The sequence below is a fragment of the Drosophila guanche genome, unplaced genomic scaffold (genome assembly GCF_900245975.1).
Source record: "Drosophila guanche unplaced genomic scaffold, DGUA_6, whole genome shotgun sequence".
Classification (NCBI taxonomy): Eukaryota; Metazoa; Arthropoda; class Insecta; order Diptera; family Drosophilidae; genus Drosophila; species Drosophila guanche.
Window position 1 is genome coordinate 2,002,717 of NW_022995749.1, and position 68,699 is coordinate 2,071,415.

The 68,699-nt window shown below is 45.0% G+C and overlaps 11 protein-coding genes across 13 annotated transcripts in view; 5 read left to right on the plus strand and 6 right to left on the minus strand.

Annotated features, from left to right (window-relative positions):
• Positions 1-15,727: 15,727 nt before the first annotated feature.
• On the minus strand, positions 15,728-16,503 carry LOC117585232. The gene is made up of 2 exons (XM_034274626.1): positions 16,105-16,503; positions 15,728-16,005 (listed from the first exon to the last, which is right to left on the minus strand). Exons 1-2 carry the CDS (start codon positions 16,483-16,485, stop codon positions 15,757-15,759), a joined length of 630 nt encoding a protein of 209 aa, XP_034130517.1. The 5' UTR covers positions 16,486-16,503; the 3' UTR covers positions 15,728-15,756.
• Positions 16,504-17,388: 885 nt separating this feature from the next.
• On the minus strand, positions 17,389-18,178 carry LOC117585191. Its single transcript, XM_034274538.1, has 2 exons — positions 17,747-18,178; positions 17,389-17,685 (listed from the first exon to the last, which is right to left on the minus strand). Exons 1-2 carry the CDS (start codon positions 18,152-18,154, stop codon positions 17,416-17,418), a joined length of 678 nt encoding a protein of 225 aa, XP_034130429.1. The 5' UTR covers positions 18,155-18,178; the 3' UTR covers positions 17,389-17,415.
• Positions 18,179-18,469: 291 nt separating this feature from the next.
• LOC117585183 lies at positions 18,470-19,088 on the minus strand. Its single transcript, XM_034274525.1, has 2 exons — positions 18,794-19,088; positions 18,470-18,730 (listed from the first exon to the last, which is right to left on the minus strand). The coding sequence occupies exons 1-2, from the start codon at positions 19,064-19,066 to the stop codon at positions 18,509-18,511; spliced, it is 495 nt and encodes a 164-aa protein (XP_034130416.1). The 5' UTR covers positions 19,067-19,088; the 3' UTR covers positions 18,470-18,508.
• Positions 19,089-19,510: 422 nt separating this feature from the next.
• On the minus strand, positions 19,511-20,236 carry LOC117585078. Its single transcript, XM_034274343.1, has 2 exons — positions 19,830-20,236; positions 19,511-19,766 (listed from the first exon to the last, which is right to left on the minus strand). Exons 1-2 carry the CDS (start codon positions 20,199-20,201, stop codon positions 19,545-19,547), a joined length of 594 nt encoding a protein of 197 aa, XP_034130234.1. The 5' UTR covers positions 20,202-20,236; the 3' UTR covers positions 19,511-19,544.
• Positions 20,237-21,854: 1,618 nt separating this feature from the next.
• Positions 21,855-22,595, plus strand: LOC117585572. Its single transcript, XM_034275104.1, has 2 exons — positions 21,855-22,277; positions 22,341-22,595. Exons 1-2 carry the CDS (start codon positions 21,906-21,908, stop codon positions 22,560-22,562), a joined length of 594 nt encoding a protein of 197 aa, XP_034130995.1. The 5' UTR covers positions 21,855-21,905; the 3' UTR covers positions 22,563-22,595.
• Positions 22,596-22,836: 241 nt separating this feature from the next.
• Positions 22,837-23,370, plus strand: LOC117585368. Its single transcript, XM_034274814.1, has 2 exons — positions 22,837-23,052; positions 23,116-23,370. The coding sequence occupies exons 1-2, from the start codon at positions 22,837-22,839 to the stop codon at positions 23,335-23,337; spliced, it is 438 nt and encodes a 145-aa protein (XP_034130705.1). The 3' UTR covers positions 23,338-23,370.
• Positions 23,371-25,234: 1,864 nt separating this feature from the next.
• LOC117585369 lies at positions 25,235-25,788 on the plus strand. Its single transcript, XM_034274815.1, has 2 exons — positions 25,235-25,504; positions 25,567-25,788. Exons 1-2 carry the CDS (start codon positions 25,235-25,237, stop codon positions 25,786-25,788), a joined length of 492 nt encoding a protein of 163 aa, XP_034130706.1.
• Positions 25,789-27,568: 1,780 nt separating this feature from the next.
• Positions 27,569-35,033, plus strand: LOC117585846 (protein phosphatase 1B). Of its 3 annotated transcripts, none has more exons than XR_004573947.1 (7): positions 27,569-27,945; positions 28,570-29,458; positions 29,541-29,658; positions 32,881-32,986; positions 33,058-33,112; positions 33,499-33,644; positions 33,906-35,033. XR_004573947.1 is itself a non-coding variant. In XM_034275589.1 (7 exons), the coding sequence occupies exons 2-7, from the start codon at positions 28,649-28,651 to the stop codon at positions 33,937-33,939; spliced, it is 1,125 nt and encodes a 374-aa protein (XP_034131480.1). In that variant the 5' UTR covers positions 27,569-27,945; positions 28,570-28,648; the 3' UTR covers positions 33,940-35,033. The 3 variants fall into 3 exon arrangements, 2 of the variants coding, with proteins under 2 accessions (XP_034131480.1, XP_034131481.1); XM_034275589.1 differs by having other exon boundaries at positions 33,499-33,500; XM_034275590.1 differs by lacking the exon at positions 33,499-33,644 and having other exon boundaries at positions 27,570-27,945.
• A 198-nt stretch (positions 35,034-35,231) lies between these two features.
• LOC117585845 (dynein assembly factor with WDR repeat domains 1) lies at positions 35,232-37,019 on the minus strand. The gene is made up of 5 exons (XM_034275588.1): positions 36,790-37,019; positions 36,660-36,735; positions 36,195-36,596; positions 35,815-36,132; positions 35,232-35,756 (listed from the first exon to the last, which is right to left on the minus strand). The coding sequence occupies exons 1-5, from the start codon at positions 36,827-36,829 to the stop codon at positions 35,249-35,251; spliced, it is 1,344 nt and encodes a 447-aa protein (XP_034131479.1). The 5' UTR covers positions 36,830-37,019; the 3' UTR covers positions 35,232-35,248.
• Positions 37,020-55,472: 18,453 nt separating this feature from the next.
• Positions 55,473-57,506, plus strand: LOC117585847 (mitochondrial 2-oxoglutarate/malate carrier protein). The gene is made up of 2 exons (XM_034275591.1): positions 55,473-56,216; positions 56,310-57,506. Exons 1-2 carry the CDS (start codon positions 56,091-56,093, stop codon positions 57,141-57,143), a joined length of 960 nt encoding a protein of 319 aa, XP_034131482.1. The 5' UTR covers positions 55,473-56,090; the 3' UTR covers positions 57,144-57,506.
• A 10,813-nt stretch (positions 57,507-68,319) lies between these two features.
• The window catches only part of LOC117585478 (dopamine receptor 2), a 24,961-nt gene continuing 24,581 nt past the window's right edge, over positions 68,320-68,699 (minus strand). The window contains exon 4 of the mRNA XM_034274970.1: positions 68,320-68,699. This exon is cut by the window's right edge and continues 980 nt beyond it. The gene's annotated coding sequence lies outside the window, so the exon portion shown is untranslated.

The following is a 68,699-nucleotide window of genomic DNA, read 5'->3' on the forward strand; positions in this document are numbered from 1 at the left end:
TATATGTATGTACAGAATACCCATACAAGCGTCAGACAACCCTTTTTCGAAAATGTAACGGTAAACGCAGCCATTTATTACATTTTCACCCGACAAACAGTCAGAAAGAGAGGCGAACACACAGAGAGAAAGAGAGGGAGAGAGAAGGAAAATCCATACACCAGAGACCCTTTCGCCGAGCAAGTGCGAAAGAGAAGGGTCAGGCTGGGGGGTCGGTCGGAGTATTTGCCATCCCATAAACCCCACTCCCCGAACCCAAAAAGGATATGACGTTTTGCTTTTCACTTGGCAAGTGAGTGGAAATTTGTTTCATTATAATTATTTTCCACAATTGGACATATTAGTATGGTTGCGTTGCCGTCGACACCGGCAGAGGCAGAGGCAGTGGCAGCGACATCGGCAACGACTGCGACTACGACAGCGACAGCGACGCCATTTTTGCAATTTTCCCGTGGAAATAAAAGCAGTCAAGTGTAAGGAATTGCCAGGCAAAAGGACACGCAGAGTCGGGGGGAGGCCCACATACGAAAAGAGCACCCACACTATATTACCATCTCTGTCTTCAATCTTCCCGTGCGCATGCTCAACACAGTCGCAGCCTCAGTGAGTTCCGTGGTGAATGTGGCTCCCCCTGAATGCTTTTGGGGTAGTTTCTTATTGATTTTAGGCCATGTACTTGCACTCTTCCCCAACTTAAGCTCTGTATATAATCGCTCTCTCTCTCTCTCTCTCGTGGTTACGTGCTGGGAATGACAAAACATAAAGTTATAATAATTTTTCTTTCCGCTTAATTTTGCTCGGGTTCAGAAGAGGAGAAACGTCAGACTGATAGTCCGTGTAAGGACATTTTGACTGCTATTGCTGCCCTCACTCTTACTCACTCCCTGTTACAGTACCAGTACCAGTCCCAGTCCCAGTCCCAATCCCTCTCTCGTTCTCTTTCTTTATGGCCATCTCTTTCTGGCTACCACAAAATGACCTGGCGTTGGCACTTTTAATTTGATGCCTTTATATATCCAGCACAAAAGGATACCCCCGAGACCCAGCTTCCAGATGATGGTATATAAATGTTTATATCTATATATGTGTGTATGTTTGGTGTATGTGTGTTGTCCTGTATATAGATAGTTGGCACATAAGCCATGAGTGGAATTGTGGAGCAGCTTCCCTCCATGTGCGTGCGCTCCTTGGTGCGTGGGGGTCCCCAGAGGGTCGCGGGGCGAGCGTAGGAAATACAGCAATTAGAGCCATATTAACCGTAATTAAATTTAATTGTTTAATTAAGCGCGAAAAGTGAGGAAGACATTTTGTGATTTTGTGCAATGGCCAGCTCCAGCACGAGTGGGAGCGGGATGGAGCCACTTATTATATACCATATAATCATACTTTGTGGATTGGGGACTCCCCTGCCAAACGCCTGGAGTGGGTCCAGTCTGGGTCTCTCCGGTCTCCGGCTGTGGATGTGGCTGTGGGTGGGTGCGACGGTTGGCTGGGATCTGTGCGTGTGCCTGGGATTGCGTGTTTTTGGCTTTTTGATTACATTGTTGTTACTCTGCTCTGCTCTGCTCTGCTCTGGTCGGGTCTGTCTGGGTGTTGGTCTAACAAATAGCCATGTGATTTGATGCGACGGCTTTGATAGTCAGCCAATTAAGCATTGAAACGTAAATTTTTGCACAGTTCGCATTAATTAGCTGTAGTCCAGGGTAGATATGGATGGATAGGAGTGGCTTTTAGAGTGGAGCCTGATCAGAAATGTAATGGTTGTGCATAATTTTCTGGATAAATTAATTTCAATTAAGACGAATGCCAATGTAGGCATGTGTACCACGATCTCACCGTCCTAATGAAGGAGATATAATTGATTTGATTATAATTCGTAGGAAATTTAGGTGTGGGCTTGTTAATGAAATATAAAAGTTTCAAATTGTAATGAGGTTTCATTATATTAATAACTATTTTATACAGAATTATACTAGGTTTCAAAATTCTTTACTTGTTACCATTAGTGACAGCCAGCTCCATCTTGAGTTTATGATTCGTTTCATTTGGTAGGTCTCTCCCATTATAAATGATAATAGGCATCTAAATGGAAACAAAAAGGACTTGTACGGCTTTCTAGTGCATCTGTCTGCCGTATAATGAGTATATCTCTGAGTTCCCATCTCGTTTCTGACTAAAGAGGGCACCCACATCGATTAATTATAGAGGCCACAATCGCAGCAGCAACTATGGGACATCAGTCATTTCTCGAACTCTAGATTGACTTGCAATAACGTCGTGGAAAATTAGCATCAATCAAATGCAGGTGCAGACGGCAGCAACAACTGCAGCATTCTAAGCAACAGCCAACCATGGAAACGAGTTAGCTGCGAATAGGACAAATACAAAAACAAATACAAATCCAAATCCAAATCCGAAACCAAATCGAAATCTCAGAGGCTGTCTCGACAGCCAACAGATGTCAAGTGGCCCGCATGACTCTGTGAACAAATACAGAGGATGCCAGGCTGGCTGGCTGGCTGGCTGGCTGGATGGTCACAAATGTCAACCACAATGCTGACATCTTAATAATGATGAATTAATGGGCAAACAAGCCAAATGACAATGGCAACACGCAAGCATTTAATAATTTTTCTATTATAAAGAGGAGTGGGGGTGAGGGAAATGCATTTCGGTTTGAATTGTGGGAATCGAAACTCTGCCAAAATGTCCAAGATTCTATTTGGGCATTGATTGAGAGCAGCGGCATCAATTACAGAGATCGAGGGGACGAGAGTGGAGTCTCCGGCTCTCCAGTTTCGGGTCTAGAGCTGCCAACAAATTCACAAATATCACTTGATTTTTCACATGTTACTACTGCCGCTGAAGCTGGAGCTGCAGTTGGAGTTGAAGTTGGAGCTGGGGCTGTTGATGCTGCGGATTCTGCTGCAATGGCCAAGCGACGTTCCATGGCTGCATAAATCATCCTCCAGCCATATCCACAGACACATCCACATCCACATTCACATCCAAAGTGAGCATGTCAAAGGTGCAGCAAGGATTTGAATGTGCCCCAGAGAAACAGGGAGAAAGAGAGGAGAAAATATGAAGCCATTGTTGATGCCGCATTTCCATATAAAATCGAAGCCAATAGAGCGACAAACATATAGACAGACACCGAAAGAGGGACCGAGAAAGAGAGAGAGAGGGAGATGGGGTGGTTTGGGGGAGTGGGTTCAGTTTTTGGTCGGGTTTATTATGCACGCGGTTAATGTAGTCATCGCTGTGGCTGCCGAAGCAGGCGGCAGTGGCTGTGGCTGTAGCTGCCGCTCTGCTGACTGGCCGGACATATGCAAAAAAGCCGAGCCAAGCAAATAAGAAACCCATCAGAATTTCTCACTCCGACCAGGCGCTACGACAAATAAATATTTTAACTCACAATAACAAAAGGCAGAAGGGGGAAACGGAAAGGGAAAAGGAAGAAGGGATGCGGCCCGAAACGGAGGTTCAGCCTTTGGGGACAACTGGGCTGGCATGACCAGACTCAGATGCTGTTAGCTGGGACAGCGATGGCCGAACCAGCACGAGGGTTGCCACAGAAAATGTTTAACCAAAGCAAGTGGGTATGAAGTAGAACACTTGGAACTGAACCAAACTTATCTGGCAGCCCCCGCTGATCCCTCATAGAACAGAGAGATGTTCATCTTCTCAGTGCACCGCCGCTGTTGCAGGGCCAGAAAGCCGCCCAATCTGGCCATCATTTGTTTAAATATGCGCCTGCAACAATCCGCAGCAACAACAACAACAACAACAACAACAACAGCAACAACGGGGCAACGACAACAACATCCGAAGTTGCACGTTTAACAATTCAATTTATTTGCAACATCAAAATTTAACGAACATGAAATTGCGAGAATTTTAAGATTTTCAGCAGAAACAAACGAGCGACACGATCCTGCAGACTCTCCGAATGTCTCAGTCTCCGTCTCTGTCTCTGTTTCAGTTTCAGTTTCGGATCAGAGTCGATCCATGGGATGGCCATGCCCCCATCCGCTAGCCCCCTCTTTTTGAGCATTCTGTTAGCCGTGTGTTTGCTCTGGGTTTTTGTTTGTCGCGCGCTTTTGTTCTTTTGTGTGTCTTTGTCGTGGGGTTTGCTTAGCTGGTTTCCAGCGGCCAGCTCTTCAGCTCCTCAGACCCACATCTCCAGGGGTAGAGGCAGCCCAGCGGCAGCCTACGACTGCGGGTGCAAAGAGTCAACAATTTAGCATTCAAAGAAATATTTTAAATTAAAATTTCTGAAATTTTCGTCAATAAGCGGCTTCAAAAACAATGCAAGACGGGCTTCGATCGCAGATCGAAGTCCGCTTAGCCGTAGCCAACAAAAAAAAAGAAATCCATGAATACTCTCGAGTATACGAGAGACCAGTCCTCGTTTAGCTTTTTAAATACTTGCACATAAATACATACATATGTACATGCATACTCGTATGTGTGCCTCTTTCTATCTGATTTATAGGCCACAATGTGGGACTCGCATTAGAGCTGAAGATGTTCCACATATAAATCGATTAAGTGGGTAAAATAATGGTTATACTCGTATGACTTTAGAGCGAATTTCAAAGAGAAAACTATTCATGATTGCAATTAGAATTACTAAGAAACTGACGAATAAGTAAATATAATGCAAGTTGGACTACTTTTTAAAGCATAAGTCCAGTTCAAGGCAATGCTTTTAAACGGATTTCCATTACTGGTCTCTATCCCACGCTCTCTTTTATTTGATTATCCATAATAACTAACGCCTTGCGGGCGTTTATATTTATTGGTGCTGCTCCTTTACGAGATGACTGGCTCATCACATCCAATATTTACCTTTCTCATCATGAGATTGCCATTTCAGATGAGTTTTTTGTATGCCCCCTGTGAGCTGTTCTGTTTGTCTAATAGGCTAATCACACATCAGGCAAAAAGCGAGGCACAAAACAACACAAACACAGAAAAGGACACAGGAGCAGGAGCAAGAGCAATGGCTGAGGCTGATGCTGATGCTGAGGCAGAGAGAGCGTCCAGCAGTTAAGGGCAAGGATCTATGCCAACAGGCCAACAGGGAAGAGCAACCCCCGAGTACCGGTCCCGAACCTCTGAGTCTGAGTGAGCCCGATGTGAAAGTCAACAATGGTAAGCGGCTTAGCGCTTGTAACTATGACAGGGAGCAGGCGCAGGACTCTCAGATCCCGGGATTACAGTAACTTTTTCGTAATTGCTTGTAGCCGGCAGCATTGTGTGCCTCAAGCGATTTCTTAGCGGCACGCGGCAAAAATAAATTAACAAAGTTCGTGAGAGCTGCAGAGCGGGACAAGCATTGGTATGGAGTCGGGAATTGGTGGGAAGAGCTGGAATTCTCAGCTGGAATTGAATATTTTATTTGGCTGAAAATTGTCAGCGCATCGATTTGCATATTTGCATGTCGTCGCAAATGCTGTCCTGTCGCCGTGTCTCGTTCGATGCCGTTGATGTGGAGGATGGTGGATGTCTTCAGCCTCATCTTCTCTCTGCTTGCAAATTGAAATGTCAAGCCTTCTCCTTGATCGCTTTATGACAAGCAGCCCGGCAGGCAGAGGTACTGCCAGAGTCAGAGTCACAGCCACAGGCTCCAGAGATCCAAAGATTCGAGAGTGACTGATATATCTGCATAAGACGTCGATGTCGTTGTCGTTGTCGTTGTCATTGTCGATGTCAACGCATCGTGCACTAAATTAACATTTTTTTCAGGCGCTTGTCAGGCAGGCAAATGTTATTGCAAATGCAAATCCGCAGCAGCCGCCACTCGCGGGAACCTGTTGGCAGTCGCAGGATACTCGCACCCATGCCACAAAAATATTCACGCACTCTGAAAGACTCTCTCCGTTTTATGGTACTCGTATAATATAATATGGCTCACTCCTCATGGCCCACAGCCAGCCAGGACATAGTTTGGGCCATCCCATAAAGCTTGATCCTTTTTCATCGCCACGACATCATTTACATAGAAAAGCCTTGACGTTCCTTTTATGCACCATGCACCCACATAGACATAAATTTCAAGTGCTGGGCACAGCATGAAAAATGGCAAATTAATGTAAATCACAGCGGTAGCGAGAATTTCTCATAGCCAGAAGACGCAGGAGCGTAGTCCCAAGCGGGATTCATTGACTATGGGGTGTTCTGTTCTGTTTTGGGTCCCCAATCCCCCTTCTGCCACACTACTGTGTGTGAAAGTCAGCCATTTTATGAGCCGCACGACAGAATTGACACTTGAAGTGTGTGGAAAACGCCTACATAACAGCCACAGGAGCAATAGCCACAGGGAAAACACAAGGAGCTTCCAGTTTAAGGGTGGAATGCTCTTGGACAAGCTGCGTGGGGGGGTGTTTGCATTGAGCTTTCAATATGTTTCGAACACTTTTGCAATAATGTTGTCGTCGAAACCTGAAAACGATAAGCGTACCAGCAACAACATGAGCACCCACAGCCACAAGGCAGCATGGGGAAAAAAGTTTGTCCTTATTTCAGCATTTTGTTGCTCGAATTGCGTATTGCGGTGGCTGTGGTGCTCCCTCTCTTTCTCCGGCTAGTTCTGCTTGCTGATATGTTATGTAAACGGAAAATGACAAACGAATTAGTTATTGACAACAACAGGAAACAACAAAAAGTTTCTCCTGCGTTGTGCGATATTTCCGTTTACTATTGCTTACTATTTGCAAAAGAAAAATGTACACAAAATGATGGTGAATATCGAATTTTATATGGAGATTGTCCGCCAAGGGACAGCTACGACGCCTGCTGCTAATAAGATCGGATGTGAGTGGCGGCCCATGCCGATGCTGATGCTGATGCTGATTCTGGGCTGTGACAAGTGTTTGCCTTGCCATGGGGCTGCGAATCGCATGACACTTTTGTCAATAACACCGCAAATTGTGGCATCGACAATGTTGTTAACAACATGTGGCTAAATAAAGGTGTGGGCATTGACAGAGACCTGGAAAATTATTGAAGAGCTATGGCAAATCTAACAACAAAATAAGAACATGAAATCAGACCCAATAGCTTGCCATTTTTTACTATTTAACAGCGTTCTGTTATTCTAAGATTTGAACGTTATTTAAGCCAATTGAAACTGTATTAAACTCTTTTTCTTTGCGTATCTATATCCCAAACCCAATCTTATCCTACTTTGAGAGCAATCCAGAACAATCTCAGCAATTTCCTTTATTCCCATAATCCTTTTGCAGTTTTGTTGTGCGTAACTCACACTTTTTCTTTGCAAACATCAAATGGTTGCAACCCCAGGCAGAAGCTCACCAGCCCCTTGCCCAAACCGATACCCACACCAGTCACGTGTCAGCAGTCAGTCAGGGCCCGGACTCGGTCCGTGTCCAGTCTCTGGGTCTCTCTTCGTTAGAGCTTCTCTGATCATTCATCAAGCTAAATGTCAATGGGACACGTTTTTTCACGTGCCTTTTGACAAAGGACGGGACAAGGCGTTTGCCCAAAATCAAAATCAAAGTCAGATCCAACAAAAAATTAAGCCTCTTAATGCCTTGATGCTAGTACTCACTCGTACCAGCGATATGGCAAAGGTCTTTAATTGTATTAAGAAGCATTTGACATTTATTGTGAGAAGAGAAGAAATTGTGTTAAATGTTTGCCATATCGATTGATTGATTGATGAAGTTCATGCTGCTGCTGCTGCTGCTGCTGCTTCTGCTCTTGGAATGTGATTGGATTGCGCATACGCCCGAGCGCCTGATGAATCAGGTCCTCAAGTGGCTTCCCGAGTTAGTACAGAACACACACATACACACGAACTGTGTGTGTGTTTATGCGCTGAGAGAGTGAGGGCGAACGGCAAACAGGGAGTAAAGGAAACCGCCAACTAATCCGCAGGAAGCGAGGAGACATCAAAGCCAGCAGTACCCGCATCTTGTTACCCGGCCAACGCCTAATTAAATATTGACAAGTCAATTTGAGTTAAACGATTTGTGAGCAGCTGGCAGAGCCAGGAATCAAATGCAAAGCCCATGGCGGGGCGATGGATATCCTTCAGCCTCCACCGCCGACAATGATTTGCCCATTTGCCCAGAAGGCAAACAAAGCTGCCTTTGGATTGGCCTGGTGATTGGATTTGATTTCATTTTAATCGATTTGAATTCCATTTAACTTTGTTAGCACAGCCAAACGACATTTTGATGGAAACGAAATCTTTTCACATGCAAATTTTGCACCCGAACAAGCATCACGTCCTCCGGCACTCATTTCCATCCGGATCGCAGCAGCATTTGATTGTCATGCGATTTTTATACACATCAACATCTGCATCAGCATCAGCCGTAACAGCGAGTATTTTGCATTTGATTCGCACGTTTTTATTCAGGTATTTTCAAGTATTTGAATTTGATTTGATAAATTTTTATGCTGATTGAAAAACGTTGGCCAAATGTGTCCCCAGGCGACGGTAGCTCCACGGATTTGAATTCGACTTGATTATGTACGCTCCCGCTCCCTGCCATTATGATGATTATTTTCCAAGGTGGCCCATTACACGCATCCGCGCAGTTAATAATGTGAGCCTGGGAATGCACACGGCCCAAAAGATTTGAATCGGGCTGCAGCGATGCCCAACAATCCGGCTTGATAAATGCATTCTGTGCATGCTGCCATCAAATTGGCATAGTCCACCCTCCCAATGCTCCTCAGTGGCGTCCCACAAATTGCCGTGCGCCTCGCCTGATGTCTTCATAACGCAGACATGGCGAGAGAGAGAGACAGAGATATATCTAAAGAGAGTGACGGTGAGGGGTAGAGAGCTGGATTTGGCCAGCTTGCCTAACTGGATGGGCCTAACTGGATGTCTGGCCGGGCTGAATGGATGCCTGGCTGCCTGGATGAGTGGTGGCTCCTCTGCCTGGCCATATACAGCGCGCTCAATTCGATTACGTTTTCGTTAAATGTAAAATTTATACGCCCCACGTCAATTGTGACAGTTCACTCACTCACAGACATCACCACGGAGACAGGAGAGTCGGAGCCACAGCCACAGCCAGAGCTGGAGCTGGAGCCGAAGCGATTCATTGAATAGCCAAAAACAGGCCATGGAAACTTGCCAACAGAATTGGCAATATATGGCACACACACGGTGGACACCAGCTAGCAGAGAAAGCCAAGGCGACTCAAAGGTTCACGAGTATAAAGATAGTTCAGGTATTCCAACCTAAGCTGTGACTACTGTACCACATGCAGGTATGCCATGACATTCATTCAGCTCTTCTCGTTCCTGGCTATTGGCTCTTGGCCAATGCTGGTCTAGGCCCTCATCAATCGCTAGCTCTACTCCACCCTCCTCCATATATCTGTGCAATTTCGCATGCAAGAGGAAATTGAGTTGAAATGCACAATTTTTGTGCACAAAAAAGGAGCTCGTTATGTGCGTTGTGTCGGTGGGACAGGCGCCGTGGCAGAGCGTAGCCTCCCACCGTGGGCCAGCTTCCGCGACCGAGGCTTAAAAGTCAATTGCAGAAATTAGCGTGCCTTTCGAGGAAGAGGTGGATCGCCGGGGGAAAGCGGACACCCCTTTACCGGCTCGATGCTCGCGATACTCGTGCGAAGCTGTAAAAGTATCAAATTACATTTCCGGCGGAAACAGCGTCGCCTCTTGGAAGCGACAACGCTGTCGGTGTCGTCCTGCGGCACTTTGACTTTGCTATCGGACATCCTAGTCGAGGTTTCGATTTCTCTAAAATTTTACCAATATTCTCTGGGTCTGGCTCTAGCGCCCTTTCACGAGTGCGGTTTGATGGCCATAATCCCCTTGTGACAGAGACTGAAGCCTGGCATGTGATAAGCCCCTGATGCATTGTCCTGCCTGGCTGTCGTCCAACCACTAAATGACTATAAAGTAGCAACTTCCGCGACTGTTGCGCAAAATCATTCAATTTCCGTTTGGCCACACGACCCAAGTCCGCATCCGTGCCCGAATCTGACTTCATCTCCACGACTCCTGCCACGATACGTACGTACAAGTATGTATGTATTTATATGTTTGCGCATCATAATCGAGGGTGTGATTTGTCCTTTTTCAGCATTTGTCGCTTGCCTTTTGCTAGCCATCCTCATGAAACATCACCGCAATTTCGTTGACTCTGCCAAAACCCACAATCGACCCATGCCAACCCATCATCTGCCTCTGACCGCCCGCCCCCTCGTTGGTGGCTGCGAAAAATTTGAATAATTTTTATTACGTGGCGCGTTATGAATTTTTGATGAGCCCTTGCTGCACAATGTTGTAACTGTTTGTTGTTGGTGCTGCTGCTGCTGGTGGTCCTGTTTGCTGGCAGAGGGCGTGTGGCCAGTTATCCTTCACTAAGCCAAGTGACAGTGCCACAATTTATTAGATTCTCAGCCTCATTGTGGGCTGCCGTCTCCGTCTCCTTTTCTTTTATTCGTTTTTATTATACCGTAGAGTGTTGCCCTAAGGGTATGATGTAACAGATTCTAGTTTGCATGTTGAGTAAAGAGAGATGCCAGCGATGACATCCTAATTCAGGTGGATCCAAGTAATGGGTAACTCTTAGTCGGAACAATAACTATGACTTTTTTTCTTGTCATTTTTTCTCAGTTTTGTTCCATATCATCAGCGTCTGCGCTGCAAGTTTCCGGTACGTGAGAGGAGGCGAAAGTACAGAGTGGTGGACGGAGGTATTGCCGGACAGGAGCGCGGTGGTGGTGTTGTTGGGACTGTGGATGTGCGAGGGGAAGGGAAATGGTAAGGGTGAACTATAAGGGGCGTGCTGTGTAATAAAAGCAAATAAAATATTCTTTAATATGCGACACTCGCCGCAGTCTGCTGCCTGTCATCCTCTTTTCTCTTTCTCTTTCTGTCTACGTGTGTGTGTGTGTATGGGAAATTTGCATATATATTGCCTTGACAAGCATTAATGTATGTAATCCCATAATTTTTTAATTAAATCAAATTGTTTCTCTCTCGTTAAAGGCTCGTGGGATGTTTGCTGCGAAATATTCGGGCAACTCCTCAGCTCAGCTCTGATCTGAAAGGGTTGAAAATAGATATACTAATTGGAAATGCACCAATTGATCTAAACTTATTCCTAGGCCACTTTCTATTTTTCAATGTTATTCTGTAATATTTCAGCTCAACGATGGATGTGAAAATGTGTTATGTAAACTGTCTTGTAATCATTGCCATTCTGTATAGCATTGTTTCAATTGTCGTGGTCCTAACGCTATTTCTAATCTGGATATGATTGCATTTAGAAACAATTTAGAAGCTGTCACAGAGACGACGTTTCCCACTATTGTACTTCCTTCTATGCAGTCGGTCGCCATCAATCATAATCAGCATAGCAGTGACTAAATGCAATACTATGCAGGAACCGCTGGAACTATGGTGTAAGTGTAATCATTTCGGTGTAACCAATGGAACCCACGGCCATGGACCAGCCCCAGCCCCAGCCCCAATGCCTCCTCGTTCTGGTGTGGCCTTCCGCATTTCGAAACGATTAAGTGATTTTGTGCACAGTGCATGATAATTGGATTAATATGCGTCGACAGACGGAGAGGGAGTTCAACAGGATGATGTGGTGGCACTGGCACCCACCACCACCAGACATGGCACGGAGACTTTCCTGTGCGTGGGGGTGGTTTGTGGGTTCTTGGGATTTGCTCGTTGGTAAAGGGATTGAGAATGGGAATGGGAATGGGAATGAGAGTGGAGTGGGACTGGCGGTCGTTAGGCGGGCAAATGATGGGAGAATCTGGGGATGCCCTGGCCTCTCCTCACTGGGTTAAATGCTCTCGTTATCAAAATTACATATATCATAGAGCTGCGCGTTGAGGGGTGGCACGAATGGGATAAACAGAGGTCGGGCGTTTGCTGCTGGCTGGCTGGCTGCCTTTTTTCTGGCTACGGGTGGTTAACCCTCCTCTGGAGTAAATCAATTTCAAAGCAAACAGTGCCCCCAGAAGCTTATAGGGCTGTTGGGGGGGGAAAACATATTCTTAGTGCCATAATTGGAAAAGTCGGGGATTAAGCGATAAAGTTGTGTTCTTAAATTGATAAATGCTGAACAGCGATGGGAGATTTGAATGGAAGGAGAGGACTTCTCAACCCAAGAACCCTTTTGCCAGCCAATTTTCGAGCCGGAGTCGAAGTCAGAGTCAGAGTCAGAGTCAAACAATTTGTCAGGCGAATCCGGCAAAAGTAAACAGTTTTGGCCCTTGGTTAAACAACTGTTGGCCACTTAGCGTTTCATTACCAAACGCTGCCGCTGCACAAACAAATTAAACCGTTTCGTTTTGGGTTTTTGGCCACAGAAGCCGCTTCCGAAGTGCTTTGTCGCAGGTGAACGCTCACCAAAGAGGAGCTCAGCTCAGAGGCGGTGGGATCAAAAAGCCAGCGATTATTTGACAACCGAATGGAGCTAAGTGCGATTCCCGATCTGCGTTCCATCTTTGATCTCTGCTGTTGTGGCTGCTGCGGCACTGCCTCTGTCTCTGCTGCCGGATGCCTAATTTATAAAATAAATCATATGTGAATTAGCCGTCAACGGTGGGTAACTCATTTGCTTTTAACGCCGATTTCCTTTTGATTAATTTATTTGCTCACTGGGCCTCCGCCTCTGACTCTGCCTCAGGCCTCAGTTGGTGTTACAATCGATTTTCACACCTTCTGAATGGGGCTTTGTTGGCTCTTTTTCTGTGCATTTGGCCATCTCATTAGTGGATTTGGCTTTTGAAAAGACCGCCTAGACACTTGTTGTCTAATCAGCAAAGCCACCCGCAATGGCACGTCTCAGCTTAGCTGAAGATGATCATCCCAATGATCATGTGGATGGTGTTCTCCTTTGGCCATTGGCATTGGCCAAAGTGTGGCACTAGGTGAAATCAGGGGACAGACCCGAGCTGGAAAGGAAACGAAAGTTTCTCTTCGCGCCTTGATGTTAATTTCGGCTTGTCTTTGATGCCAAATTCGCCTGGCTGGCTTTTCTTGACGGTTTTGGTTTCGGTTTCTGTTGCTGTCTTTTTGTGTGTGTTTCGTTTTTATTATTACCATTTTGTTAAGATCATGACCATGATCTAATGATTTGTTGTCGAACAGTTTTCAGCCTCAGCGGCAGAAACAACAGGGAAAAAAGGGTTCATTCAATCTGCGCTCCGATAATGATCTGGCGCAATAAAATTGAAATGCGTCTGTTAATCGCTTCGAGATACATAATAATTTTGTGCTGTGCTCTGCTCCACACAGCCAGCAACAATGTGAACGATAACGAAGTTCTGTCGGATGGTTGCCGCATATCGATCACTTTTCGGTTTATTTTCTTATGTTCTTATTGGGGGAAAAAATACGCAAAAATCACAGCGGCAGTTCAAACTTCAAAACAAATCTCAATCAAGACGAAGACTAAATGCTCTTGAATTAATATTCCCATATTCATTCGCACAGTAATTTACTAGAATTAAGAATATCTTAATTAAGAATATATATCTGGCTCTAGAATATATAAAAAGAAACTCTTTTAGCAGATTAAAAAGTGCACATTTCATGCTACCGATTTCAGTTCAACACCAGCCCCAATTAGCTGATCAATTATGAGTCGTTTGTATTATCAAAGTTCTGATTACAGGCCTCAAGTAGTGCTCGAGTTCGCGTTGCCACGTGCTCCCCATAGTTGAGTGGCTGAGAACTGTCCGCGATAAGGAGAGCCAGTGCAATGGCCCCTTAAGATTGTAGGGCATTGGGCGTAATAAATCTTTGTCGCTGAAGCTGGAGCTTGGCCAAGTCAAATTCAAATGCCGGCCACAGACCATTGTTTGCAAAAAGACCCGACGACAGCCAAAAGACAAAAAAAAAGGAGTAAAACAAAATAAAACAAAAAGTCGGAGACAAATTCGGATCCCAGGACAGGGCTCAGGCCCTGTTTGATAAGCATCGGCCAGCGCAAGCTGCGCTGATCGCTGATCCGATCAAGAGTCGATATTTATGGCATGCCGAGCGACAGATACGGATACAGCGACCCAAGAGGAATGTCAGGATCGCGTCTGCTTAGCTGGAAATTAGAGCAATTAGCTCTGACTCGGGGCTGTTTTTTTAAAAACCGAACACCATCAAAATATAACTAAATAAAACATCAGAAAAGAGACTAATCGTGAGGACAACCGACTAGGAATTGTCGATCACCGCTGTCGAGCGCCGCTGCCGTGCGACCTATTCCTCGTCTCCGTGGTGGCTACTGTGGGCGTGCTGGTCTCGGCCTCGAGCCTTGGCTTGTAAACAGTTTCATTTATCAGATGATTATGTAATTTATAGAGTTCCCCCGGCCTACCGTCCGGCTACCTGTCCTGCCGATCTGTCCGGCGATAAGAGAGAGTTCGGGACATAAATAAGTGTGTCTGGCATAAATATCAAAGGGCATTTAATGAAGTTATTAAACGCTGCCAGCAACCTGGGCGTACCCGAGAGACTACCGTTTGCGGAGGCCTCTGCTGTAGATCAGATCCGAATGAGGGCAAGGGTGAGGGCGAGGTTCTGTAACTGGGACTCTGTACCATTTAGCGATCATAATCTCCGGATTGGTTTTGGCTCTGGGCCCGATCTCTGGTCCCGATGGCGATGTCGATGACGATGCCTGCGTCTGCTTTGCATTGGCGATTGAGCCGAAACTGGTTGAGCAATAAAACGCTTGCTATAACGAGCAACAAAATTTGTAACGATTCAATTTAAGGCTACGTACAACATGAGCCATACGCCGTCGGCGAAAGATGAAATGGTCGGAATAGACGCAAGCCCCCAAAGGCCGACTCTAGGCACTGGCACTGGCACTGGAACTGGCACTCCTCCTCCTCCCCCGCTCGTTGGCCAGCCCAGTTCAGGCGACCCCCAAGCCTTCATCCTCCTGCGACTCCGTCTCCGCTCAAACGCGGAGCCGTTTTGTATGTTTTTGGCGCATGTTGAAGACTGAATGCCTGCCCCGTCTGCCCAGGTCTGGGCCCGTCCACGTCCAGGCCCCGCCAGGCGGCAGGCGGTTCAATTCAATAAAATTTATGAAGACATGACTGGCAATTGTACGAGTAGTTCCATCGACGTAGTCGTCGTATCGGCCGGCAAATGAACGCAGCCCCGTTCCAGAGTTCGACGATCCTTTCCACCACCAACAACAACAACAACAACAACAACAGCAACAGCAACAGCCTCACCAGCCACAACAAGAGCAACAGTTTGACGCCTACTTGGCCACGACTCCACTTGCATAAGTTGAGCTGGCCAACGCGGCTTACGATTACAACTCAATTGTGAGCAAAGGCAAAAATCGCAATTGTCAATTGATTTTACAGCCCATATTTCACAATTAATTAAGCGCAAAATTTGGGAACCCGTCAAGAAAGAATGTCGGCAACTTTTCAAAGGCAAACTGACTCTTGGCTCCGACTCGAACTGATTTCCGCATGTACCTGCCACACGTTGCTGGGCGTGGCAGTGCCAGAGGATAAGGATGTGCACACGTACACGCACAGGGACCATTGAGCCATTGATCCCGATTCACGATATCGGTCAGTTCATCTTGACCTGGCTGTGGGAACAACTTTGTCGTAAAATGTTGACATAAAAGAAATTAGTTGGATAGTTTCGGTTTCGGGTGGTCCAAGGGGAGAACGGCTATGGAAATTGATATGGGAATAATATTCCTTCTGATTTATTTGTTACTCTTCAAGTTGGTTACACTAAAATCCTGTCGTTTGATAATCTATAATAGTTGTGGGTGCAGATGTAGTATAGCCCACTGGGAGACCATTGAGGCAGGCGTTCAATTCCTCATACATGGCGGTTGTATCCTCCACGAAGTATCTGTCAGCTTCATTCACACATATAGCCAGCTGGTTCTCCTTCGTCTGTAGTTGCATCTGAATGGTGGCAGCCGATTCTGTGGCGTTTGCCGAAATTGCATACATCGTCTTGGACTCTTGGGCCCCCTGCAAAACATCCAGAGAGAGAGAGAGAGAGAGAGACACCGAGAGACACCCAAAATGTGACTTCTTCTCGATAAAACGCAACTGACATCGTCCACTTACCCATCTGGCGAAGCACTCAAAGGCCTCCACATAATCAACAATTGTAGAGCAGTCGGCGAAGGTATTGCATCCATAGTCTGCTTGGCTTGCTAGTCCATAGAGCGTACTGTTCCAGTTGCAGTATATCGCCTGGCTAGACTTCTCGAAGGAGTCGGTGCACGCCAAATAATCAAACTCGTATTTGCTGGAAACTGTATTTAGCTTGGGTCCATAGTAGCCAAAACAAATTTGCGTCCTCGAGGGATTCTGGACGGAAAGAAGCTCTGACTGTTGCTCCAAGCTATGAATCTTCGGAGTCGTTGGACGCTTGAGCTTCGGTAAAGAACCCAGCGCCAGGCCCAGGACGAGCATGGCCATCAACAGGGCGTATTTGAAAAGCATTGCGAGGTCTCACTAGTCGAACTCCCAATTGGATAGAAATGGATAAGTGCTGGTGGCTTTTATAGCTATCGAGGGAGAACATAATCTTTATCTGCTTTAATTGTGTCTTGTCGGGGGAAATGTCGAGTCTAGAAGATAGTATTGTATCTTAATTAATTGTTGTTATCAATCCTTCCGGCCAACTTCTGCAAACACTTCCAATTAAATAAGATGTTCTAGCTCGAGGATTCTATCTTAGCCCTGCGTACAAACGGACAAAATCGTGTCTCGGGTGATTTTGTACATACAGAATTCTACAGAACTAATAGCTCATCAAGCTATAATAAGTGTCTTTGTTGATTTTGCACCATCTTATGTAATTGGTCTACCGTTCCGACAGTTGTCCTACCATCTTCTCAGATCGGGCTCCTACAGTGGCTCTGCATTTTCAATAAATCAAACAAATTGTAAGGATTTTTAATGTAGTTTGACGGAGAGATCCATAAACTATATTCCAATCCATACTTAACAGCTTGATCACATCACAAATATAAAACATTTTAAGGACGAACTAACGTCGTGTCTAAAACTCTTCAAATTGTGAACCAGAAATTTCCTATTCTCATTTCATTTTTCGTATAACGCTTCAAATGCGCCACTTTAGGTTTGTAGAAAGAATTTAGTTTTATTTTAAATTATTTTAAAATTTCAAGGAGCTGCACACTGTGGCCCATTTTGATTTCAATGAATTTAAAGCCCTGGCAGTTGAAATGTATCGTCCTTCGACGTTTTCGTGTGATCTGCTTTTTAGCGAAATCATATTAAAACCGCACCAAAAAAGTCTTAACGGTCTCTAGAGAATGAAATCTCCATCAAGAATGAAATATTAAATATTTGAACTAGAAATTATATTTGCTCGAGGTTTTTATTTATTGAATTTACAAATATATCTTAGGACTGAGCCTTAATATTACTAAAACTCGTTTGTAATGTATCTGGTGGTATTGGTGTGGCCGGGAATGGGGTTGGTACAGTATCGCCCCTTAAGCAAGCATTCAACTGCTCATAGATGCTCGTTGTGCCCTCCACATATGTCCTCTCGGCATCGTTCACGCACAAGTCCTTCCTACTCTCGATGGAGAGATAGTCCGCCTGAATCTTAGCACCGAGCTCCGTGGCAGTGTTCGAAATATTGTAAAAGATCTTGGCATCATCGCCAGCCTGAAAGGAATCGGAGCCTGTAAACGAATATTTCTATGGTGCACAATTGCCAAGTACGTACCACAGTGGTGGCGCAATCGAGTCCTGACAACACATCCTCGAGGGGCATTTTCGAATATGACCAATATTGACACGCATGCAGGTTTCTGCACGACCTCTCGGCATTATTCACGATCTCCTCGAAAGCAGAAGTGTACTTGGCGTCGACGGCGAGGCTCGCGTTTTCATAGCTGTTGATGCAGGCCTCGAAATCGGTTTCGTATGCGGCGTTAATGTTATCCATGACGGGACGGTAGATGCTGAAGCAAAGGTTCGACCCCAGGCTATGTGCACTGGCCAGGTCCTGGCTCTCCGCCTTCAGCTCCTGGATGTGGGCCTGCGGCTTGTGGGGTGGCGCTTGCAGGCGGCCGGCCAGGACAACGCTCAGGCATAGCGAGAGCACCACGATCGGGTATGACTTCTGATACATGTTTGGAACAAAACTAGCCTGACATCGAACGCCCTGCCCGTATTTATATAGAGGCCCATCGCACATCCGACTTCTGCCATTATCTTTTAATTACACGCTGCGCTTGTTTTTCTTATTAGTTTAAACAATCAAACTTATGTCTTAATGTTATCTTCGAAAAAGTTTACTTTTTGTGCACATTCCTGTTTTATAGAAAAACTTCACCAACCTTCCAGGTTTATCTTAACGATTTTAAATATTCAATGTTCATTTAGGAAGCAAAAAGATTTTCAATTAGAGGAATATTACAGAAGTAATTGTAAAGCTGTGAGGTGAGTTCTGGCTTTTTTTTATGAAGCTATCGCCAACACTTCTTCAATTGGACACAGTGGTGGTGGGTTGGGACCAGTTACCGTCCTCCAAGCAGGCATTCAACTCCTCAAAGCTGGCGGCAGAGTCCTCCTTGTATACCCTCTCGGCCGTAGTTTGGCAGAAATCGAGATCGAAGTCAATGAGAGCTAGCTCTCCGATGAGCTGTTTGTTGAGGTCAGTCGCGTTATTGCCGATGGTATTCAGAATAACAGAATACTCGGGAGCCTAAACGAATCAAAGGGGAAAGGGTTAGATTACACTACGGTATTCCGGGGACTCTTCACTTACGGTCTTGGAATAGCACTCGAAGGCCTTTGTGTTTTCCTTCTCGTACTCGCAACGCATCAGGGCGTCGCAGGTCTCCTTGGCATTTGAGGTGATTCCATTACGGGCGATGCCATAATTGCTGTCGATCAGCCATTTGGCGGCATTGAACTTTTCGACGCAGACCTTGTAATCTTCCTCGTACTGGTCAGAGTGTCCCTTCAGGATGGGCAGGTACCAGTCGAAGCAGTTCATGTTGAGGGTGGTTGCCGTTCGCAGACTCTGCGCATTCATCATGAAGTCGATGAGGCTAGCTGATGGAGCGATCCNAAATATAGATAAATTGAATTTTAAAATATTTTGGTAGATTGACGTGATTTCACAACTACGCTTGCATTTTGCCGAAACAGAAAAATTAGCAGAATAATTAATTGCCGTTCCGGCAGCGATGCTCTTCTGAACAATGATCGATGCGTGACATCGATCGCCCTGCCCCTATTTATACATAGGCTCATCGCACATCAGGTTCTGGCATTATTTTTATTAATAGGCTCAAAAATTAATGTTGTCTTCGAACGTGTTTATTATTTCTGCACATTCTTGTATTATAAATAAACTTCTTCAAACTTCAAAGTTTATCTTAACGACTTAAATATTCAATGTTCATTTAGGAACATTGCAAACGGATGTTCAATTAGAGGAATATTACAGAAGTAATTGTAAACCTGTGAGGTGAGTTCTGGCTCTTTTTTATGAAGCTATCGCCAACACTTCTTCAATTGGACACAGTGGTGGTGGGTTGGGACCAGTTACCGTCCTCCAAGCAGGCATTCAACTCCTCAAAGCTGGCGGCAGAGTCCTCCTTGTATACCCTCTCGGCCGTAGTTTGGCAGAAATCGAGATCGAAGTCAATGAGAGCTAGCTCTCCGATGAGCTGTTTGTTGAGGTCAGTCGCGTTATTGCCGATGGTATTCAGAATAACAGAATACTCGGGAGCCTAAACGAATCAAAGGGGAAAGGGTTAGATTACACTACGGTATTCCGGGGACTCTTCACTTACGGTCTTGGAATAGCACTCGAAGGCCTTTGTGTTTTCCTTCTCGTACTCGCAACGCATCAGGGCGTCGCAGGTCTCCTTGGCATTTGAGGTGATTCCATTACGGGCGATGCCATAATTGCTGTCGATCAGCCATTTGGCGGCATTGAACTTTTCGACGCAGACCTTGTAATCTTCCTCGTACTGGTCAGAGTGTCCCTTCAGGATGGGCAGGTACCAGTCGAAGCAGTTCATGTTGAGGGTGGTGGCCGTTCGCAGACTCTGCGCATGCATCATGAAGTCGATGAGGCTAGCTGATGGAGCGATCCCGGAGATGGGCGCTGCGGCGGCCAAGGCGACGAGGGCCAGCAGGAGAGTCGAAGTTTTGAAGAACATTTTGACGCGAACAGCTTGGTAAATGAAGTGTGACTAGAAATGAGAAAAGTTTGCCTTTTATACAATCAAATTGATTTGCTTCCGGCAATTTCTAATCGCCCTATTATCGGGTGTACTTTTTGTTGCCATATTTATTAATATTTGTATACATATGTACGAATATAAGTAATCCACGCCGCGTTCTTCCCCCCACAGGTAGTCGTCAAAAGTTTCGGAAGAAAGCAAGCATAATTCCTGAAATTACGTCATCCACCAATACATTTTGTAAGTAATTTTTTATTAACCTACTATCCTGCGGAAGGTAGACAAATTTAGGAACTTATACTGCCGGTTATACAAACAAATTTGCCGCACTCTTCAGAATACAACAGTCATAAAATGTTTAGGCAAAAACATCCGTTATTGGTGGAACATCAATATGAACATCGATTCTAATACATAAAACTACCCGAAACCATTTTTCCGCATCGAACCAAACCTATTTTTATACCTGGTACTCGAAGAGTAAACCGGGTATACTGTAAATCTGCACAAGAGTGGATGTATGTATGTACATATGTAACACACAGAATAGTGTTACCATCAAGTAAATATATTATTGATCAGCATCAATGGAAGAGTCGATATAGCCGTGTCTGTCTGTTCGTCTTGTTTGTCGACTAGTTCTCAGAAACTATGTCATTGCAAAAATATGGATTTTTGAGCGGTAATTTTTACAAAATGTTGACTTCTAATTCGACTAAGGAAAAAAATCATAATTAAAAAAAAAAAAGGTAGAGCCATCAGTTCATCAGAAAAAGTCGGTTTGGTTGGCAGCGTTTGTTAAAAGTGAAATTTTGTCGGGTAGTGTAATTTGTGGCTTCAACATTTGAACCCGCAACGGCTTTTATCTCTATTGTCGCCCTCTGTCCACAAGGGGTCACACAATGGTCACATGTTCCAGATGCGGTAGTTTGCTCGTCTTGGCCGAAGCGCCCTCTATCGGTGCTACTCTTAATTAGGAGCTTTGATGTACAAATTTCGACCCTCAGCATAATTTGTACATTATACAAATTCAACAGATGGTGAGGCACGAAATTGGTGTACATGGAGCCTTCTTGGTATTCCGATAGACGGCAGTCAGCCCTATCCTGACAAACTATCGTATCGGCTGCACTGAAGCAGTTGCAAATTTAAATTCAAACCTATAGATATTATCAGGATGCTCTTAGTGTGGCTTCTTGTCGAGAGATGGCGGTAATAGCATCAAAAAACGTTTCGAATTCAAAACATGAATAAATCAATTATTTACTATACTTTATTAGACAATTATTTTCATATTGAAGGTGGCAGAAATTACGCATGTTTTTACCAAATCATTTTATAACCGTTGTGTCCGGAATAAGCGGAACTCGCTGATAACAATTTTCCACCTGATAGCAGACTAATAAATATTTGATACATTTAACTTAATTCCAGTAGTACGCTTGCTTTCTGCCGAAACTTTTTACGACTGCCTGTGTGGGAAAGAACGCGGTGTGGCTTTGATAAGAGCGCTACTTCTATTCGTACATATGTATAAAAATATTAATAAATATGGCAACAAAAAGTACACCCGATAATAGGGCGATTAGAAATTGCCGGAAGCAAATCAATTTGATTGTATAAAAGGCAAACTTTTCTCATTTCTAGTCACACTTCATTTACCAAGCTGTTCGCGTCAAAATGTTCTTCAAAACTTCGACTCTCCTGCTGGCCCTCGTCGCCTTGGCCGCCGCAGCGCCCAGCTCCGGGATCGCTCCATCAGCTAGCCTCATCGACTTCATGATGAATGCGCAGAGTCTGCGAACGGCAACCACCCTCAACATGAACTGCTTCGACTGGTACCTGCCCATCCTGAAGGGACACTCTGACCAGTACGAGGAAGATTACAAGGTCTGCGTCGAAAAGTTCAATGCCGCCAAATGGCTGATCGACAGCAATTATGGCATCGCCCGTAATGGAATCACCTCAAATGCCAAGGAGACCTGCGACGCCCTGATGCGTTGCGAGTACGAGAAGGAAAACACAAAGGCCTTCGAGTGCTATTCCAAGACCGTAAGTGAAGAGTCCCCGGAATACCGTAGTGTAATCTAACCCTTTCCCCTTTGATTCGTTTAGGCTCCCGAGTATTCTGTTATTCTGAATACCATCGGCAATAACGCGACTGACCTCAACAAACAGCTCATCGGAGAGCTAGCTCTCATTGACTTCGATCTCGATTTCTGCCAAACTACGGCCGAGAGGGTATACAAGGAGGACTCTGCCGCCAGCTTTGAGGAGTTGAATGCCTGCTTGGAGGACGGTAACTGGTCCCAACCCACCACCACTGTGTCCAATTGAAGAAGTGTTGGCGATAGCTTCATAAAAAAAAGCCAGAACTCACCTCACAGCTTTACAATTACTTCTGTAATATTCCTCTAATTGAAAATCTTTTTGCTTCCTAAATGAACATTGAATATTTAAAATCGTTAAGATAAACCTGGAAGGTTGGTGAAGTTTTTCTATAAAACAGGAATGTGCACAAAAAGTAAACTTTTTCGAAGATAACATTAAGACATAAGTTTGATTGTTTAAACTAATAAGAAAAACAAGCGCAGCGTGTAATTAAAAGATAATGGCAGAAGTCGGATGTGCGATGGGCCTCTATATAAATACGGGCNATTACAAGGTCTGCGTCGAAAAGTTCAATGCCGCCAAATGGCTGATCGACAGCAATTATGGCATCGCCCGTAATGGAATCACCTCAAATGCCAAGGAGACCTGCGACGCCCTGATGCGTTGCGAGTACGAGAAGGAAAACACAAAGGCCTTCGAGTGCTATTCCAAGACCGTAAGTGAAGAGTCCCCGGAATACCGTAGTGTAATCTAACCCTTTCCCCTTTGATTCGTTTAGGCTCCCGAGTATTCTGTTATTCTGAATACCATCGGCAATAACGCGACTGACCTCAACAAACAGCTCATCGGAGAGCTAGCTCTCATTGACTTCGATCTCGATTTCTGCCAAACTACGGCCGAGAGGGTATACAAGGAGGACTCTGCCGCCAGCTTTGAGGAGTTGAATGCCTGCTTGGAGGACGGTAACTGGTCCCAACCCACCACCACTGTGTCCAATTGAAGAAGTGTTGGCGATAGCTTCATAAAAAAGAGCCAGAACTCACCTCACAGGTTTACAATTACTTCTGTAATATTCCTCTAATTGAACATCCGTTTGCAATGTTCCTAAATGAACATTGAATATTTAAGTCGTTAAGATAAACTTTGAAGTTTGAAGAAGTTTATTTATAATACAAGAATGTGCAGAAATAATAAACACGTTCGAAGACAACATTAATTTTTGAGCCTATTAATAAAAATAATGCCAGAACCTGATGTGCGATGAGCCTATGTATAAATAGGGGCAGGGCGATCGATGTCACGCATCGATCATTGTTCAGAAGAGCATCGCTGCCGGAACGGCAATTAATTATTCTGCTAATTTTTCTGTTTCGGCAAAATGCAAGCGTAGTTGTGAAATCACGTCAATCTACCAAAATATTTTAAAATTCAATTTATCTATATTTATTCACTATCCGTCGGAAACGAAGAAATTAATTGATATTGGAGTATAAAAGATTTCCGCCTTCTTGCGGAAACAACGGTCAAAAAATGTTGGTGGAGCTATCAAAATGAACTCAATTTTTGAGCTCAGAACGGATTTTGGAGCCTTCGCCCTCCGTCGACAAGGACCACTTTATGAACAACCCGATAATACCTATCCGGTTGCATTTTATTTTGCTACTGTTCCATTGTAACCGATGCGATAGTTTCCTTGGTCCGGTTAGGGCCATCTGTCGGAATACTAAGGAGGCTCCGTGTGGTGTATTTGCATGCATTTGTACAAATATATTCATTAAAAATGTACAATTAAATGCTGATGGACAAAATTGGTACACAAATTTTTTACCGATAAATGGCGCTTATCCCAAGCGGAATAAACTATCGCATCGGTTGCAATATTCAAACCAATAGGTTTAATCATTGTTTAACTCCTTGCGGACAGAGGGCGACAATAGAGACAAAAGCCGTTGCGGGTTCAAATGTTGAAGCCACAAATTACACTACCCGACAAAATTTCTCTTTTAACAAACGCTGCCAACCAAACCGACCTTTTCTGATGAACTGATGGCTCTACCTTTTTTTTTTTAATTATGATTTTTTTTCCTTAGTCGAATTAGAAGTCAACATTTTGTAAAAATTACCGCTCCAAAATCCATATTTTTGCAAAGACATAGTTTCTGAGAACTAGTCGACAAACAAGACGAACAGACAGACACGGCTATATCGACTCTTCCATTGATGCTGATCAATAATATATTTACTTGATGGTAACACTATTCTGTGTGTTACATATGTACATACATCCACTCTTGTGCAGATTTACAGTATACCCGGTTTACTCTTCGAGTACCAGGTATAAAAATAGGTTTGGTTCGATGCGGAAAAATGGTTTCGGGTAGTTTTATGTATTAGAATCGATGTTCATATTGATGTTCCACCAATAACGGATGTTTTTGCCTAAACATTTTATGACTGTTGTATTCTGAAGAATGCGGCAAATTTGTTTGTATAACCGGCAGTATAAGTTCCTAAATTAGTCTACCTTCCGCAGGATAGTAGGTTAATAAAAAATTACTTACAAAATGTATTGGTGGATGACGTAATTTCAGGAATTATGCTTGCTTTCTTCCGAAACTTTTGACGACTACCTGTGGAGGGAAGAACGCGGCGTGGATTTGATAAGAGCACTACTTCTATTCGTACATATGTATAAAAATATTAATAAATATGGCAACAAAAAGTACACCCGATAATAGGGCGATTAGAAATTGCCGTAAGCAAATCAATTTGATTGTATAAAAGGCAAACTTTTCTCATTTCTAGTCACACTTCATTTACCAAGCTGTTCGCGTCAAAATGTTCTTCAAAACTTCGACTCCGGGATCGCTCCATCAGCTAGCCTCATCGACTTCATGATGAATGCGCAGAGTCTGCGAACGGCCACCACCCTCAACATGAACTGCTTCGACTGGTACCTGCCCATCCTGAAGGGACACTCTGACCAGTACGAGGAAGATTACAAGGTCTGCGTCGAAAAGTTCAATGCCGCCAAATGGCTGATCGACAGCAATTATGGCATCGCCCGCAATGGAATCACCTCCAAGGCTAAGGAGACCTGCGACGCTCTGGAGCGTTGCTCACATGAGGAGGAAAACTCAGAGGTCTTCGAGTGCTATTCCAAGACCGTAAGTGAAGTGTCCCCGGAACCCATAATGTAATCTAACACCTACCCCTTCGATTCGTTTAGGCTCCCGAGTATTCTGTTATTCTGAATACCATCGGCAATAACGCGACCGACCTCAACAAACAGCTCATCGGAGAGCTTGCTCTCATTGACTTCGATCTCGATTTCTGCCAAACTACGGCCGAGAGGGTATACAAGGAGGACTCTGCCGCCAGCTTTGAGGAGTTGAATGCCTGCTTGGAGGACGGTAACTGGTCCCAACCCACCACCACTGTGTCCAATTGAAGAAGTGTTGGCGATAGCTTCATAAAAAAGAGCCAGAACTCACCTCACAACTTTTCAATTACTTCTGTAATATTTCTCTGATACGAGGTTGATATATATAATAAAAGAATGTGCAGAAAAAATAAACCATCGAAGATTTTTATCTTGAGCCATGTTTGAGACTAATAACGAGAAGGGAAGTGTGAGACGCTTCTTACGCGACACAACTTTATACCTGGCACTCGGTACTACATCTGCAGCTTAGCGGTGTTTTGTCAAATTTTAAATTTTGTCTTCTGTATGTCATCTATGTACATCTACAACACTTCTCACACCCACACACTGCAGACTCGCGGCAGAGGCAGAGGCCACTGTCTACACGAAGCTGAGTGTGAAAGAGAAAGTGAAAAAAAAACAACAAAAAACAACACCCACCTGGACAGGGTGGGTTTAGCCACTGCAAATTGATTTCTTCATTATGGCTATAATAATGATCCAATCGGATCCCAATCGGATGGTGATCTGATAGATATGGTCATTCCCTACGGAATAGCGTTTTTAGTTTTTTTTTATCTTCAAAATTGTAGGTTGGGAAGGTTTTCGCCCTTTTGCAGAGGCGGAAGGGGCGTGGCTCATTTTTGAAATACACTTGTAACAGTGTGAGCATACACAAGTATGAATGAAAAATTTGGTGGCTCTTGCTCTTATAGTCTTTGAGTACAATTCGCTCATCAGGACGGACAGACAGACATGGCTCAATCGACTCGGATATTGATGCTGATCAAGAATATATATACTTTATGGGGTCGGAAACGTTTCCTTCTGTGTGTTACATACTTTGTGCACAAATTAAATATACCCTATTTACTCTTCGAGTACCGGGCATAAAAATAAGAGCAGCGTGGAAATGTCAGAAGTGCGATGAGCCTATGTATGAATAGGGACAAGGCAATCGATGACACGCATCAATAATTTCTTTATTTTATTATTAACAGATTCTCGAAAAAATGTGTACAACTGTAATAAATATGTTCTTTCGTTCACTACTTTACAAATAACAACGGACAATACATTTACTCTGCCAGGGACTTGGACACCATTGAAAAGAGAAAAGAACACGATCGAATGTTTCGTCATGTTCTGTTATTGGTCTACACTCTAACTCTAGTCGTTCCAATCTTTGCACACCTGGATTTTTTTGTGACGTTTTTACCTGTGAAATGTTTAAAATAAGCCAAATTGATTCTTCAACCGGATATAATTATTGTTTGAGTGTTAAAAGTCTTAAGTTATAAGTAATATAAAATAGAACATCAAAATCAAGGAATATGATTAAAGATTACGGTATATTTACTGTATAATTTTAAAATAAGAAGGTATTTCTTGAATATTTTATCGATAGTTATAATGGAAACTAGAGTTGGGAAAACATCGATGGTGGCCACCATCGATAGTTTCTCATATCTGCTAAAACGTTTTTTTATTGTATTTAATCGGTACAGCGAAATTGGTTGGTCGCAGACGATTAATCCGCATTGATGAATATTGGAACAAAATGTTACTGAAAATTTTGCGCTCAAAAAAGAGTTGTTTGTCGAACGAACACCAGAAATAGAAATTGTACCCTAACAATATAAATCTTTTAATTCAAAATCCAATCATCCCGGCGATGAATTAATCAACAAAATAAATAAATTTTTTTTTCAACATGTTCACTCTTTTGCTACTATCGGCTACATTTTCAAGCATCGATATTATCGATAGCACTATCGATTTTTATCCCAACTCTAGTACGAAATCATCGTCGTGCGACCATAAAAAAAAAAATCAAAATATTAGAAAAAGTTTTATTTTCGTTTCGTCACTGCACGGAAAGTACTTCCGAAAGTTTTAATCAGCGCCCCGCGTGTCCGACCATCGAATCAACGCGGTTTCGGTGATGTGCAAAACGAAAGCAGAAGACATTTTTGGTTCTTAATTTTTGCTTACACACGCCAATACAGATAGTCAGTCACACACACACACGCACCCCGCTTGAGGAGAAGCAGCAGCAGCACATACACACAAGCACAACCATCAAGAAGAAGAAAAAGCAACGAACGAGGAGACAACGACGTTGGTGGATTGGCGGCAAGGCGGGCAAGCGACGAGGAAGACCATCAACTGTAAATTTGCGAGGTGAAAAATAATGCGAGTGAAGGTTTGCCTTTTCTCAGCTCCGAAAAGTTCATAGATCTCGTGCCCAATTGTGTTTTTTCATGACTAGTTCGTGACCAAATCCCCAGAACCGGCAGCTATTTTCCATTCCCCTCTCTCTCACTTGTGAAAAAATGTGCTGCTAACTGAGCGAGTTATTTGTTAAAAAACGAACGCGGAGGGGACAGTTCCTGTGGATGCTGTTGCGCGCAGAAATTGCGCGACAAAAAAATAAACAATTCGAGCCAAACCTGCAGTTTACGCCTACGCTGAGGCCAGCTCTCGATACGGGCGTGTAGGCATGTGGGCGTGCCGGCGCAATGGCAGCTTTATTTCGGCTAAAATTAGCCATCGGTCGTCTACGAAGAGAAAGGGACCGACCGACCACGCGTCCTTGATAAATCGATTGGCAAACCGGAAGCACAAAAGTAACGAATATAGCCAAAAGTTTCACACGTAACGGCAGGGGGGAAGCCTGGGGACCAGGGTGAGGGAAATGTTTGTTGCGCGCAATGAGTTCAAGTTCAAGGCAGACCTGAACATGCATGCATAGGTTAGTATTGATTGAGATTCCACTAATATAAATTGGTGCTCCTTCACTTGCAGGATCTCTTGGCAACAGAAGAGAGCAGACCCACAGCCAATTCCTCCCACAGTCAGCACACAAACAGTATGTTCAGTAGAAATGGGCGGATTCCTGGATAAGCCGAAAACCGCCAAACACAATGATCAAGGTGAGGGCAACAAGCTGCTCTTCGGCGTCAGTTCAATGCAAGGCTGGCGTTGTGAAATGGAGGATGCCTACTATGCACGCGTGGGGCTGGACAATGCCCTAAACGACTGGAGCTTCTTCGCGGTGTTCGACGGGCACGCCGGCTGCAAGGTGTCTGAGCACTGTGCCAAGCATCTGCTGGACAGCATTGTCCACACGGACGAGTTCATAAGCGGTGACCATGTGAAGGGCATACGCACTGGCTTCCTGCGCATCGACGAGGTGATGCGCGACCTGCCCGAGTTTACCAAGGATACCAAGTGCGGCGGAACCACCGCCGTGTGCGCCTTTGTCAGCTCGACTCAGGTGTATATCGCCAACTGTGGGGACTCGCGCGCCGTGCTGTGTCGCCAGGGGGTGCCGGTGTTTGCCACGCAGGACCACAAGCCCGTCCTGCCGGAGGAGAAGGAGCGCATACACAATGCCGGCGGCAGTGTGATGATCAAACGCGTAAACGGCACCCTAGCCGTGTCCAGAGCCCTTGGCGACTACGACTTCAAAAACGTCAAGGAGAAAGGGCAGTGCGAGCAGCTGGTCTCACCCGAGCCGGAAATATTTTGCCAAAGCCGCCAGGACACCGACGAGTTCTTGGTGCTCGCCTGCGACGGCATCTGGGATGTGATGACCAACGAGGATGTGTGCAGCTTCATCCACTCGAGGCTCAAGGTGACCAGCGATCTAGTGAGCATTGCCAATCAGGTGGTGGACACTTGCTTGCACAAGGTATGTAGTGCTCTACATACCATTCGGATGGTATATATTGTCGCTCTCTCTGATACCAAATCTTTTTTTTTTGCAATCACAGGGAAGTCGCGATAACATGAGCATCATTATAATTGCCTTCCCTGGAGCACCGAAGCCAACAGAGGAGGCGATAGAGGCTGAGCATCGGCTGGAGAAACAAATCGAGAAAATCACAAGAGGTTGTCTAAGTCGTCTACTCTGTTTATAACTAATCGTTAACTCTTGATCTATGGCGTTGTAGTTATTGTGTGTGTCTCTCTCTCTCTCTCTCTCTCCCACTGAATCGAATACTCTATTGACGCGCGCGGTCAGACGAAATACGTATACATTGTACCTTAAAAGTAACAAGCACATACTCTTAAAACAGGGAAAATACGATAAACGATATGTCCCAAAATGTCCCGCCCCAAGAAGCTTATCTAGCGTTATATTAGATACATCTACCCTGATCCTTAGGTAGTCATGCTTCTGCATATCTGAGAATGCAAACGCCACTCGACTCCAATGAAAAGTTCCTTCCAAGTAGTTCGAAACCCAACCTAACCAAAACATTGCCATTACCAATGCCATTCTTATATATATATTTGTATATAGTTATGTAAATGACCGAGTGTGTGTATTTTACCTATATCCTATCGCTAATGCATAGTAAATAACCGTATAGCGTGTTGGTTTGTCATATCTGCTGGCAGTGCGTGCGGCTGACCCGAATGAATGTATATTTGTGGGTGTGTGAGTGCCAGCTATATAGTATTATTTATACACGTGTTTGTCTGCTACAGCAACTGCCATCTGCCATTTAGTTGTAGCATTACATAATCGTAAAACCCCATAGACCGACCATAGATATTAATAACAATTATCGATGAACCTGAGCCCAATGTTAAGTAGTTAATTGACCCGTCTGCATATACCTTTGTATATACATATGTACATTCACACATGCATATAAACCCGATACCCACTGATGACACAAGCCCCGATGCAAATCAATCAAAAGTAAATTGCAATCTCAAACGACCCCAGGTATTGAAGACACTCAAAATAAATAAAAAACACTTGGAATTGATGTAACTAGTAGGCCTAGCAAATTAACACTTAGTTTCTAAGCAAAACGAGTTCAAAGGAGACCCCTCGGTGGCCCTACAAGCAGTAGGTATTTTTTAAAATGAGCTGGGAAAGCCTTTTTAAAAACTATTGACGACAACCTGGTACTGCCGTAAAACATACAAACATATTTTTACTACATAATTAACCGCTCAGAGATTTGAGAGAGTACGGAATGCCAAAAAGCCAGGCAGAATCGATTAAGTTGTAGTATTATCTCCCACAATGAAGAACCAGCCATAATAGGATAGATATATTTAGATCTCTAATAGTCTAGCGACAGACAGTATTCGTAACACCCAAGTGAATTTCGGCATAATGTCCCTGAGGCCGAAGTGTGTAGACGTGACCTTGCTGTTGATATACATAGACAAATACTTTAAACCAATTGTATACAATATAATTTACACATAGAATATAGTAAATATTTAATAGCATGCCACGCCCCATCATTGGTCAAAGTAGATAAATAATTACAAGTTTATATAGTTGTATAGTATATAGTTATACATATAACCAAAGATAATGAAATACTCGAATGTCCAGACAAACTACCATTACTAACGTAGCCTAAAGTAGTCCAGTAGTCTAGGAAGGTTTTGAACGTTATACACAAAAGTAGGTTTTAATGAAAAGCAAAAGCAAAACAAAATTGAAACTGTAAACCTTATGCTCACCAATTGTTGTGCTCGTGGTAATCGAAAGCAAGAGTTTACTTTACTTTACCAATGATTTACCAATTGGATCGATCGAAGCTAACCCAGAGATCAACTTGTGACTGTACCATGTACTAGAGCAATAACTCTGCGACCATTGTCCAGGGAAATATATGTAGGTGTAAGGCCTCGGCCACATAACACGTGACAACCGACACTCTCACATCCAAACAAACATACTCAATAGATTAATAAATCACCAAAGATGCAACCAAATATCTCCATGGCTAAGCAAAAAATATATATGTTTAATGAACGATTCGAAAACCAAACAAAAAGTGTTTGTCTGCTCTTCCATCGGATTCAGTTTTCAGTTCACTGCATTCGCTAGTTTCAGCTTTTATTTTCCATTTACATTTTCTCGAACACACAACACCAGACAGAACTCCAAACAGCGAAACAGTTAATGCCTTTTGCCTTCATTTGCCTTTCTTCAGATTACAGTTTTCTATTGTTACACACCAATTCAGAATGTCTCATTTGTAACCAATTTATTTTCCACATGAGAATTATTTTTTTCAAGAGCCAGCTCCAACGAATGACCAAGAAATTCTTTAAAGTAATTTACCAAAGAGAACATTTTTGCTTCGCGCGTTATTCTGTTGTTTCATGGTTGTTGTTCTTCGCGCATCGTACTGCAAATCACAAATATTTGAATTGAAATGTTTGCCAGAAAAAAAGGCAGGCGCATAAGCCAAATGGGCGTGTTAAAGACAATGCAAGAACAAGAAACAGAAAGCATTACAAATTTTAAGATGTGTGAGCATAAGGTACGTCTATAATTTTGTAGTTTGTAAATATCGAAAGCAATTTTTGTCATTTCGTTATCTCGTTTATCTTATCGATTGATTGATGATTGGTTTAATTTTATTTTGCGTACCACATGCCTCCAGTCCAGCCCAATCCACACCCCACACCCAAACCCTGTCTAGATCCAGCCCCAGTCGTCTCTAATGAGTTGTCTGTGTATTAAGCTTTCTAAAGAGATCTCCCCACACCATCTAACGACAGACTGAAATTGCATGCTCACCAGGCGACGAAAGAAACTAATTCCAATTTTAATTACTTTCCATGTTTATTTTCCGCATATCCAAATAATTTTCTTGGAAAGAGAGTAGTCATTCGTTGTTTTACAATCAAATTTTCTATCAGCTCTAATAATTACTGGTCCCCACAGTTTGTTAAGCGAATGAAAAATATTTATAATTGGAATTAGGTCTTCCCCAATCCAATCCCACTTTCCTTAATAGATTAGAAACTCTTTGCCAGGATGATATAATGTTCTGTTGTTTGACCTCTTTGCCATTTGGTTTGTTACCTCATTTCCAAAGCTGTTAATACAGCCATACACTTTGCGTTTTAGTTCATAGTTTAAAAAACAAAAAAAGTTTCGAAACATATATGTATATTGCATTTGCTTTAATGTAGCTTCAATATGTAATTCGATCGTATTTTATTATGAACCATTTTTGTACATACATCCACATTTATTTATACAAAATCTCGTAAGCTAAGATCTTGAATTGAACCCTATGAACGACGTCCATTGAACAGTTTGTATTCTCTGATTTGTTGCAGACGAGATAGAGTCTAACAAGATAACCGATTACCTGGATCTGCTGAAGTGTATGCAGAACAAAGACGACATTGAAGGTCTTCCACCCGGCGGCGGTTTGCAGTCCAAGTGAGTGCCGCTGATCATGTCCCAAAAATAAATCCAAATAACTGAAAATTGTTTTGTGAATCCCATTGCAGATATCACGTTATCGAGCGCACATTCAAACAAGAGTTTCCGGATCGACCATGTGAAGTACGCAATCTCTTTTATAATCTATAACCTCCGCTTGCCGCGCTTTTGCCACTGCTAACACAAGTTTTGTTATCGCTTATCATCATCATCAATATTATTTTTGATTGGCTTATGTACTTATAAGTCGGTAGATCGTTCGGTGGTAGCACCATCAGCAGAGGCCTTAACTTACTGGATATATATATCACTCACAACGGCAGTCGACACACCCACACCCATACCCATACCCATTGTTGATTCCACCCGTTAGTGCACATTGCACATTACCCATTCGTACACGTTTGCATGTAATTATTCGGGAGGGGAAGAAGCTCAATTTTAGCATTCAACCATTCAACCGACCGAAAGCTATGTTTACCTATGTATTTTCTTTCTTTTATTTCTAGCTGTATGCATTTGAAGATATATGAGTTTTGTAATACCTAATATTGTTCATTTCAAAACCAACAATAATCAATCAAACAATCAACCAAGCAACAAGTGAACAAACGATAACTAAACACTTCCTTCCTCAGCTTCATGTATTCTAAATGTAAGGCAAATGCTGTTGTCCTCCTATGCCACACCTGTCTCCTGTCCCTCATCCTGTCTCACAACCCGTCTGGCTTTTACTCATTTCTTTTCGTATCGAGATTTAAAAGCTGCTCGCATGTACGCTTTGCATGTTCCCTGCATCTGTACCCTACTTTAATCCTCAACCTCATGTAATCTGGCTGAACCCGCCGTGTTTCCTTCTAAGTCCCCACACTTCCCGCCATCAGTGTTAATAATCGTGATTTTGTGTTTCTTGCAGAGCCCTACGCATTGAGTTGCAGACAAAACATTAAATAGAAACCAGTTAAACAAACGCAGCAACCTGAACAGAAAGATCTTTAAATGCCACAGCAAACCCAAACTACACACACCCACACACAACATAAACGAAACGATGCGAAACAAACAAAACACACACCAAACAGTTTTCTACTTTGATAAACGCTAAAGAAAAACCTACTAATAATGATAATAATAAGCATTACGATACATTTATAGTTTATATGAGAAGGCCTGTCTGTCCTGTCCGCCCCCTCCACACTCAACAGTACCACAGCCACACACCCACGCAGATACCGAGCCCATAATATACATATGTAGATGTGTTTTAGAAGAGTACTCCGATAACTGAAAAATTGAATAAGATGCAGCGGATGGCTCAAAGCCAGTAACAGCACCACACAACAACCACACAATAAGGATATATAAGGATCCTCCTCAACCACTAAACCGACACTTAATAACCTACCAGGGAGACACATCTGTCTAAATGATTGGCCCCAAGCATAGACCACGGCCAACTCTATGTGAGTGTTTCAACCTCTGTGTCTGTGTTTGTGTCTGTGTGATCTATCTTTCCGTCACTTCTCATTCAACCAAAAGCAATCATCAAACAAACTGTCTACTGTGCCCGCCTCTGAGCTCCTTCAGTTTAGTCGTAAACGAGAAGAGAAACTTCTAAGAGAATAACGCGAATTAGAACTTACATATAGAGCGAGGGAATGAAATCATTTTGAGGAGGGATAACATTGAGAGAGAGCCCGCTCCTCGCCGAGAAAAATATTTGTGTACAAGAAAGAACGTTTAATTTTTCAAAAACTATGTATTAATTAATATGGATTCCGAAACCCTGCGGACTTTTGTAAGTTGTAAAATGTTTGTTACCGAAAACACTTTTTGTTCACTTTTATATATGTATATGGAAAAAGAAGTCGCCAGCCTATTGCGAACACTTAATAATGTAAAGTAAAAATGTTAAACTAAAGAAAACAAAAAAAATGGAAAAACCAAACTAGCAAACAAACCTGTAACTATCTATATATGGAAATGCGAAAAGTAAAGCCTAAACCTTAAGGTAAACAAAAGAAACGATTAAGAAAAATTACAACAAAAAAAAGAGCAAAGAAAGTCCACAATAATGTCCGATCTGAAAGAAACGAGAAAAGCTAAGAACTATTAATTTATAAGCCAGTTGATGATGAAACCTTTAGAGAGAAAAGCAAAATTACGCTCGAGTTTGTAGTAAATGTTGATACAAGAAAAATCCACGCCGATCTCTCTCTCTCTCTACTCTTCGTTTAGCTGCACGGTGTACCAGTCGTATCATCTCCAGAAGCGGCAGGTGTTGTCCTTGGAGGCCGTCAGAATTGCGTCGCCAGCATAGCTGTAGGCGCAGCTGAAGACCTCTGCCTCGTGCCCGGCCAGCACCTGGGAACAGTGCCCGGACTCGGTCAGCCACAGACGAGCAGTGTTGTCAGCGGAGGCGGTTAGCAGCATGCATCCGCTGGGGCTGAAGCATACCTTAGACACCTCGTCACTGTGCCCCGCCATCAGCGACAACATCTCCAGCTGCTCAGAAGCGCCGCCCAGGCTCCAGACCCTCGCCGTGCAGTCGCTGCTGCAGGTGGCCAGCAGTCTGCCCGCCGCATCGAAGGCCACGTCCAACACCTCGTCGTTGTGCTTGGAGACCAGGTGCAGCTCCTGATCCATCCGGCGAATATCCCACAGCCGAGCCGTGTGATCCAAGGAGCCCGTGGCGATCAGCGATCCGCTAAAGCTCCACACACAGTTCGAGAGCTCAGCTCTGTGGCCCCGCAGTTGATGGCAGCAGCTGTTGAAGGAGTTGCTCCTTAGCACAATTGGCAGCACAACAGATTCCTGGCACTCACCTTTTGGTGCGTGTATCCCAGATGGCGGCCGTGTGGTCAAAGGAGCCCGTAAGCAGCATCTGCCCATCGCGATTGTAGCGAGCGGCTATTACCTCGGCACCGTGGTGGGAAAGCTGCTGAAGCTCATGGGCCGTTTCCACATCATAGATGCGTGCGGTGCCATCCATGGAGGCGGTGGCAATGGCCTGGCCATGCAGCGGATGGAACTCAGTCGCCACCAGCTCGGCGGTGTGACCAAACAAGGTGCAAAGGCACTGCCCGCTGCTGGCGGACCAAACTTTGGCGGTGCAATCAAAGGAGCCGGTCACGATCTTGTCGCTGAAAGACATTGAAAATGGAAATTGCAGATGAGAGGAGATCGTTGTGGAAGCTATACCTACCATCTCGGCGTATTGAAGCCAACGGAGAAGACCACATTGTCGTGTCCGGTGAGAGTGTGCTCCACTTCTGTCGTTTGGGTGTTGATGACGTGGCAGGTGCGGTCGTAGCTGCCGGTGAGGCATCGTTCTCCGGTGCGGTCGAAGCACACATTGGTCAGCGGCAGGATGTGCGAGGTGTGACACTTGTGCAAATAGAACTTCTTCTTGACGGGCTCCCGCAGCTTACGCTGTAGCTTGTCCAGAGCCTGCTTTAGGGCGCTGAATGTGTTCTGGGAACTGGTCACATGGCCACTAGCGGGCACACAGGGCGTTGTCTTGTCCTCATCCTCTTCCGATGGCTCCTCCTCCGCTTCAGCCAGTGAATGGAGTAGGATCTTGTCAGCCAGAGGCTCAATGTCGGTCCTATTCCAAGAATAAAGAAGAATTCGTGAATTTAGGTGCAGTGTTCAAAGTAGAAGTACTCACTTCGAATCTAGGTCAAGCAGATCAAAGTGACGCACTCGCTCGCTGCCCTTTGCCGTGCGGTAATTAATGGCCAGACCTGAAAGAAACAATCAAATATTTATTAAGGATTCGGCCCGATGACCTTTCCCACCTGGCGGATAGTAGCGCAGGAATATTTTGTTGGCGCTCATACTGAGGTTGTTTCGACTCTAACCTACGGGTAAATTCCTTCACTCATAGGTTGGTTCGCTGCCAGTTTGCTGACCTGCTTTAATTCGCGTTGCATTGGTTTCGGCTCCCTGCCAGGTGGGTGCCATGCCAAAGTCAGCGTTTGATCGATTCCGTGTACGAGGTCTCTGTCGGGGTCTGCCACGCTAGCAGTTCAAGGATATGGGGATGGCATCCGAGAAGGCATAGTTGGAGGTTTGTCGCTTTAAACTCGTTTATACATACCTGTCTTTGGTTTTCATTTGAATTTGAGTTTGAATTGTATTATTTACCTACTCTTATATCCTCGTTCTTATATTTCTCTTCTAATTGAAGCTTTTTGAATGAAAAAGCTCTCACATAGCAGGGATTTCGACCCGCTTTGGGTGTGCAAGTCATGTGAAATTGTGGGTTTCATTTACGTTCCAATGTGTCTGACTCTTTCCCGTAGAACCTATGTAAACATAGCATTCCTGAGCTGTTTTCAGATTTAATACGGATTATTTGTGCATTTTACCGAATTAAAGTAGATAGTTGTTAAGCGCGGAATGGTTTCAAAATAAATGGGTAATTTCATAGTAGCCTTTCCTGTCATACTGTCCCCGCATTATTATCTCGCTGTACCTTTGACCTATGTGTGTGCTCTTTTGTTAAACCCTTTTGACATTTCGTGTTCAACTACGGCGACTAGCCAAATGGCCTCTGGCCATTAAACCTCATTAGACTCTTTAAGGCGATTGCGTTGGTGGGACTGGGACTGCAACTCGAGGTGCTGGTGCCCCAGGGGCCAATTGACAGTCGACACCTGGTAGCATTTTAACGGGTTTAACATATGTCCCACACACAGAGACTCAGAGGCTGAGACACGCACACCAACCACCCACAACCTCAATTAGATTGCCTTACCGTGTCTCCTTAGCCTCGTTTCGGCATTTCTACTAATTTAATTTGCTCGGTAATCGTCGCGATGGGTTGGGTTGGGGGAGGGCAGCCAAGTGAATTGTCTGACAGATACAGGACGACAGACTGGAAATCAAGGCAGACACCCGAGGAATGTCCATTACCCACACGAACAGGAAAATGGACATCGGAGGAGGGTGCTCCAGGGGGAGGCGACATGGCCAATAATGATAAGTAATGATTAGATATTATCGCGACCAATTGTTTGTAGCACAAGCGGCCCAACTGAAAGCGACAGTGTCCAAACAACAAATAAAGAGGGACCGTGGAAAACTAGACAAAGAAATGAGGGGAATCGATTAGGAGACTGCGGAGCGGAGAGGGCATTCATGTCTTTGTTAATAATAAAACATTTCATTGAATTCCCATTGAAAGCCGAGCATCGAGACTGTGGAGTGGGAGTATGGACTGGGCAGAGGGAGAGGAGCATCCTTATACCTGAGAGCTTCCACCCATCATCTTGCCCATCAATCATCTGGGGGTCCCACACTCAGCAACAGCTGTCGCCATGCCCTGCCCGGACATTTCATGTCTTCATTTGTATGCCAACTGTAATTTGGAAAGACTCACAAGACTGGGCCCAAAACGGAAGCTGGAAGGAAATCAGAGCCAAATAAATGAGAGTACGAATGAGAATAAAATCAATTTAAAATCCTATAAAACGCTTTCATAAACAAAACCAGAGGAAACAGAGCAACAAAGCGGCACAGTCAATGAGGGGGTGCAGGTAGAGGGCATCGGGAGGATTCAAATTTATGCTCAATAAATTTTTGTTGATTTCCGGCAGGCGGCTTCATTTTGCCACTCGATGAGATGTTTACATGTATGTACGAGTATGTACGTATGTGTGCGTGGATGAGCCATGAAAATGCGGCGTTGCATAAATTATAGGCACACACACCACCACCGCCATGAGAGCCGCTACCTTTTGGCAAGACCGAAGCCATAGATACCCTAGCAGATCCAAGAACAATCCAATCTTTCACCCTTTCAGATCTGACATTCTCGAACGTTTGGTCCAAGTCGACATACCTTCTAAAATGATATTCGCATAGCCAGAATGAAAATAATATTACTGGCGCATTTTATGCGTGTTCGTTCGACAGTTTGCGGTCATGTCTGGAGAGTCGGGTGCCGTTCTTCGCTCGTACCCATCTCCAGGCACGTTGGGCTAAGCAACTTATGCTTAAATGGCATAAACTTTAGGAGACCACGGCTTGTAGTCGATGGACTAACCGTATTAGGGAGGCGGGGTAGCAACCCCGGGATCCAGGAACAGGACCTGTCGCTGAGCGATATATAAACAGATTCTCGGCTTGTGTTTGACAGAGCGACATCAAATTCGATTTTTGTTTCCTCCTCCGCTTGCCTGCCCAGCCCTGCCCAGCCCAGCGGCTGTTTGTGAAAGTTTTTCCCCGTGCGTGTGTTTGTGTGCTCGTATCTCTCTGTGTATGTGTGTGTGTCCAGACTAAAAGGAGTCGTTAGTGGCTCTCTAATTGAGGAGAGAGACAGAGGAGGGCTGGCTGGACATCAAACGGTTGGTAATGGAATTGCCGGCACTAGAAGCATTTTCACAGATTTTGACCACCAACGAAAACTCCCACTGAATGGGTGGTGGTGGGTAAAAGGTGGTCAAATGCAAACACAGTGTTGCACTCGGTATGCATTTCGCACGGGAGCGATCCTGTGGAGTATTTTCCAATGAAATGAAGTGGGAGTGGATTTAGATATTTATTCTGGTTCAGAGAACATTTTGGCCTGCCAGAAATAAAGCTTGCCCATCAAACATAATCCACTTCAGGATGGAATTTGCAATTTATATAAATATTTTTATACATTTATTTCAAACCCTTTGAGACCAGGAGGAAGCCTTTAAAAATAGAGTTTCTGCCAACACACAATTCTGTAGTATATAAACAACCTACAACCTGAGACTGTGAGAATCCCCAGCATTTATGAGGCATTCTGTGGCTTAGCCCATGGAAAGTTTATGACTTTGATAAATTAAATTGAGCTTGGCCTAAACACACGCACAGATATGGCTATCCCTTGGCATACGAGGGCTGAGGGATGCATGAATATATCAAAAGGCCTGGACCGCCCGGCAACTGGCCTAAAGTTTATGGCCGTGCTGTATGCAGCCAGAGTTGAGACCTTAAACCGTTTATGCCCAATCGAAATGGGCAGACGCATCGAATTGTTATAACATTTAATAATACTCGTACGCGAAGCGCCCCCGCCCACCTCAACGTGCCCTGTCTCTCGTGTGGCTCAGGTTTTTGAAGTTTTATTGTTGGCTTTATTAAATGGCAGGCAGGCAGAAGTTTGGCAAACATTCTGTGTGGTTTTTGCGGCCACATCAACTGTACGCACCATAAATCAGGGCCAGTAGCCCCACCCCACGCTGGCCCCGGGATCTGACCCAATGACGTATTAAAGGCATTAAACTCGCTCTTAAATCGCCAACTTGGCCGTCCGTCATAACGGATTAAGTGGTGCTTAAAATGAATTATGCATTGCCGGTGTGGATATTATATATATTACGATATATGTAAGGGTTCGCCAGAAACCGAGAAACGATTGCGCCCACATTCGGGTGCACAGATTGCTTTGCCGGGCAGCGGCAGGCAATCCGACTGGCAAGCCTGCCAAAGAGATAAATGACATGTTAATTTGTGCGCAATATATTGGCTATTTATCTCTGAGTCTCTGTTGGTCTTTCGTGATGAGGTCCCAGCTCGCAGGTCCATCTGGTGCGATGCTGCCGTCCAGAGCCTGCACTTGACACTGAATGACGAATTAATTTACCCATAATTATGCAATAAGCCATCATTTGTCTTTGGCCATCCATTCAACAAGTGACAACAAGTGCCGACAATCTGATAATCTATTTGCCTCTCTTTATCATTGCAGGACGATCCAATTTCCTATTTTCTACCCCTATAAACCTGAAGATGCTGATGTTTCAAACAGCAGTATCGATGCGATGCAATTCTCTGCCTGTCATTGCGATTTAGCCATTCAAAATGTTATCGTAAATTATAGAACGGAATCCATTAATGCACACTGACATAGAGGACGATGCATAACATACATATACATATACATACATACTTCAAATTTTGTTGCCCCTAATTATATGCAGTTGCCAAATGTGCGTGAAATGTATGCAAACCATCGAACGTGGATGTGTGTGTCTGTGAGTTTCCATGTTTGCAAATGAATATTTCTGCTACATATTTCATAAACAGTTCCAGCTCGTACGTAGTGCATCTTCCGAGCGAGTTCCTGTTAAAACTGCCATTTAAATGCGATTTAGAAAGTTGCTCTTGCAAAACTTGTCCCCAGAACACTGTTTGACACAGCTCTCAGGCTTATGGAAACAGTTTGCTTGTATTTTTGGGTAGCTCTCTAAGTGGACGCAATTCAAATTAATTCAACCAATAAAATGGCATAAATTATACAAATCATTGCCACACTTTATTATAACACAAAATGATTTATTCGCTTCAGATACCCGAGGAAATGAGGCACTTTCCAGGCACCCAAGCCAGAGTGCCAGAGTGCAGGCTCGTCTGGGTCTGGGGTCCCAAATATGAATTTAATTAACATTAATTGGCAACATATTTTTACTTTGCACCTGTGCCGGCAACAAAACTGAATTATAACCGAAAGGAAATGGTCGAGTTAATTGCATATTACGTATACGCCATCCGTGCCGCCACAAGGGCGACTGTGTGGCTGTACGGCTATGGAGCGTAGTGTTGTTATTCCGTTTTCCTGCCTGTTGTTTGTTCTTCCTCGATGCTCTGCTTTTCTTGCTCGAACACACTTGTGCTTATGGGCAAACTTTTCTGGTTTGGCTGGCAAAAGTTCTGCCATTGGCGCTGTAGATTGGGATTTTTGTGATTCTGCAGAGCTCTGCTACGAATTCAATGAAATCTGTTGGACCGCAAAGACCACAACTTTCGGCAGCAATCTCGATCTGCTGTAACCTGCTCTCCCCTGCTCTCCCCTGCCCTGCCGCCCACCACTCCAGGCTGCAATGCAGTGCAACTCAATCAACATTTATTACACATACGCGCCGTGGCACAACCAAGGGATGGAGAGCGAAACCGTACTGAAGAAGTTCGGGGCGAGCTGTTGTTCATTTTCAATTCGTTTAATGGGTCACTTGGGCGTGCGGTGCGGGGCCAAAAACTTTTCACGAGCTGGCGAACAAGCCATAAAAGTAAATAGCCAACGGCGCTGACGATGTCGGCTGTGATGTGGCAGTAGTTGGGATCGAGCATGTGAAGTTCTCAGTTTCCTTGTCAGGTCTTGGGGTACACCGCAAAGACGCACGCAACCGAACACCTGCAACATTTGTATGCGGTTCGAGGCATGGCTGAAATCAACCAATCTGAGCCCTGCCACGCCCCGTCTCTCTGGTCGTCCACCTTTCATATAATCGGGAAATTTAGACATTGTTGGCATTCGTGCAAAATGATATTTGAGAAAGATAATCGCCCTAATCCAATGAATCCACGCACACACATAGAGAAGCAGAGAGGGAGAGCTGCTGGGGTGTGAGTCAGTCACTCGACTGCTTGTTCCCTGGGCACGGAGCTCCTCGCACGTCCTCGGGGCACCCGCCTATTAAGCTCACTTTCAAGTCAGCCTCTGGCGTTTGTAAAATAAGCTTAGCTGCCACCTCCGCCCCCACCCGGCCACGACCTACCCTTGCCTGTGTGTCTGTGCGAGTGTGTTTGCTTAGCTCCCGCACGTTTGCCTTTATAGTATTTTGCGGCTTGGCTTTTGGGACACATGCAACACCTAAGCACGCAGCGCCATGGCCCCAAAGCCATTCAATTCACTCAACCCGAGGACAGCCACTCGCCAGTTCAACTGAGCGGCTTTGGTATTGATGCCACTAGGTTTTATACTCAGTTCTATGCTATCTTAAAAAACCGGGACCTTTTCTTCTTTAATATCACTATCCTAATAACTTTATTTGTTCCCATGCTTGATCACTTTACCGTTTGCAACAGCAGCAGGTGACTCTCTTGACAGTGATTGTGGTCAAGAACCAGAACGAGAAAAGAATAGAGGGGCAAAGACAAGCGAAGATTTTGTACAAACCCCAGACATCACATCCAAGCATATGTGCGGCTGTGATACATCTGAAGTTTGCTATTATCAACGCTTACAAATGACTTTCAGTGGCATTGCAATTTAGATGAGATCGCATTTACTCAAATATAAATTTCCGCCCATATATCTGCCGGATATGAGGCGATGCCTGGGTGAGCTTACTCGCTTTGTCACATTTTAATCGCTATCCGGAATAAAGTGAGTACTGAGCTGGAAGCCAACACAAAGTGCACAGGGAGTGAGTGGCAGAGAATAGCCGAGATACTTTCAATGGGGATTACAGAATGGCCCGATAAGTTCGCCATGGTCGGGGGAATGGCTCACGCCAACACAGAGTATGCAGGCGGCACCGCTTTCCACTCTCCATTTTGGTGGACGAATAAATACATACATATACATATGTACAATGTACATATATGGTATATGGTTTTTTCGTAAATTTATTGCGTATCATCAAACGGAGGGGGGCAAGCGGTGGATGCCGCCACAGGCAGGCACCTGGCGACGCAGGGGCACAACTCGTTCATGTTGGTACGTTAATTGAAATTCGTGGATCCCAGGTGGGGCGTTCAGCCATCGACATGGCCGTGGGTTGGTGTTGGGTACTGGGTGCTGGGTGCTGGGTGTTGGGCCAGGACCGCGACCAGGACCATGAACGAGACTTCAATTTATGCGCACATCCTACGTGGCCCGTGTGCATGTCCTGTGTCTGCTTGCCGCTTGCAAGGTTTTACGGTTGCCTGTTGCCCATCCACATCCACAGCCACATCCACATCCACATCCTCGTGCTCGTGCTGCACAGGACGGCAACGTGTTGAATTACATAATTTAAAGTTTCAGCTGGTGCTGCAGCTGCAGCATAATCCCGTGCAGAGATTGCTGTTGCTGCCAACAAGTGTCACACACATGGTGCACGGACCACTCCGCCCTTTATTAGATCAGTGCCCCGGTGCCCCCAGCCCCATGTCTGCGGTGCAGGGACAAAGTTTCCTTAACACGAACTTTGCTCGGGCACCGCCTGGCCAAAGCTAAAGTTGTAAATTAAATTCCTGACGCAAACACTAGTCTGTGTAAACTCCTGGCCGTTCCTAGGATGTTGGTGGGACTGAGACTGCGACTGGGACTGGGACTCGAAACAGGAACTTTTCGGCGTGCCTAACCCTTGCAGCAGTCGCTCCGTCGGCCCTCATCAATATCCTTGGAACGGGCGGCATACATACGTAATATGCAAATGTAATCAGTGCCTACATTTTATGTTCCTTCCGATGAGCGATGCCTGCAAGTGCCAGGGCGCTCCGGATTCTCTTTCCGTGTGCGTGTGCTCCAGTTTTATGTCCACATGCATTTGTTTATGTGTGTTTTATGTTCGAGCGCAACTTTGTGCGGCCAGCCCAGACCAGCCCAGTCCAGACCAGAAAACATAAAAATTGTACGTGGCTGCTGTCCGGGTAGATTTGAGTAGCAACTGCTGCCCGGTGGTAATACACGTTAAATGTAAATAAACTACAACAATGCCTCTCTTTGAGCACACACTTGCACCACAACATGGCATGCAAATTGGTTTGTAAAAGGTTGGACCACTGTTGGCCCCATCGTAAATGGGTTGATACCCGTTTGGATGCAGCCACTAGAACCTTGATGGTGCGCTCGATGACTACTCACAAAATGTAATCTGTGTCATCAGTTTGTTCAAACAAAGAGCCCCCGTGTAACGTAATGTTTTATCTTTAAAATAAAGATTAAATGTACTGGAATATTGGAATCTTACTGGAGATGCCTCTCCTTACTCTATGAGGCTGTATTATCATGATGATTAGAGAGCCAATTGCTTGTCTTGCCGCTTATCGCTCTCAGCTTCTCGAAATCTTTACTAGTATAAATTCTATAAAGTTGTGGGTCAATCATCTGTTATCTGTGGACCTCTCAGCATGCAAGCGGCAATCTCTGCAGCCAGGCAGATGATACCTGGAACAATGGTGTTATATTCAATTTCCACGATTTCGTACACAGTATTCCGATCAGAAATTTAAACCTAAACATTGGCTGATGAGTGTCAATTTATTTTACAAATAAATATGTACAAAATTGCATAAATTAGCACCTTCTAGCAAAGGTCATGTGTGTGTTTTTCCCCATCACCACTTTAGCAAGCATTGCGCAGTTCGAGTTGTCATTCACAGATCATAATGCGTTCTGCTATCATCGGTGCTCTGCTCTTTGCCGTCTGCTGGCTGGCCTGCTTCAGGGGCTCCAGTGCCGTCTGCTGTGTGGTCCCCGTAACCCTCAACTACAGGATCTTGGGTGGGCAGTGTGGAGTTGTTGGTGGCTATAGAAGCGGCTCTGACAGCTGCAGCGTTAGCATCTGCGGCAACGGAAAGCCCATGGTTGGCACTTACTGCGGCCGTGGACCGTGCAACATATTCGGTTGCAATTGCGAAAATGGCTGCCAGTCCGGTGCTTGGGGCCAAAGCTTTCGTGAAAGAATACACCGAATACAGCATCGAAATGATTGGTGAAAACTGGAACTCTGGTACTGGACGTGTACTAATTGTTGAATAAAACAACATTTAGATACTTCAATATTTAAACAGTGGAAATATCAGATCAATGTGAATATTTAAGAATATGGTGAAATCGATGGGTGATTGCATCAGGATGAAATATTATTGTGATTATTTTCGATTTTTATAATTAATTATACCACCACAGAGTTGCCCGATTTCCTTCATTAAAATCTGTTGGGTCTGTTCCATCTGTTCCTGTCGTCATATCTCTCGACTTCTCCTTTATTTGCTGTGGTTTCTCCTTTTTTACTTAAAATGCAAAACTGTTTTTCCCACTGCAGATGGGCAGGGCAGGACAGGGCAGGGCAGCGGCATTGGCAGCCTTCTGCTACATAGTATTTATGCGCCTGTCCCGAAATGGAAAATATCTGCATGTGAAAAAAGTTTGGCATGCCAGACCGACTCTCCGACGGCCTGACTGTCGCTCCATCTGTCCGTTCCATCGTAGGAACAACAAGTGCAAAAAACGTGTGGCTATTTCTGTTCATGTCTAAACAACGCGGGCATTGTTGCTGGTCCCAAGGACTGTGGCAGGATTCAGATCTGTGTGCCGCTCTCATGGCTGTCGGTTTTAATCAATTCAAAACGAGATGCACAACAACACTGACAGCGGGTGCACATGGGGAGTGTGTGCCACACGCCCCAAAACCATGCCGACGGCATCTGGGAGCCGTTAATGGTTTATCCCCGCTGGCTGGGGGCCGGGTACTTCGGTACCGAAGCGATCGGAATGGTACATTATTGGCTTAAGTGAGCGCATATTTCTGAAACTAAATGGGAAAATCTGTACTGAACACCGGCTTCCCCTTAAAGCAATTTCAATTCATCCTTTTTTTTCATACCACTTTCCTGCTTCGCTTTGGTGAGGGACAAAAACTCGATAGAACAACTTTGTGGGCATGGGAATGTGGTTTGCACAGGCTCTCATCTCTCAGTGTTCCATGCTCAGTGCTCGGTGCTCGGTGCTCGGTGCTCGGTGCTCGGTACTTCTGTGTGTGAGTGTTTGTCGCCTTTTCAGTAATTGAATGCTTCAATTTAATTGGAACTGCACGCCCTGTTGATTCCACACACAAACCGAATGCATGAGAATATATATTATTGACGGCAGAGCTCCGGGGCGAATCGAATCGCATCGCATCGCGTACTTGACACTTTCACGCCCACACCAACAACCCAAAAAAAAGAAAAAAGGAAAACAGAAATCCATTCACCTGTCGAAGGTAATTTCACGGAGAACAGCGCGAACGTTGACTTACGAGTATTCATACCACGCGATGACTTGGCCTAACTTTTTTTTCCACAGCTTACAATTTCTGCAAAAATATACAATAAGTTGGAAAAACTGGAGAGTACACGCCCGGGGGCTGGGGGAGATTGTCTGCCCTCGGCCGTAATTGCCATGGCGGCTCGTTAGCTTCAAAGAGCCGACGGCGGATGGGAGAGGGCTAATGGGAGAGCTAATACTAATGCCAATGCTAATGCCATTGGCCGCAAGTGAAGTGCCCGCTGGCCACCACTTGTCGACCCGTTTCGACCCAACCACCTCGAAATTGGCAGCCTAGTCACAATCGCCAGTGCCAGTGGCAGCAGTGGCCATCCCCATTGCTAACCCCTGGCCCAGGTAAACAACACGAAAAAAAAAATTAAATGAACCGCAAAATTGTGCAGCTGTCCAGCAACATCATAATGAAAGAACCTACCTGCCACCCAGCGCCGTCCGACGAGTGCTGCTTGTGTCTGTAAGTGAGTCAGCCAGATGAAAAGCTAAAAATAGAGTGGCAGTCACAGTCACAGTTCCATTGACTTGTCCTTGGCCAGCCCAGAAACATGGATAGAACATGGGAACATGGGATGGAACGCATTACCCACTTACCCGCATTGACACGTTCATACATTTTTAAAGCTCCAAGTTCTCATCAGTCCAAAAGCAATCCCATCTGGAGGACTACTTTCAATTGCCAGTCGGCTTCCGCCTTTCTATGATGCCCCACGAAGCGCGTCCAGCCGCAGTGTTATGGTCTCTGTCTGTATTATCATCCACTGTCCCTTTCCCTTTCCATGACGATTCCTGTCCTGTCCTCATCCTGGTGTGCCAGCCCGCTGTAGAGTTTGCATAGCAGCGGATAAGGATGAGGGCAAAAAGCGCTGCCTACTTATAGGCTGAGCAATTGTCGAGCATAAATTGGCAGGCGCTTGGAGGCCCTATACAAACAGGAAATGAAAGCTTGTTCGAGGCACATCGACCGTGCGTACGCTCTCACCAAACTGTTGGAATTTTTATGGAAGTCTTACACTTGAATATTTGCCACTCAATCGGCTCGACTCTGTCTGAGAGGATAGGGAAAGAAGCTACAGAAATAGTTCTGTGCCCATTTTCAAGGACACTCCTCTCACTGGAATGTTGCTGCCATTGGCATCGAGTCCCATCCAGCCATCCAGTAACACATCAAGACAGCCACCCAGACAGCCAACTCTCCCCGACGACGCTGCTGCTTCTCACCCACCCAATCATCGAGTTCACCCGCCTCCCAATCGACGCAATTTGTATTATGCGCCTCAGCGCCTTTGCACTTAATGCCTTATTTGTATTTAATCGCGGCTTCCGTTTCAGTGGCATCCTACAGACATTCTGCTCGATGGCTGCTCGGATCGCAGTTGTATTCAATGGGAGTTTAAGCAGCAAACTTACAGACACAGATAAACGGAAAATGACACAATTTGCTGCTTCTTTAGCTGCCCTTTTCTTCGTTACAGTTCCACCTCCACTTCCCCCTCCCGTGACCCCTTCGCTCTGTGTTCCTATTATTTGGAACTGCCGATGGCAGTGCTTGACGTTCGTCAGTTTGATTCCGTTTCGCACACTCCATCGATTCCATCGTCTGCACTATTGGGCCGTATTTGATTGCGCAATGAAGCTCTGCTGCTGGCAGCTCTTGACCAATTCTTGGAAATTCTTGTTCCTTTTTGTGAAAATTTGCATGCAAAAACCGGAATGCCCGAGCCCGAGGCAAGCTCTTAAATCATCCATCAGGGGCACTCTGGTTATGCCAACATTGACATTCGTTAGTCAGTCCGCCGGGGCAATTATTAAGTGTGATAATGCCGGAATGCCACGAAGACTCGGGTAATTTGGTGGCACTCCGGATGCTCTCCATTTGTTTGGGCATTTTAAAGTTTTCGCATTAGTCGTTTGACATTTACATTTACCGTGCCTCATGGCACGGAAATTAAGGCTCAGCACAAAGGAGCACGCCAGAATGTGAGTCCAAAGGAAAGAAGCAAGACGGACGGACGGCCAGATACCAGCATGCCAGGAAGCTGCCATGCAACGCCGCCTTGCGGTATGCAATAAAAAGCAAATGTAACGCAAAATGTTATTACGCATACGCCATGTGTGTAGCTTCGGCCGTAGCCGTTGCTGTAGCCGTCTTGTTTGTCTTTAAAGGTCTGCCATCCCCTCACACTCAGACATCCTGTGCTCTGTGGGAGTACGAGTCTGTCTGTGGCTTTGAGGTCGTTCGGAGTGCCCCCAGCTTTTAAAATGCCATTGTTTGCAGCTGCGCTTGGCTACACCCGACCCCCAGTGACCTCCTGGCCCGCTCCAGGCGTTTAACTTTAAGAGCAAACTTTTTTCTCTCGTTTGGGTTTTATTCTTTTTATTTTTCTCTCGATTTTACTGCAGCTTTGAAACCAATCCCGGTTTCATCTTCATTATGGCTTTCTAATTTATGTGATTCAAAGCCAAAGCTGGCCCGGCCCAGGGCCATTTGATTAGTTTGCATTGGCGCAGTGGCATTTAACCAATCTGTCGACATATGCTACTTGGGCTTTGATTGATGCGCTCCCAATGAGCCGGATGTGGCTAGGATTTCAATAAAGTTCTATGCCTGCAAACAGTGGCATTTCAACGACCCACAATCGAGCTGCCACAGTCAGGGCAGGGCACGGCTGCCTAGAACGATGGAGAAAAACTTTCAAAACAATAAATCACCAATGACTGCGACGACAACAACGTATCTCCTCGACTGAGTCAGTGGGTCTGTTTGTCTGCTGAACCTGAACCTCTGTCCGAGGTCCTGTCCCAGATCTTATCCTTAAAACGAGAAGGAGGCAACAAAAAGCAAGTCGACTGCTCAGACACAACTAAATACTCTTGGGTATGAGAGTCTGATACATTTTCAAGGCAGTTTGAGTTGTCCCAAGGTCGACTTTGATGCATGCCCCAGCATGATGGATGAGCTCGTGTCATCACTTTCCTACGAGTATTTATGAATTCAATAATATGTAAGAGTGGCTATTATAAGGTTTGTTCCCCAAGGGTTGGATCCTCTGCCATTCAACTTCAATAACCTACATTTTCTTGTACAGAACGGGGGGTGTATGGTTTCAGTATGGAGTTCACATCTGTGAATTTTACCTGATCACTTGTCACCTTTTTCCTTCAATGTTTATGCCCCTCCAGCTCCATCAGAAATTGTTTTATTTTATACAAATATATCTCCCCTCTGTTGTCTTTTAGCAAGGGCATTCCAGATTTCATTCTTGTGCTTTGTGTGATTCCTTTCCTTTTTTTGCAGTGCCATGTGAGAAGACGTTTCGGATTTGCTTGAGGCTTATTCGTTCTCATGGTGCAAACTGGGCTTCTGGGGGGATTGAGACACAAACACACACGTACTTGGAATTAACACCATAAATTTTGTAGCCCAAACTATGCCTGGTATTCCGCTTTGAGCCTTCAAGGCGGAGGCAGCCAGCCAGTTCTCGGTTCTTGGCTGTGTTTGTGTCTCTTGGTCTTGGCCTTGTTTGTTCTGCTGCGTGTTGCCTTGCATTTTGTTGTCTTTTCCCGGCCAAGTGAAAAGCGGCGGGACGGAGTGAGGCGAGTGGCAAATGGCGAATGGCGAACGGCGAACGGCAAAGTAAAAGTGTTTCGGTTTCGAGCAGTTGAAAGTGGTTTTGGGTTGCCCGACCGCATTTATAGAGCAAAGTTGCACCCGCAGCAGATTTCAAGTTTTTATCTGACTCTGACAACGATGCTAAAGCCTTGGCTGTGGCTGTGCCTGTAGCCGAATCAGACTTTAGTGGCACAGCCACAGACATTTGGCCAAAGTGGCTTAGTTGTTTGAGACCCACTCTGAGCCGCTTTTAATTTATATGGCCAAAAAGGTTGACACGCAGGCAACAAAACGGGGCAGAATAAAACCAAAGGGAATCCAAGACAGGAGACAGGAGCATCTATGTACGAGTAGGAGCCATAAATTTTCGTACTTAATCAGCGGGCGGTGCCTCTTAAAGGCTGACAGCCAGCCAGCCAGTGAGTGGCTCTGTCATCTACGTAATGTGGACAATGGGGCGCATGAACAAATTTCCTGCCTCGCGTATGTCAGGGCCTAACACGGTAACAAGAGCTCAAGCAAACCTTTAGTAAGCGGAGGATCCGAGCACTGCGAGATACGTACAATTAACTGTCAGCAGTTTTTTCAATAATGCAAACTAATTTCAATGCCACACAAGGCACACAGGGCGGGGAGGCAGCAGACAGACAGACCCATATTGCTGCTCTCAACTCCTCAACTTGTAACAATGCACAACACGAATACCATTTTTCATTGAGCTGATGCGAGCATAATCACCGTGCTGGGCTCTTGGTCCGTTGGGCAGCCAGAACAATGGCACCATTCCAGTCCTTAGAATCTAATGGCATCCAATGGAGGGGATGTTGCCTGCGAGGCTACGAGGCTGCGGGTGCGTGTGCGTGAGTCTTCGGAAGCGCATTGTCAGCCCCATTAATGTTGATTATACGCTAATGTGAAAGAGCTTGGACAGTCGCCGATCCTTGTCTCTTTCGCTGTTCCTGTCCCTGTGCTGTCCCCAGTCCTTGTTCCAGAGCTGGGAGCTCAACCACAATGCAATTTAGCCGCGGCTGCGGTGGCAACGGCGCTCGTGCAGCTGCTTTAAGTGGGGAAATGAAGTTTTCACTGGAAAAACTTTGTAATTTGCATTCGCGAGCGCCGCCAGCGAGCGAGTGAGTTCTGCTCCTCCTTCCGCTCCTGCTATGGGCAGGTGTGTGTTGGGCTGGCTGTAGCACTGGCTCCCTGAGGATAATTATAATGCCATTAGCATGTTTAGTCCACAATCAGATTTGGTTGTGGCGCTCCCCTTTGCAGTCCGCTTAAATTGGCTGCGGCCGCGGTAATCCTGTCGAGCTCTCTCCTCGACTGCTTCTCATTTTGGCCCCCGCTCCATTGCCATGCAAATTCTAATAGAAAGTTAAATGTTTATTTACGCAGTCAAGCCAGTGGAGAGTGGAAAGTGGCTAGTGGCAAGTGGCAATTGGTTGGGCGTGGCTCGCGCGTCTGGTGTGGCGTGGCCCAGTGCCTCCCCAACTATTTTGTCGCATTTTGCATATTGCAAATAGCCAGAGGACACAGCTACAGCCACACACAGCTCTGCAGTTAGACCCTTGTTCTGCTCCCCTCTTGGCAAAGCAATTTTAACTTTCCATTCGAGGACAGCCATTTCTTTTTCCGGCTTCATCCCCCACACGAATCCCCAAAGCGGATTTCATTACTGAATGTGGATCTCGGAATGCTGTTCTAATTTAAGTGACACTCAGCAGGAAAATCCCTTACAAACAGGAAAAGTTACGAAGAAATTTCTACAACAGATGAATCACATGTTCCGGAAATGTGCATGAAATATTTATTGCATTTCAGTTGCACTTTTCATGATGCTGGAGGAGAGGAAGGAGCGCCGCTTTCCACTGAATTGTCTCTTTGAGATGCAAATGGCTGGAACCCTCGCTTGCTGCTCTGAGGGAATAAAGTGTTGAGAGCAGGGAACTGGTTCAAAGAACTTAACCCTAACGCTACTTCGGCCATCATTTAAGGTTGTCAAATCGAGTCGCAACGTTTTTTGCTTCCCTTTCTGGCACTGTTCATTTTTGGGCCAAGTGCACGCTGGGGCCTGTCTGTGAGTCATGGTGCACTTCTTGGCGGTTTCCAATCGTAACCTCATATCCTGCCGGTTTTCCAGCACGCGCCAGTTGACTGTCGGCGACCAGGGGCGGATCCTTTGGCCATTTGGCAGGGCCACAAATCGCTGAATACCTTCTAAGGAGGGCGACCTTTGTCTGAACTTCAAGGATTTTTGTTTATTGTTGCCAGAGCCAAGAATAAATGTTGGCCTGGTCGCTGCACTAGACAGGGAGCCAGGAAGCCCAATAGAGCACGAGGACGGCGGGAAGTGGCAACTTATTTTCGTTTGCCAACGCATTGAAATCTTCCACTCGATTTGAACTCCAACTTTGCCGTTGCCAAAAACCGGTCCCCTGCCTACCCCATCCACTGGCGTGATTTTCCAGCCCCCGCAGGCCCGGTGGAAACTCTAACGCATCACTAAACGCGCTGCACAAAAATAAATCTACCACAAACTTGCAGGTGAACTTCGCTGGCAGCGCTTTTGTGAGCCCTACCCACAACCTTCATTCCCGCCAGCCCCACCGTCCCCATCGTTACACTTTCCATGGCACTCTGTGGCACGGCACTCTGTTAAAATTAGCATGTGACGGGGGCGACTCGACGACAAACTGTTGATTCTACTCGGCTTTGTGTGGCACTGCTGCTCAGTCGGGCGAGGGCTCGAAGGGAGGTACTGCCGAGTCTATAACGAGCGACCTTATCATTTTAGCATTTCACACAAAAGCCTAACCCAGGCTTCATTCCCCCGACCAGCTCATGGCCCGTGTCTGCCCTGAACATGGGTGCTGGCAGGAAAACTGAAACTGGGATTCATTCAACTTTACGCTAATGTCACATGCTTTGATTACAGCAGCGTGAAATTTTATTGATTGGCCGGCTAACGTCAGATGAACGATGCCAGGCCAGCCAGGTTCAGCTCCTTCGACCAAATAATCCGGTGGGGAAGGCGCCATTGATGGCTCAACCATTCAGCAACCCTTCAGATTGGATGCACTCGATGATGTGCACCACTCAAAGATGCTCTGATAGTGCGGCTGTCGGGTGGAAATCTAAGAAAGTCAATACCTAGAATTTTGTTGAATATCTTTAGGTATTCGTTTAGAATTGCTTAGGCACTAAGAGGCCGGGTCTTATACATGGTCTTGGTCTTTAAATGTAGTCTTAAAGAAAACCTGGACAAGAGTGTCCTACTGTTTCAAGATTCTGCCCTCCCATTGGATGTCCCAAACGAATGTACAAAGTTTATATGCCCAGGGGTCCCAGCATTCATAGCTGGCTTTGGTTAAGGTACGTCCAAGCGTTTAGTTTCACTTACAGTGTCCTTCACACCGGTTGCTTGTGTGTGTGTGTGTGTGTGTGTGTGGTTGAGGGTGGCTGTAAATGTGGCTCCACTCGAGGAGCATATTAGCCGTAGCCCGGACTTTTCCGCACGTAACTTATACATGTATGTATGTAGTGCCTTGTATGGGCTGTAGTTTTTATCTATAGCCCCTCTTGACAGCTCGAGATTTTGCTTTTCTCCGCCCTGCTACGCGATGTGATGGCTGCCTTTCCACTGATTGCTTACAATGTGCTCGCTCGTCCTTCATCCCACTACAGAGTGCCACAGAGTGAGCACCACCACAGAACACTCCTCCTCCTGCCCAGCACGTTGTCCCCATTTCATTTTTTACAGAATGCGAAAATCCCTCTTCGAGCCAGAGTTGTCGTCGTCATTGCAGCTAAAATTGAATTGGAATTGCTTCAGCTTCAATGGCAGGCAAACGACAGGCAATCTGTTGAGTCTCCTCTGATTGAATGAAGACGAAGGCCAGGTCCAGGACCGAGACCGAGACCAGGACCAAGTGATGAGTGAAGCGAATGCGCGTAATGCGCTTGAATGGATGCGGCGGCTTCGATGAATCCTGCCTGCCTGACTGAATTCTACATGGAGATATGTATGTATCGAGAGCGATTTAATGATAATGCTTATGTTGTGCGACATTCATTATCTGTCATTTTCGGAAATTCAAGGAGATTATCATCAATGGAATGCCTTGACGATCTCCCCCAACAGTGGGAGAGAAAAATTCGTATATAGGTAGGCAGTTAAATATCCAAAAAATAAGCAGGACAATAAACTGTTTTAACTGTGGCCAAAATAGGGTGAGCTCAAACCTCATATCTGTAATATTATTTGTATTTGATGACTTCCATTGAGCATACTTTTCTTATATGAAAATAGTGAAATGCCGTTTTGACCTTGGATCTTAATAAAGCAAATTCGCTATGCACAGCTGTTTATGGGAGAACTGCACATTCCATTAGCGTCTAAACGAATCAGAAACATCAAAATACCCAATCAGCGCAGCAATACCCAATTTACAGTCTGATTAGCGCAATTACGATAAAAACGCAGCAAACATGTTTGCCATTCCCCGATAAGGCAACAAATATGATAAGGAAAACATATGTACGTACACATGAACACACGATCTTTGTACATTTGCATGTACTACGTATCGACATTGAAGGTGTTATACACATTCGCTTTGCAGTAGATTTTACTATGCAAAAACAAAAGAAGAAAGATATTGAAAATATAACTGTGAGTTACACGAACAATTACTGTAAACAAAAGGTATAGAGCGTCGGGCGGTGTAGGGTATTCTGCGCTCTTCCCTTGAACGTAGCAGCTGTTTGGCGTTTAACAACACCGACGAGACTCTCTGAGAGAGAGAGAGAGAGAGAGCTCGTAGAGTTGTCAGGCACCAAACGAGAGCCACCTACGCTTTTACAATTGTTTCAAAATTAGCGAAACAATATTTCAAAATCAGTTTGAGTCCAAATCAAGTCAGTAATATTTTATAGTGAAACACAATATTTGATACTATTTTCTAAGAATCAAGCCATTTTACTAAATCTTAGTTTTAATAAATCGTATGTTCGAATGGATGGCAACCCTTGCGCTCTCCCGCGCCGCCGCTCTACACACGTCATCAGCTGGGCAGAAACAACAACACAACCCACTTTCGTCATCACATGTATTTCTGTTGCCAGTGCGTTTTATTTCGGTTTAAATGCAGAAATATTTATAAACCAAGCAGACAAATTGCAATAGTGGCCTCACACCCGAAACACGTGCAAGTGCCCGAAAAGTGGCGCCTCAGTGAAGCAACAGGCTGTCTCTGACAGTGGGAGAGAGGCGGACGTGTGTGTGACGTGCATTGACATTGAATCACATTCGGCTCGCGGTTTCTCTGCCAAGTGCCAAGCACAGAGAGAAAGCAAAAATAAAACGAGGAAGCGTTGTTGGCTACGCCAGAAGCACTACCAACACCTATAGCACCCGTATCAGCTGGTCTCTGTGCGTAAGGAAAACTTATTAATTGTGCGACCGGGCAGCAGTACGCGGCGCGTGTTCGACAACATTCCCAGCAGGGTTCTCAGTGCAACAGCAGCAACGAGGGCAGCAGCAACTACAACTGGAAATTGGAATCGACAGAGAACTGCGAGCCCCAGACACAGACACAGACAGAGGCACAGCCAGAGCCCCAGCCCCAGCACTGCATTTAATCAAAACATTTCGTGTTGTGTAATCGCCCGGGAGTAGCGAAAAAGAAACAGCAAATATGAGCAACGACGCCGCAAAACCCGCGGAGGTGTCTGCCAAGAAGAGCGCCCCCAATGCTATCAAATTTCTGTTTGGAGGTCTCTCCGGTATGGGAGCCACAATGGTTGTCCAGCCCCTGGACTTGGTGAGTGAGAAATCAATTGATTTGTGGATAACAAATGCTCCAGCTAATTTTTGAAGAGATTATAATCCCAATCTCTCTCTCTGTGCTTTCAAGGTGAAGACACGAATGCAGATCTCTGGGGTCGGTGGCGGCAAGAAGGAGTTCCGCAACTCCTTTCACTGCATCCAGCAGATTGTCAGCCGGGAGGGACCCCTGGCTCTCTACAAGGGCATTGGTGCTGCTCTGTTGCGTCAGGCCACCTACACCACCGGGCGTCTGGGCATGTACACCTATCTGAACGACCTCTATAAGGAGCGTTTCGACAGGAACCCCAATGTGGTAGACAGCATGGCCATGGGAACTATTGCTGGAGCTTGCGGCGCCTTCATTGGAACCCCGGCCGAGGTAGCTCTAGTGCGTATGACCTCCGACGGCCGCCTGCCGATTGCGGAGCGACGCAACTACACGAATGTAGCCAATGCGCTGACGAGGATTACCCGCGAGGAGGGTCTAACAGCGCTCTGGCGTGGCAGTCTGCCAACTGTGGGAAGGGCCATGGTCGTGAACATGACCCAGCTGGCCAGTTACTCGCAGTTCAAGAATTACTTCCACGAAGGACCGCTGCAGATGAACGAGGGCATCAAGCTACACTTCTGCGCCAGCATGTTGAGCGGTCTGCTGACCACCATGACTTCTATGCCGCTGGATATTGCAAAGACGCGTATTCAGAACATGAAGACGGTCGATGGCAAGCCGGAGTACCGTGGCACTGCGGACGTCCTGCTCCGCGTGGCTCGCCAGGAGGGTGTATTTGCCTTGTGGAAGGGCTTCACACCCTACTACTGCCGCCTGGGACCACACACGGTGTTGACCTTCATTCTGTTGGAGCAAATGAACCAGGGCTATAACAAATACGTTCTGGGTGCGGAAACTAGTTCTGGATTGTAGTGTTCTTTTAATTGAAATTGTCCAGATGAGCAGCCGCCCAGCTGGAATCTGGCCTGTAAATTGATTCCAAAAGGATTCCAACCATTGCAATACCACCCAGAAACAAGAAGAAGATGATGTAGGACGGACAATATCCCCGGGAGCGAACAATTATCCCGATCGATGAATGTGTGTGCGAATGCATGTGCGTGTATATAATGTTATGGTTAAACCAATGTAGGGCATTTAAATGTCGGCAATTCCGGTGACAATATTACATGATTATGTCTATATAGTATATATGTATATCTCGATGTTGAGACAGTTTTTCTGTAGCGCCTTAAATTGAAAGTGTATTCTCAATAAAGCACAAATTGATCAACCTGCCTGCCTCATTATTATATCGATTATCTTGATGAGGTACGTTGCGTGTCTCTTAGTATTTCAGCTACGGTGAAAGCCCTCTACCCCTCTACCAAAAAAGCTTTTTCAAGAGCTGTCCGTTTAGGGAGATTTCACTGTACCTGCCTGTTCAACAAAGTCATTTGGGTGGCTTGTCATGTGTATCGAGTGGGTGTGCTTGGAGCCATATGTCATTATTGCATATTAATTATAGTATATCGAGTGCAGACACCTTTTGCTCCGCCACGCCGCTTGCCATCGCAGCCATAGCTACTGTTTGTTTGTTGATACCTCTGATAAGCCTTATCAATGTTGTTAGTGTTTGACGGATCAGAGTATAAATTCCCTCGATAAACTCCGGGCAAAGCTTCGCTTTCCATTCTCTATCCCACGATTTCGCTTTCAACGATAAGGGCAACATGTTGATAACCTTTGGTACAAGCCTTCTCTGCTGTAGTTTAATAAACAGTTCTGCCATTAAGTTTACGCTCGTGTTATATTTGTGTCGATATTTTTGTTGAACAAAATAAATTTGATCACAGTAAAAAAGTCCTCCAACATGCCCCTAACAGTCTGAGTTTTTGTTGATTGCCTCCTCTTTTTTTTAAAGCAGAATCTTTATTTATTACAAACTGACCATAAAGCATCTCTCGCGAATTTATTTAAAAAGTTTTTTATTATGCCATAAGTTTGTTAACTGGAGCGTTACAGTTTCGTGTGGCGGAAGTCGTGGAGGTAGTTGTAGGATGGGGTGCTGCGGGCAATAATAAGCGAGAATTACCCCAAAAGCCACAGGCAAGAATCGCATATTAAATTTATTTTATTAGAGTTTCCAGAAAGTCTTTCCAGAGTCTTCCGGCTGAACCCGGCTACCAAATAGTATTTGGATAATAAAATTTTTCAGCTTGGCCAGAATTTCCAGGGGTTTTCCGTACCCTCCCTCCAGCTCAGACAACAAATCAAAAGTTTATCTCGTAAATAAATGAGCAGAATCTTACTTGACCACGAGGCACACAAAATGGCTACAAGCACTCGTATTAAAATTGGCCTGGGCTTACTTACTGGTACTCTGAGCCTGAGTCTTCCCCCATCCTACCTCCTACCATCCTCTCTCCTTGCAAAGTTTAAGCTGGTGCTTAAGATTTTATGGGATATTAGTTATCCTTTGGCCTTGCCGTGAGCCACTCAAGTGCAACTCCCCCACCAGCACTTGCTGGTAATTAGAGAGACGAAGACAAGGGTAAGCCAAAGAAGGGGGCAGAGGCTTCGAGGACTTGCTTTGAGCCACATTCGATTGCCATAAGCCAGCATAATCCAAAAGGCGAGGAGGTGATGTGACAGCCTCTTAAATAGCTGTGAGTGCTTTATGCTCGTTTCAATGTGAAAATTTCTTACGTAGAAGATTGCAAAGATTTTTCATTTCTTAAAATGAATTTGAATGAATGAAAACCACAAATGTCAGCCTATTGATGAGGGAACCTATTTAACATTCACTTTTTAATTAACACTCAAAACATCAATTCACCAGATAGAAAGCGACAGCTAAGAGAGAGAGAGAGACAGAGAGAAAGTGAGAATGAGTCCCGTGTAAATGTAATTAATTGAATGTCCCACACGAACAAGCAGGCCAATCCACAGCCATCCAAAGCCAACAAAATCCACCAAGCCACCCGGTCACACATTCAAACCAACTTCAATTAGAGTCCAATACAAACATCGTCGAATAGCTTTTCTTTTGGCCAGCGAAAATTGGGCTGTGATTTTCATGGAATTCTTTGCAATAGCCAGCGGACATGTGCCACATCTGGGTCTGGCTGCCTGCTGGTGTACTCACACCACGGATAAGCACTCGGCGGGGTGCTATTCGCCGAATAATGGGTATGATTGGAGGCATGCTAATAAAACTATTCATTTCATTGGGTTAATAGCTAAATTGTACTGGTTGTCTGTACGAAATGTGGCACAGCAGCAACTTACGTTAACAAGAATTATATACTGACTACTAACGTAACTGCCATAAGACTGCAATATATGCAGTATTCTAGGGTATCAAATAGTACAGCATCACAGCAGGTATACGAACAAATGCTCGTTTTATTTTTCGAAATTTGCTCCGATTGATTTTGGTATTAATGCGTTTTGGGAGCCCCCACGGCGGCACAGCCATCGAGGGAAAGAAAGGGCCAGGTTTGGTATGGGTATTGGTATTGGAATTGGGTTCGGGCCGGAAAATGGCGAAAAGCCAACGCTGGCGGACAGGACAGGACAGGACAGCACAGCATCAGCAGCGGCCTACGCGGGCTGCAGCAGTTCTCCCGTGGACATGGCTCATAATTCAACGTTTACAGTTAACTGGTTTGGTGGGACTGGTTGGTGTTGGTGTTGGTTTGGTGGCCTCGTGGGTGGTCGGCTCGGTCGCCGGTCATTTGCTACTCGTATTGTTTTCCACTGCTCTTTATGTTACGCTAATTGCAATACGATGCTGAGCGAAGTCGAGTGGAGTGAAGCTGGAGCCGAGCCGAGCCAAGCCAGGGGCGTACAAACTAATTGCTTTTGCAAAACATTTGAAACGCGCAACTTTTTCAATTTATCTATTTAGCTATGCCACCCTATCCGTATTTATATCACCATCCCTCTGAACATTCTATTACAGAGATACAGATTCATCGTGAGCAAGGACAATGGTTGGTTGCACTTTTCATTGCTCAACATTTTGGGAGAAAGGGATGGATGCGCTGTGCCCATTCAGAGAGGAGAGGGAAAATGTAACCAGACGTGCGCGCCGCCAGCGGAAACGGAAATGCAGAACAACTGCTCTGTGTGCTGTGTTGTTTTCCCGTCTCTATATTTTTGCCCCTGCCATTGTTCTTGCCAGCCGACGACGACAGTGTCGCCAACCCAAATTTCCTTTGCAACTTCCGTTTTCCCATTAGTCTTGTACATAGAAACGAGCGTGCAACTAGCGCTCGAGATTTAGTTGGGCAAACTGGAAAGTAGACAAGTAGAGCTCATCGCACACACAAGAACTTGGAAAACTTTGCTGCCGGTTGAAACTTTTTAAATTGATTAGTATGTTGCTGGGTGGTGGCCATAGGCGGGCCATTGGCCATGGCACGGGACGGGGATCAGTATCGTGGAGCTGCTGTTGAGTGGCAACTGTTTCCTTTGGAGGCTGCTGCCGCTGCTGCTGCTGTTGCTGCTACTGGCTCCGGGCAGCATTAGCCAAGTGGCTGCATTTCAATTAGCCCTGCCAGGCTATACCAAACATGCTTATAAGGGGATCATCGAGATGGCTGTGGGCTGTGGGGGGCTTATTTGAAAACTTTCTTGAGACTTTCAAGCTACTTCTCCGCTCAATTGAATGCACTGGAAAACTCACCGAAAGTGTTGTTTTCCCCTGTGGTTTGTTGCTGGTTTTTGGGAACTCCTTAAAGATGGTCATTAAGGAGGTGGAAGAGAGATAATGTTTGAGCTTAAAGCAGGAATAGTTGCTCCATCATCCCATTTCCAACGTTTGCAGGAGCCGCCTCTTTGGCAAGTCATCCCCTAGCTCTCTTTTGTTTTGAGTTTCCCCTGTTATTTGTGTTGAGTTTTTTGGTTTCCGCTCTCCTTGTACGAGTTCCTCCTGTTATTTAGTGAAAATTGTCATTTGTCAAGTTGGTCGGGCCAGGGGGCGGTGACGCCACAGTCACAGCCACGCCCACACATCCACAAACCTCAAAACCTCAAAACCTCAAACCTAAAAAAAAGTATAAGAAAACCGAGCGCTGGCTCCCAGGCTCCCAACTTTTCTATTGAGTGGGGAAAAGTTTTCACCATGCTCAGCTTTTATTAATGCGCTCTCGAGTCTCCCAGCACACTCTTATTTATCTAAAAATCCCAGTTACCCCACACACAACACCCCAACCCAACCCAATCCCCGTTTCCAGTTGCCTCTTAACTTTCCCCTGTTTCAACTTTGGCTTTGATTTTGCACTTGGCTCAGTAAATTCTGTAAATTGGCTCACGGAAAGTTGCAAATGAACACTGTTGATGGAGATCCTGGTGGCAAATATCCTGTTTCGTGACATTCGAAAGCAATTTTTTAATCCAGTTTTTTCCCCATTCAACATTCGCGCTTATGCAGAATGCATTTTAATTTATTTAATTGAATTCAATTTGTTACAAATGGCCAACGAGTCGCGCACATTTTTTTGTCGCAGGATTTATTGAAGCGTAAAATTTAAGACTCGTAATTTAGTGACGAGAGTGCCGGAGAGTTTTACGACAGACAGAGACGGACGAATGCGGAGCGAAAGAGAAGTAAAGGAACAACCACCAGTGTCAATGTCGTTGTTGAGCTTGCGGCTCATCAGTATCCGTGCTGTTGTTGTACTTGTAATACCCTTGGAAAGCGCACTATTATTTTTACAAGATGTTTGTCTGTCAAAAAACTTCAGCCCATCCCAACAGCCATAAGTCAAAATTGATCATTCTGTAAGTGTATTTGCAGCTTCGGCGCACGTGGCTGGACTTTTCCTTCTTGTTTGTGTTGCTGGGCCACAGGACATGTACTGTGACGCGAATGAAATCCGTTGAAGGCCAGTTGCAGCAACGGGGAGTGCCACGTCCACGAGGCGTCTCATGTTGCCAGCTCTTGCTACGGCTGCTGCTGCTGTTTTGCTGTTGGCCAACAACTGAATGGGACCGTAATTTGTACTTGCATTCATGAACAGCAGCCAGCAGCCAGCAGCCGTCCGTCTGCCTGTCTGTCAGTCTGTCTGTCTGTCTGTCTGTGTGAGTGCGTGAAGTTATTTAACATATACTCGCGCAGAGAATGGCGGAAAAAGAATGCGGCGGCTAGGCCTTAGCTGGGGCCATGGAAAGACCATTCCGTTCTGTCCTGTCAAGGTCAGCCCAAGGATAACGCGAATTTACGTGCTGCCCCACAAACTTCGTCACTTTAGAGTGGGAATCCGGCAAGAAAGGACAGAGCGGAGCAGAAAGGAAGAGAGAGAGAGAGAGAGAGAGAGAACGTTGTACCATATTTCATCCTTTTGTTTCGCTCTACTCATACTCGAGCATGCATATGCTCTCATGTCCTTCTCTGGATGTGTGCTTGTCAGTATGTGTGTGCGTGTGTGTTTTTTGTTCAATTTTGTATTCTTCACAAAAGCTGAAAGACAGAGGAAATTGCTTGTGTTTATGTTTGCCCCCATGTCTGCGATAATCCACTGATGTCATTTGGCCTGCTTCAGTGCATTTCCTTCCTCTATGCGACTCGCTCTTTTAGCTCCTTTTTTTTGGCACCAACTAAACTTCATATCTCCATCGACAGCTTGAAGTTTACAGATAACATTTCTGGGGGCTGATGGTCGTGCTGCTGCTGCTGTTTTCTGTTGTCTATGAAAATTGTTCACGCATCCGGAATTGTGCAGAGCACAGAATTTACGCTTCAATTGAAAATTGGCAGTGTTTGTGTGTCATTAGACATTTAGAACAATGTGTTGCCATCACAGCCGCCTTGACAAAAGGGATCCCAAAAGCACACATCAACACCACTCACAGACCCAATCCCAATCCCAACCCAAATTCAAACTCAAACGCAAACTCAAAACATCAACTCCAATAACAATAACCCCACCATCTAGAAAGGATCCTCCCACGCCCGCACGCCCTCCCACACGTAGTCGAACATTATTTTTGTTGTGTAGAATTTGTTTGTATATTTTACACAGTTTTATACCCTGCAAGTGGGAATCGCTCTTTCGATAAGTTGTTCTCCAAGATTAGTCCTCAAATTTTTTCTCACTGGGATTTATTTTGGAATAAGGAGATACGTATAAGAGGGAACCACCGAATCATGAAATGAATAAATCATATGACTCCATCAGATATCTAACTTTAAGGGTATTTGTGCTTTGCTTTTGATGCTAACCATCTTTTGCTTGCTCATTTTTGGCTGGCAATAACAAGGACTTGTGGCCAGGAATGGGGGATACCAGTGGCATTGCTGTTCATTTCCTAGGCCATTCCCATTTATTTATAAATTGTTAAATATAACCGAAGCTACCCAACGCACAATGGCAGATTGGCGGAGGACTCGGCCACACCCTTGCAGACTCTACGCCCAATGTGGCACATCCTGTTGGTGCTCCTCCGAAAATAGCTGAAGCATTGTGTAGAGATATGGAAAATCGAACAGGGAATACAATGAAGCTGCGCTTGAACTGCCACATCAGGTGGGGCACGATGTTAGGGAGTGCAGAGGGTCCTTGGAGGAGGAGGCGCGGCCTCTGCTCAGTTCATTGAATTTGACTTGTTGTTTGTTTTATTTCCAGACGCGCTTTAATGTCGTTTATATTTATACAATTTGGGCGCCAGGCACTCTACTCTCCTACCACACATCCCCAAGCCACTCGTTCTTGTAGTCCTTGGCATCAAGTCAGTGCAAGTGCCCCGTCGCAGGGTCCTGGCCGAACAGAGGGGCATGCTACAACACACAATGAAAGGGTCGACGGAGCGCTTTTTTACTGCAGGGTTACCAACAGCGCCTTTTACGATACAACCGTCAAGACATCCTTTCAGCCTTCCAGCCAGCCAGCCAGCCAGCCATTCATCTCGAATCGGTCGCCTTGGCCGCTGTCTTGCCGCAGTTCATCAATTTATTTAGCATTTTTATGCGCCCTGCTTCAGCAGAATTGCTTAGAGCAGCTTTATTGATTTCATTAGCGGCTTTTAAGGGGCAATCAAGAAAGCGACCTCTCACCCACTTCCCACTCTCTCCATTCTCCATTCTCCACTCTCCTCCTTCCCCATACATCCACTGTGATGCATATTCAATAGGATTTCCCGCTCCATTTTGGCTTGTCAAAGGGTGACCCATTAATAATTTACATTGCGAATGCAATAAATAACTGTTTACACATTGACGAACTGTGAGCAATGTGAGCAATGACATGTTACATTAAAGCCGCTATTCATAAATGTTGATCCACCCACCCACAGAGCCACCCAACCACGCAAAGGGGTGCTCCACTTTTTACAACCCGGGTAAAATTTGTGTACAACATTGTGACTTTTTAGCGTTTTGCGGTTGCATGCTGTAAGTGCCTTTTGATTTCATTACGTTGCTCATTTGTTCTTTCTTGTCGAACATTGATTTTTATGATGCCTTTTTCCATAATAATACTCAGAGGAATTTGGCTCATTTCCGCCCAGAGTTTTTTCCTGGCTCCATTAGGCGAATGTCAGCCATAGCAGTTATTAAATAGTTGTAACATTCAAAGCTCGTTCATATAATTGAAATTGTCGTAATATTTTGTCATATTCATGGTTTAAGAATGAGCAGCTTGCATCTGTTCTTTAAATCATATCCAAATATGATTAAATTCATCTTTGAATTTTATCTTTTAAGTGTTTCTCCATGCCTTTTCCCAGAATTCCTAATCAGCGACAGGGAAAATGTTACCATCTCTAGCATCTCCCTAAAACAACGGATTTTCCCTCATTCAACTCTTTCCTTCAACCAGAGGCAGCAACCAGACAGACTGAGCTCCTCCGCTGTACATATATTACTTGTATTTTTTTATAATTAAACGTATTATGACTTGGCGAAGCGGAAATGCCAGACAGACAATTTGTAATTGTGTGAGACTGACACCCCTAACCACGCATACACACACACACAGACCCGAATTCCGTGCACACACAAAGGCAGGCGAACAGAGAGACAGACTGGCAGAAGGACGGACTGAAATAGAATCCGATTCCAGAACATAAGCTTCGAGCAATAATCCAAAAAACCGAATAAAATTCCCCAACTCTGGGCGACTCGGGAGACCACGCGAATTTGACTTTGCCCAGCAACAAAGTCATCAAAACCATGATTGCAATACAAACCCAGATATACTTGTATTTGGGGCAACACAATTTTGCCACCAACATCGCTGAAGGAGCAGCAGCAGAGGGAGCATGACGAGGAGCTGAATAGAGCAGCGAACTCCAGTCCAATGCCACAAAATTCAAACCCAAAGCGTGGAGACAAACACGCATTTCGGTTCATTAACCAAGCCCAACAAAAGAAGCGGAGGAGCCAGGATGTGGCCACATGGAAAGGATGAACAGAGTGGGCAGGGGATAGAGACAGAGAAAGAGAGAGAGAGAGCGAGCTAGGATGTGGCATAAGAATGATGGAAGAGAGGGATATTTCCCGAGAGATAGAGAGGGTGAAAAGCACTAGTAGCTAACGGAAACAAAATTACCAGCGAGCAAATAAAATGTCGTCGAGGGTTTGACGCTCGCCATTCAAAGCTCAGCATTCTGCTCAACTTCAGTGATAAGCTTTGATGGGCCAAGGATGGGGAGGAGGGTAGAGGGATAAGTATTGTGTGCAGCTTGCGCAATGCCATGCAACGTTTCTTTTTTATTAGTTCTCCGCTTATCCACCATTTTGGCAGTCGTTATTTGGCTGATTACGGGGCCAGGACAGAACGCTGCACATCTGTAACTTTCGCGTATCTCCAGTGCTGATGTGTTTTGACCTCCATTCCATGCAACACACACTATACACACTCACACACATTTGTAGTCACTGTGCAACAAAGTCTGTGACCCGGCGAAGGTGTGGCAGCTTCAGATTGGCCACTCATGTGGAAGAGACACAGACCCCACCCACTGTTGTGACCCTTTGGCCATGCCATTTGCTTTCGCATCTGTATCTGCGCTTTGTATCTCTATCTGTATCTCTGTGGGTTCAACTTTGGGTCATTAGTGCGTCGCTGCTGTGGGGTTTGCTGCCCTGTCCCCTCTGACCTGGTCTCTTGTTTATTTTCTCATTAGTGAGTCAATACACGTAGCACGTTTTGTCTCCACATTGTTGCCGACAATGCGAATGCAGGACAGACACTTTCACTTCCACTTCCACTTCCCCTTGCCCGCCACTGATGGCTTAAGGGTGCGGGTGGGGTGGGGTGGGGTGGGGCGAAAATCCCCTGCACAGATGCTGTGTCATGTGTGAGCTCCCTGTGTACTGGGGCCAGTTGTTTAAGATGCGTGGCTGGCAGTTCGCACTTTGCTGACTGCAACTTGCAGCTGTCTATCCATCTTAGCCCCTGAGTGACTGACTGCCCGACAGCTCATACTTGCCCCAACAGGCTCAGAGAGCCTGAGAGTGCGCTGGGGCCAACAAAGGGGAAAGGGCGCAAAAAGCACTCGTCCCCAGAATGATCCGAAAATGTAAAGTGTAAACTTTTTGCCAGTTGTTTGCTGAACTGCCATTGCACTTTGTCTTCTAGCTTGGCTGGCCATCAGACCATCGGACGTCAAGTGCAGCATCATCCCCCCTCCACTCTCTGAATAAGAATAATCTTTTTCCAGTAAACCGCAAGTCCGTAAGGATTTCTTCCCCCAACACCACCACCACCACTACCACCACCACCAAGTGCCCGAGCTGAAAATTTAAAAAAGACAAAGTCATCGTCGAGTGTTCTCGATATTCTGTTCTTGCATAGTTTTCGCTTTTTAATTTCTTTTTGCGTAGTCCTACATACTATATGGTAGATACACACACACACACACATACACATACACAAACATAGTACAAGTACATACAATTTATATATAAATTTAAGTGGTTTGCAGTACACAGATTACAGCTTAGAGTTTACAGTTTACAGCTGATGGTTTCCTCTGCCTCTGACTCGGAATCTGACCATATCTTAATGCAATCTGAGCTGCCCATTCAACGGCTGCTTCGGCTTCTAAGATGCTTACATGGCTAACACACATATATACACACGCGTACACACACAAATCTTTACAATTACAGCTATAGATGGTCGAAAACGGGCTTTGGGTGGGGGCGTAGAAATATTTATATATGTGTACTTCCAGCCCACAAAGAACTCTAGGAGCTATTTCTCTCTTATTCGCTATACATATTCAATATTAATAATTGCCATTTGTTATAGTTTCTTTTTGTTTTGCTTTTTGCTTTTTGCTTTTTGCTTTTGTTTCTTGCTCGTCTGCTCTGCTCTGATCTGCTTTGCTTTGCTCTTTTTTTGTTGTGTGTGTGCTTACTTTTCTATTTGCCTTCGTTTTTCATTTCGCTTTGTTTGTTTTGAAAACAATGAGCAACATTTTTCTATTCTCTCTCGTCCCGAGATGATGATTTGTTCTGTTCCCGAACCATCCACAAAAATGACGTATCGCCATTTCTATTAGTTTTTACCCCCGACCATCCACACAGGATCCCTTCTGACAGGGCCATTTATATTTTGGTGGAGCGGGAAAATCAATCCTAATTGCACACATTAATTATTGCAAAATCGAAATCGGAAGAGCACTCACTCATACCAAGTAGAAGAGCCCTTTGATGGATTAATGCATTAAGTTTCTCTCTCATTTATTAAGTAAGCCTTGCACATCTGAAGTACATTTAACATTCACTCTATGTCTATTGCTATGCTCGTAAGTAGTTCAAAGTAAAAACCAAACATAAACAAAGAACCTTCATAGTTTTGTACTTAAACACTGACAACCCAAATGTGTGTGTGCACTGCGCTGTTGGGAAGCGATTCGAAGCCAGTTTGCTGATTGTTCGAGTCTCCCCCTCACTGAGGCAGAGTTAAATTCATTTGCACCCGTATTGTTTATTTTAATTTCAGTTGAAACAGAAGTAGAGTTATTAAATTGATATATCTATAGAGAGAGATAGAGGAAGAGGTAAAGAGTGAAGCTATTGTAGCTATTTACAGTATCATATGACAAGTATCTATAGTTTGGTATTGAGTACTTGGTTTGGAGTTGGTTTTGCTTCTGAAAGAGAGTCAGGTACGTGGACAGGTTGAAGACGTAGCTTTCAATGGCTAAGACGTTTGAAACATTTACAGAACGAAATATTGTACTCTAGTGGATAACATCTTTGTAATGGAAGATCTAAGATATGACAACTAATTGTAACAACTAATTCACACTATGCAACCCACCCGCCATCGCATCATTGGACTAGTTAGGAGGATGTTGAAGTTCTTAATCAAGCGGAAAGGATTTGATGATTAGATTTTCTGTTGCATAGTGTTCTATCACCAATCGATAAGCTAATGAGAGACTAGACGAGGGCTAGATCGCCTGATGTATGCAGATATTTACACTCACATCTATGAAGAGTCCTTAAGAGCTAGTTAACTGGGCTGT

Bases quoted from the DNA above. Each gene is read 5' to 3' on its own strand.
- LOC117585572 (XM_034275104.1), top strand. From the start codon at position 21,906: ATGTTCTTCAAAACTTCGACTCTCCTGCTGGCCCTCGTCGCCTTGGCC. The intron at 22,278-22,340 runs GTAAGTGAAGAG...TGATTCGTTTAG, and splicing joins TCGAGTGCTATTCCAAGACC to GCTCCCGAGTATTCTGTTAT.
- LOC117585846 (XM_034275589.1), top strand. From the start codon at position 28,649: ATGGGCGGATTCCTGGATAAGCCGAAAACCGCCAAACACAATGATCAA. The intron at 29,659-32,880 runs GTTGTCTAAGTC...GATTTGTTGCAG, and splicing joins AATCGAGAAAATCACAAGAG to ACGAGATAGAGTCTAACAAG. The intron at 32,987-33,057 runs GTGAGTGCCGCT...ATCCCATTGCAG, and splicing joins GGCGGCGGTTTGCAGTCCAA to ATATCACGTTATCGAGCGCA.
- LOC117585232 (XM_034274626.1), bottom strand. From the start codon at position 16,485: ATGCTTTTCAAATACGCCCTGTTGATGGCCATGCTCGTCCTGGGCCTG. The intron at 16,006-16,104 runs GTAAGTGGACGA...GATGTTTTGCAG, and splicing joins TTGAGTGCTTCGCCAGATGG to GGGGCCCAAGAGTCCAAGAC.
- LOC117585183 (XM_034274525.1), bottom strand. From the start codon at position 19,066: ATGATGAATGCGCAGAGTCTGCGAACGGCAACCACCCTCAACATGAAC. The intron at 18,731-18,793 runs GTAAGTGAAGAG...TGATTCGTTTAG, and splicing joins TCGAGTGCTATTCCAAGACC to GCTCCCGAGTATTCTGTTAT.
- LOC117585078 (XM_034274343.1), bottom strand. From the start codon at position 20,201: ATGTTCTTCAAAACTTCGACTCTCCTGCTGGCCCTCGTCGCCTTGGCC. The intron at 19,767-19,829 runs GTAAGTGAAGAG...TGATTCGTTTAG, and splicing joins TCGAGTGCTATTCCAAGACC to GCTCCCGAGTATTCTGTTAT.
- LOC117585191 (XM_034274538.1), bottom strand. From the start codon at position 18,154: ATGTATCAGAAGTCATACCCGATCGTGGTGCTCTCGCTATGCCTGAGC. The intron at 17,686-17,746 runs GTACGTACTTGG...GATTCCTTTCAG, and splicing joins TCGATTGCGCCACCACTGTG to GCTGGCGATGATGCCAAGAT.
- LOC117585847 (XM_034275591.1), top strand. From the start codon at position 56,091: ATGAGCAACGACGCCGCAAAACCCGCGGAGGTGTCTGCCAAGAAGAGC. The intron at 56,217-56,309 runs GTGAGTGAGAAA...TGTGCTTTCAAG, and splicing joins TTGTCCAGCCCCTGGACTTG to GTGAAGACACGAATGCAGAT.
- LOC117585369 (XM_034274815.1), top strand. From the start codon at position 25,235: ATGAATGCGCAGAGTCTGCGAACGGCCACCACCCTCAACATGAACTGC. The intron at 25,505-25,566 runs GTAAGTGAAGTG...CGATTCGTTTAG, and splicing joins TCGAGTGCTATTCCAAGACC to GCTCCCGAGTATTCTGTTAT.
- LOC117585845 (XM_034275588.1), bottom strand. From the start codon at position 36,829: ATGAGCGCCAACAAAATATTCCTGCGCTACTATCCGCCAG. The intron at 36,736-36,789 runs GTGGGAAAGGTC...TGTTTCTTTCAG, and splicing joins CCTGCGCTACTATCCGCCAG to GTCTGGCCATTAATTACCGC. The intron at 36,597-36,659 runs GTGAGTACTTCT...TTCTTGGAATAG, and splicing joins CTGCTTGACCTAGATTCGAA to GACCGACATTGAGCCTCTGG.